Genomic DNA, 72,089 nt, shown 5'->3' with positions numbered 1-72,089 from the left:
TTTTTTTTCCAGGCACCGGAATGATTCGGGATTTTTCAAACGTTATTTTTTTTATATGTTTTTTAAACAATTACACGCATTTTCAGCTTGTTGTAAATTTATGTACCTTTACTCTTATTTTTTTGGCTAATTTGACCGGACTATTATTTTATAATAGTATAAAATATTGACGATACATCAAAAAATCTAAATTGATGACAAGTTACCTTTGTACCAAAATATTAACGAATCAGGATATTATGTCACAAAATTTCAATAAGGTAATAACAATTAGATTATTATTTTAAGTATTTATGGCAGTTAAATTATAAAAAAAATAAAAATAATTTTGTTCTCAATGTTTGTGCTAATCCGGTCCACTGTGCTCCATGTGAAACGCCACTAATAATAAAATATAGTTTTTAGATATTGCTTTTTTATTTAAAAGATAGTTACACCAACTGTTTAATCTGTTATTTTTTTTCTTATATATATATATTCATTACTTTTTCCTTCGGTTTTTGTGCGGTTTCATTTTAATTTTCGGCAAAACCACGCGAAGCCTGGAGTTCAACGCATACCATTCCCTCCACGCTTCTACATGCTTCTGAATATTCATAATGAGCCAGGACGTATAAGTGAAATCTATTGTAGCCATACCTATGTGAGAATATGAAACTAAGAGAAAACTTATAACTTTGCTAAAATATAATATAGTCATTTACCAAGTACAGCCGAAAATGCTATGATATGAGAAGGAAACGATCCGGTCGTTACAATATTGTTTTTAATTAGCGATTCGCAGGTTAGCATGAGAATATAAGTCGATGCCACTGCCGTTGGAGTGTAGAAGGCAAATGCAATCAAGTCTAGCAAGATTTCTCTCAGATGAGAACCTGGGTGTCTTAAAAATACCAATATTGACCAAGGGACGCTATATCTAGAATAAAAAATCACACTGTTGAACTATTATATTTTAGCAATTTACTAACAGTAAATTAATTACAAAGTGTTCGAAAAATTCACCCCCAATACGTTGGGAACGTTTTCTACGTATAAGGGTGTGATTCCCCATCAACAAATTTGGAAGAAAGTTCCTCTAATAGCCTATGAACTGACGATATATTTAGAGAACATATTTTAGGCAAGCTAGAATAACTAAAAATGTATAGTTTATTAACTGGTGAACCCAGAATCCTAAGTCTGGCTGGGGGGTTGGGGGTATTTCGCTACTGCGCGCAACCCATAACATTTGCAAAAAAATATATTCAAAAAACATTCTTTAGGCGACTTGAAATTTGTTTATTCTTAAATTTTAGGATCTATTTAACCTAGAAATAAGTATGGCAGACTTTTTTTTCGGGTTTAAAGTGTAACCCGACCGTTCCAAATATGTTTAATTATTATAACTGGAAAACATACTTTAGGCATTCTAAAATTTTTACAGCGTGTTTATTAGATGATATTAAAAAATATGTGTTAATTGCCAGACGAATTCAATGGGATTTAATACTTGCCAGACGCGAATAAAGATTTTAAATGAGCGCGATAAGAAAGTCTTCTGAGCATCTATAAGCGCGAGAAAGATTAGTTTATTGAGATCCGTCGGCAGCCGATGCGGCTGACGTAATATTGAATAAATAAAAAGAAACATTTTCTAATAAAAATGTATGATTGAAATCCTTTCAATAAGAAGACTTTTTAATTTAAGTATTTTGTATCTGAAAGAATAAAAAGACGAATAATTATTTAAAAATTAGCATAATATAAAAAATATATTTTTTTCAAACGTCACAAAAGTATAATTATTATTATACTTTTGTGAGACATATTATATTATTATTAATTTTTGCGACCTGCAGTGGGATTCTGTAAGCTCCGTAGCAAGAAATTTCTTGTCTAGCCTATGCTATTTGTATACGAATGATGAGTCACTAGACAGGAGAAATGTTTACAGAATCGGGCCTCTGATTGACAATATAAAAAAGTCATTTTAACGCCTAAGCATAAAAGTAAAGCACTTTTACTTACTTTTGAATCTATTTAGAAAGATTAACAATGGTACTTTAATAAAATTCCAGAATACTTATTTTTTTAGCACTGTACATGGTACCCTTTTGTCGGGACTGCGTTTTCTGGTAAAACCACTTCTTTAAATTTTAAACCATGTTGTTGGCGCACTTTTAAAAATTCTTTGCATTTTTGTAGTCTGCCTTCATCAAAAATAATAACTTTGTCACTAGTAACTTTTTTACAAACTACACAACTTAAATGTTTTTTATCCATTGTGATTTAGTAGTTAGTAGCGAAATTAGTAGTTACTAAAATATTTATTTGCAGTAATTATTCTAAACTATTTACACTATGCACGTCAATATTTAATTTATAAATACATATTTGTACAGTGTGTCCCATTTTGGTTGAAATCATAGGGTTCCAGCGGTATCTCCGTTATTAGTGAAGATAGAAGGGTGCGGTTTGCACAAACCTGTCCCACTTTTTCGTCAAACGGAAGATGCTGCAAACAAAATTTTCATAGCCCTCTTCATTTCTGAGCTACAGGGTCTTTTCGAAAATTTTGCAATTTGGAACACCCTGTATCTCTGTTATTGTTAAAGGTATCGAGAAGGCGAAAACTGCTTATTGTAGAACTTTTTACGTAGAATACAGTGGCGTAGTCTGTTTTCTACCAAAAAATATTTTTGAAAATATGAACTAAAGTTATGTATTTTCAAATAGAACACCCTGTATATTTATAAATCATATGATCTGTCTTGCTATGAGCTTCTCAAAAATGTATATCACTCTATATTTATTTTCACTATTTACTGCAATATTTAAAATATATCATTTTCTGATTAGTAGGCCGTGATAAATAACAAATCAAAATGGTATTTACTAAAATAGTCATACACATATTAAAATTTATTTGGGATTGATATATTTTACTTTTGAAATAACTGTTACCACTGAAACTATTTTTCTTTTTTTTATAACGGGATGGGTTTGCAAATATCTAAATCTTGAATTATTAAAGCATTTTTCAGGTGTTCGACATTGTTGTAGTGCCTACGATATATTTCGTATTTCAAAAATTCCCAAAATCAGAAATCGAGAACGGCGAAATCTAGGAATCGAGGAGGCTATCAATATGCGTTCATTGGTTCCAATTCATTGATTTGAAAAATAATAATTTAACAGTATTCTAATATTTCCATAGTTATGAGGGGGAATGTTCCCCATCTTGCTGAAAGTATATTTCACGTAAATTAGCTAAAGGAATATCTAAAATTTCCGATACGATAGATTAGTCGTACGTATACACGTATTCCAAGATTTACAAATAGCGGTAGGGAGTTAAGTTTCCCTAATATATAAAGAATTTATTAGCGGCTCCCAAAATAAAACAAAGAGAAGATAGCAGTATACTTTTAATAATTCTTTAGTTTCTTTTATTATCAATCATGGCCTACTAATAAATATGATGTTTTAATAAAAACTTTTAAATATTGCAGTAAATAGTGAAAATAAATATAGAGTGATATATATTTTTGAGAAGCTTATGGCAAGACAGATCATATGATTTATAAATATATAGGGTGTTCCATTTAAAAAAACATAACTTTAGTTCATATTTTCAAAAATATTTTTTTGGTAGAAAAACAGACTACGCCACTGTATTCTACATAAAAAGTTCTACAATAAACATTTTTCACCTTCTCGATAGCTTTAACAATATCAGAGATACAGGAGGTGTCCCAAATTGCAAAACTTTCAAAAAGACCCTGTAGCTCGGAAACGAAGAGGGCTATAAAAATTTTGTTTACAGCATCTTCCGTTTGACAAAAAAGTGAGACAGGTTTGTGCAAACCGCACCCTTCTATCTTCACTAATAACGGAGATACCGTATGATTTCAACCAAAATGGGACACCCTGTACATGGTAACTTAATTCCAACAAAATAATCTCTGAATTAAAAGCCTGCAAATAATTGAAATGAAACCGAAAAAAAATTGTTTTTATGAAAATTTTAAGTACTCCAAAATACGGTTACGTCAGCCGCATCGGTTCATCATCGGCTGCCGACGGGTCTCAATAAACTATCTTTCTCGCGCTTATAGATACTCATAAGACTTTTTTGTCGCGCTCATTTAAAATCTTTATTCGCGTCTGGCAAGTATTAAATCCCTTTGAATTCGTCTGGCAATTAATACATATTTTTAATATCATCTAATAAACACGCTGTAAAAATTTTAGAATGCCTAAAGTATGTTTTCCAGGTATAATAATTAAACATATTTGGAATGGTCGGGTTACACTTTAAACCCGAAAAAAAGTCTGGCATACTTAAATAGGTGCTAAAATTTAAGAATAAACAAATTCCAAGTTGCCTAAAGAATGTTTTTTGGATTTATTTTTCTGCAAATGTTATGGGTTGCGCAGTAGCGAAATACCCTTAACCCCCTAGCCAGACTTCAGGGTTCACAAGTTATTAAAGTTAATTTTTTTGTTATTTTAACTTGCCTAAAATATGTTCTCTAAATATGTCGCCAGCTCTCCGGCTATAAACATGGGTCCGAAAAAGCATAGTTTTACTGATACATGCAGCATAGGGTTTCCAATTTTCGAGATCGGGATCCCGTTTTGAAATCCCGAGACCCTACAGGCGTGGTGAATTCTCCGCCGGTGCTGCCACCATCGGAGAATGTCTAAAACAATCGGCATATACAAATACACGGGTTTAAATAGTTAGTACACGAAAAAATATATATAATTATTCTAAAAGTGTTAGGAAGTATAATTTGTAAAAATTCTAAAAAAAGAAGGTCTAACTTGTATTATAATTTATTATTGAAGCTAATAAAAATCTTTTTAGATGAGTTAAACTAGGGTAACGAACATAGTTTTACGCACCCGTTTTGTTAGTGGGGACATAACTTGGGCTATTTTCGGCTATAACGATATTTTTTGAAGGTACATAATTATAATTTTAGATGATACTCATATTACAGTTGAGGGTTGGAACCTTTGGTGTTACACAGCAAAATAAAAACACTAAATCACCATAATACACCAAAACACTTTTACTTTTACACTGAAAGCAGTGTAAAAGTAAAAGTGTTTTGGTGTATTGTGATGATTTAGTGTTTTTATTTTGATGATACTCATAAACAATTTAAGCACTACTTGATTAAAAAAAAGAGTATAACATTAATATTGCAAATTATATTTTATCCATTTTTTTAGTATATGTCTATTTAATTTGTTGATTAATTATGCAATGAATCGCAATCGAACAGCTTGAATTCATTTTTGCTTTTGATCAACTCGGTGTGAGAAGCTGCGAAGCTATAAAATGTTGTTTCGGGAGAAGCCTATAATCCCGGGATTGACTCTCAGAATGATAAATTTAATCTTACGAAATACTTTATAAAAAGGCAGCTACTATATACCGGGTGCGTCTCAAAAGTGGCTCACCCTTATAACTTTTTTATTTTTTCAGTTTAAAAAACTAGATTTGGTATGTTAGTATATGACATAAATTAGGATTGATTGACGTATTCAATTGTTTTCGGTCACTTCCTGTTTCACCGGAAGTGACAACAACTTTTAATTTTTAAATGGCACCTTCGGTATTTTTTTATTTTATTCGATAGAACATACACTCTGAATAGAATGACATATCATATGTCAACTTTTGACATTTGCGCATATGGTTTATTTGAAATTATCTTGCGGTCCGTAACGAAAATTTGACTCGAAATACCAAGTGTGTGGTATCAAATTATTCGTAAGTAATGCTTTTTCCAAATGTGCTAATGAGCCACCCTCGTTCCATTTGAAAAAATTGAGATATGATTAAAAAATACGATTTGAGAATTTTCTAACTGACCAAGACAAGACACTAAAAACATTAGCCGATCCAATCTATTTTTCCAAGGTTCTTTAAGCGTGATTAAGAATTAGTGTTTTTAACATAGCCATGACCCTCTAGATTGAAATTTAAAATACGATTTTTTATTAAGCGAAAATGTCAAAAGTTGACATATGATACGTCATTCTATTCAGAATGTCATTTTCTATCGAATAAAGCAAAAAAATACAGAGTGTGCCATTTAAAAATCAAAAGTTGTAGTCATTTCCGGTGAAACAGGAAGTGGCCGAAAACAACTGAATACGTCAATCAATCCTAATTTATGTCATATACTAACATACCAAATCTCGTTTTTTTATCTGAAAAAATAAAAAAGTTATAGGGGTGAGCCACTTTTGAGACGCACGCGGTATTCTAAAAAGAAAATAAGAAAAGAGCTTTTTTAAAATTTAAAATAGACAAAACAAAGAAACATTCATATTTAGTAAGTCAAAAAAAAATATATTTTTCTTGTTGCAAAAAAAATATCTCAAAGACGGAAATATAAGATAGATATTGAGGTTCTGCGCGCTTAGTATAAATAAAATATGATCTTGAAACAATTAATAAAGTGTAGTCAATTTAGATCAGGCATTTACATTTTTCGATTTCCTGGAATACAGGTTTGGAGACCCTAATGCAGCATGTTAAACTTTAAAAACAAACAAGAGGATGAATTTCCTAAAATCGCTTTACCTAGCTAATTCACTAACATAGTTCACTAATCACTAATGTCATTTAAACGAACCTTTGTGCTAATATTTATGTATCTAAAGCTGGAGTTATGAACTGAGCCCTAAAATAGCTAAAATCTTGATATATACCTAATCTAACTGACACACCACTGACAATGACAAATATTTATTTCTGGAGGTTTTGTGTGTAGGTGTTTTTCAGGTATGTTTGAATATTTATTCGTTTTACACAAAGAAATGGCGATTAAACGATATAAAAATACTTCATAACAAATCTAGACATATATATCTTTCATTTAAAAAAAGAATAATCAAGATTGGTGAAGCGGTTTCGGCGGGATGGATGTAACAAAAAAAAAATAACAAAACCTTATGAGCTTTTATATATGTATGGAATGGATAGTTTTTTTTTATAATTATCTTAAATACCCTATAGTCCGCGATTTCTAGTAATAAGGACCTAATTTAGGTCTGATTAAATTAAAATTATTAAGTCCAGTGGCGTCCTAGGGAACACTTTTCGAAAATAATTGCGAAAGACATTTAGGCCATTGGCTTTTTGTAATGTTTATATTCTTTAAAGTAAAAAACGGGTCTTTATTTCGGGTCTTAAATAAGTACTTATTTTTTATCTTACATCATATGCCTATTATCCTGATTTAGGGAAAAACTATAATCAGTTCTTCGGAGACCTATGGACCCTATTAAAAAATTAAATTTCAATTTTCAGCTAGAGTAAGCTATGAAGATATTTAATGACAAAGTTTTAAACAACAAATTTCAATTTAACATTGGTTCAATGCAAATGCCAAAAATAACGTTATTTACATCTAGAAAAAGAATATTTTTAAAGTTTAACATTCTTTATCTTTAAAACTATGCAATTTCGGTCCCATGTTTATAAAAACTTTTTTCCATATTTTTTGATAGTGAATCACCGCCTGAAATATAACCACCCATATTTCGAACACCCTGTATATTTTATCCAGCATACATGCAGTTCCATCATCCAATTTGATGTGTATGTAACAAAGTACCTTGGTTCTTTCACTATAGAAAAATGATGTTTGCACAACTCACAAGAACTGTGATTAGACTCTTTCAGCCATCTCTCAAGGCAACTCAAATGCGCTAGAGCTACAGTTCCTCGACATCTACAGGGTGTTAAAAGATCGGCCATACTTTCTCCACCGTGGCATATACGACAAATAAATTCAGAAGACAACTGCGACTAGAAGATTATTGTAAAATTTGTTAAAAAAAGAAAAAAAAAACTTTGAAATAAATCGACTTACTTCGGAATCTAAAAGAGATACATATAAGTCGTTGCACTCTAATGCCATTTTGCTGGAATGAGCTACGCTTCGAGCAGTAACTAAGGGATGACACACAATTTTAGTTTTTTTTAACAGTCCTTCCAGTTTAGTTTCAGATGAGCATTTAGTATCTTCATCATCTGTAATATCTAAGGAAAAAATTATAAGCAATAATAAAGTTTACCGTACCTATATCTATTCATTGGCGTAACTACAGGGGTGCACGGTGGTGCCCCCCCCCTAGGTACTGCTGGGCACCCCCCAGATAAATCTTGAATTATGACTCTTGGCTACGTATTAATTTTTATTTGCTTGTGATGTATTAAAATTGACGTTTTCTAGTTTTGTTTAGTTAATATTATTTTGTTGTGTTCAAAAAATGTGTTAATTCTTATTTTTTTAGAAAATTTGTGGTTATTTAAGTAATCTACGGTTTTTGGAATCAACACGGTTTGATAATCAAGTCTATGAAAATTCATGTAAAAGTTTTATTCAAAAAATGTGTTTTTCTTTTAAATTATTCTTCATTTAAAAAAAAGATCTAGGACCCCCCTAGGCTCAGCCCCAGGTCCCCCCCCCCTCCCCAGTATGAATTGCTAGTTATGCTAACGTACTTATTTGTTATGCCGGGTCCAGACCAAGCAGATAAAACAACGACAAGACAGAAACATTCATGTTTTACAACATTGTCACAAATCCCATACATTTCTGCGACATTTTTGTCTCATTTTTGTTTTGTTTCAAAACTCGGAAACTTTTCAATGTCCTGTCTCGAGTCGATAAAGTCAAAGTGTCTATGTTTTGTTCGTATATTTTACAAGTTATCGGCGCAGTGTGGATGGCGTGTGCTGCCAACAGTAGATCAGTGAAATCAGACATGGTTAATAAAAATCATTCGCAACAAACTTTTGACTTTGTTGTATTTTTGTCCTTCGTTGTGGACAATAAATTTGTCTCAAGTTTGTCTTTTCAGAATTCCCCATTTTTTGTATCAAGTTTGTCTTGTTTTCAAAATCGTGTTTCCTTTTTGTCGCCTTGGTCTGGACCCGGCATTATAAAATTTCATTATCTAAAAGATTAACAACAAAAAGGTATAGGAAAGTAAACTTATTACAATCTTACCGTACATTTCACTGTTAGATGAACAGTTACTTGTAGAAAAAAGAGCAATATTAGATGCTAATTCAAGGTCATTATTAGACGAATTCACAGAGCTTTCATTTATTAATTTTTGTTGCTCTTTCAATATCGCATAATCAGCTTCAGTTATTACGCATATTTTTGAGTTTTCAGGATGGGTATTTTCTAAATGAGGCGCATTTAAATTGAGTAAACTTGATGTCGATTCTGTTAATATTAATGTGACAAAAACTTCTTTTTTAGGTTTTTCATTTTCGGGTTTTTTCATACTTGAAAATTTTGATTAAATGATGACATTGAAAAAAGCGACAGTGACGAACTTGACAATAACAGACAATAATAACTGCCATCAGGCTGTCATAAAATGCCATATATTATAAAAGTACAGGGTGTCCCAATATTCTGTAGAAATAGAACTGCTGCGTACTTTTTGAATAGAAATAAGTTCATTGGACAAAATTTACCTCTAAAGGCTTGGTGCATCTCAGTTGATTTCAACAAATTCCGACCGCAGCGCACTCTACGGCAGAAATCAGAAATTATTAATATATACTTAACGCGCAAGTTCACGCGGCCGGCATGTCGATCGCATTAAAATAATATTGAAATCGCGGGGTTTTGTCATAGTATTTTAGTATTTTAGTTTTTTGTTAGTGCAGTTATTGAGACTAAAAAACATTCAGGTACGAGGTTTGTGTGATGTAACGCTGTTTCGGGTAGTAAAAAATAAGTGAAAAAGAATTCGAATTAGGCGTCTTGTGTTGTGACAATTTTAAATGTCAATAATGTTGCCGAAAAAAATGTGAACGCGTAAAGAAGAGTGTAATTAGGGCGTGCGTAACTCAACTTTCCCGGATATTCAACTCTCCCGAAACAACATTTTATAGCTTCATAATTTCTTACACCGATTTGATCAATAGCAAGAAAGGATTCAAGTAGTTCGACGAAACAAGTGAGACGTTTACCTCGGAATTCAATTACTGTGAATGTATTAATGAGAAACCTTCTGTATTGTGTTTTATAGATAAAATACTAAAATGTTTACCCATTTCTTTTCGTTGCTTTTAATTTTTTATTTTAGTAATTTTAGTAAATTCTTAATTATTTACTTCTTAATATTTTATTTTTTTTAATTCGTTTTCTAAGTAAATTTATTGAAATAAATAAATCTAATGCATAAGCTATACCTATTCTGCTTATATTCTAATCATTGAAATTTTGATTGAAATCGAATTATACAGGGTGGCGCGTCATATATGACGCGGTTTTTGCAAGGAGAACAAAAGTTTGTATTGAAGTGAAATTTTGTGAGCTTATGTAAGTCAGTTTAAAGCATTTTCTAAAATTATGTAGAGTTCTACAGGGTGTCCCCAAAAAAAGTTACCCAAAGTTAAGTTTTTTGTAATGGAACACCCTATATATTAATTGATTTTTGGATTCTAGTAAAAAAATAAAGGTTTGTTTCATTAGAAAAGTATTAAAATGTATAGTTTTTGAAATACATTCACGGCACGAAAAATGGGCACTTTAAAACTTTGATATATTTTAAAGATTAATATATTTTATTTTAATGGGCCGATTTTGATGATTTTTTAAACAGTGTGTTTCCAAATTATTGGACTTTTTAGTATCTTTTTCTAAATTAAAAATGAAACTCCTCATCTGTTAATTATACGAGGCAAAACAAAATGTTGATATTTTGGTGAAAATTTGAAACACCCTGTGAAATATGTTAAAACAGCAAGAAATTTAAAAATTATTTTATCATCTAGATACATCATTTCTCGATGGTTTATTTTTTGGTTCATCTCATTAGCTTTATTTTTGTTGGAAATATTCGGTTTTAAAATGGCACTAATATTTTTTCGTAATTTTTACATTAAGATCATGCCTTTGCTTTTGGGCCTAGTCAACACATCTAGTAAGTTCTGGTTCCCAAGTAGGCCTTGTTGGCATAAGATTTGCTTCATTTAATATTCTTCTTGTAGTCCGTTAGTTAATATGTACGGTCCTTAAGTGCAATTCATTATCAATTTGAAAAGCTGGTAAACGGCGGTTTCTTAGCGATAAACTTACAATAAGTCGATCGTCTCGATTAGAAGTTCTCATACGAAGGTTCCTGGACATCTATATTGACGTCCTCATGGACGTGGTCATAATTCAAAGACCATCTATGGTATTAAGCTATTTTTGGAACCGGAATTTTATAGCAAATTCACTGAACTCGAATAAATAAATGATATATATTTGACTCACCCTGTATATCTGTAAAATGTTTTTGAAATGTGAACTACCATTAAACATATATTTTGTAAAAGGTTTGGAGTGAAAATCTCAAATAGGAATCCTGATACAGAGTTTTTCCGGAATACAACCACATACCAAACCAGCCATCTTGTATGTCTGCATTTGTATTTGTGTGTTTATTTAAATACTAAAGTGAAAGCAACGAATTTAAATGGGTAAACTTATAATATATCTTATTAACAATACAATGCAAAAAGATTTATAAAAATTCGTTCACCGTAAATGAATTCCGAGGTTTGTATCCCATAAGGGCTTAAAGCACTCCACTAATAGACATATACCGTATGATCGAGAAAAAACGGCGTCAGCGATGGCTGTGGAATGAAGATCGCTGTCATTTTATATGGGAAATGTCATCGATGTTCATTTCCCAGCCAACTGGACGCCGTTTTTTTTTTTCGATCATACGGTACTATGAGAGGATGAAATATAATTTGCAATATTAATGGTATACTTTTTTAATCAACTAGTGATTAAATGTTTTATGAACATCTTCTAAAATTATAATTATGTACCTTTAAAAAAATTTCGTTATGGCCGAAATAGCCTAAGCTATGTCCCCACTAATAAAATGGGTGCGTAAAACTTTTTATTGTTAATCTAAGCGTAAAACTATGCTCACTATCGTAATTTAACTCATCTAAAAAGTTCTATTAGCTTCAATAATAAATTATAATACAAATTAGACCTTCTGAAGATATCAAAATATTTCCTTTTTTATTTTTTAGAATTTTCACATATTATACTTCTTAACACTTTTAGAATAATTATATAAACATTTTTTCGTCTACCTTTCGTATTACGTATTCTTTTTTTGGTTTTTTCGTTTTTCGTATACGTTTTCGTATATATTTTATTTAAACCCGTGTATTTGTATACCGGGTGCGTCTCAAAAGTGTCGCTCACCCCCTATAAATTTTTTATTTTATCAGATAAAAAAACGATATTTGGTATATTAATATATGACATAAATTAGGATTGATTGACGCGTTCAATTGTTTTCTGTCACTTCCTTGGTGTTTTGTTGCTTTATTCGATAGAAAATGACACTCTGAATAGAATGACATATCATATGTCAACTTTTGACATTTTCGAATATGGTTTATTTGAAATTGCAACATGCGATTCATACCGACAATTTGACTCAAAATACTAAGTGTGTGGTACCAAATTATTCGTAAAAAAAATGGTTTCCCAAATATGCTAATGAGCCACCCTCGTTCTATTTGAAAAAATTGAAATATGATTAAAAATGCGATTTGGGCATCTTTTAACCTGCCAGGACAAGACACGAATAACATTAGACGATCAAATCTATTTTTCCAAGGCTCCTTGATTAAAAATTAGTGTTTTTAACACAGTCATGGCACTCTAGATTGAAATTTAAAATTCAATTTTGTTTTAAGCAAAAATGTCAAAAGTTGACATATGATATGTCATTTTATTCAGAATGTCATTTTCTATCGAATGTAGTAAAAAAACACCGAGGGTCCCATTTAAAAATCAAAAGTTGTAGTCACTTCCGGTGAAACAGGAAGTTACCCAAAACAATTGAATACGTCAATCAATTGTAATTTATGTCATATACTAACATACCAAATCTCGTTTTTTTTATCTGATAAAATAAAAAAATTATAGGGGTGAGCCACTTTTGAGACGCACCCGGTATACCGATTGTTTACGATATTCCTTGATGGTGGCAGCACCGGCGGAGAATGCACCAAGCCTATAGAGGAATCAAAATATTGTTCGCTGGACACAATGAACAATATTTTGATTCCAAAAATACGCAGTAGTTCTATGTCCACGAAATATTGGGATAGCCTGTGTAGGAGTTTTTATTTGGTTTTTATAACAACTCTTTTGCAATCACTTAATTCAACTTATTGATACGTGTTTAGATGAAATTACGTCAATAAATTTGCTAACGTTACCAGTTATCTACTACCAAATAAACTTTTGAGAGAAATACTTTCCGCAGAACATTTAGCACACATGCAACTCCGCACAGGATCTGACAGAAGTCAGCTATGTACAAATTGTGGTTTAGAAGGACATTAATGCAAAGGCCTTGTAAAGAGCCTCCTAGATGTTTACTATGCCTTAAGGAACACAAAATCGGATATCCATGGTCGAAAAAGCCCGAAATAGAAATATGGAAACGGAGAGTAGAAAGTGATAAATTTAATTTGATCTGTGATACAACTAGCTTTAATTTACTAATTTCATATTTGTCTTGTTCTTGTTTTGTGATAAATATAGTTTGCTTGTTTGTAACTTTGTGTAAATCCATGCTACAATGCGAGTACTCCAGATAAATGCTAATAGAAGCATACCCGTACATGATACAGCTGCAGCGGTAGCGGCATCCAAAAAATGCGACGTGATATGTATTACTGAACCAAATAAGAAAATATGCAGAAATGGCAACAGAAATTATTACCATAATAGCAATGCTAACGCTATGATCATAAACTTTAATAAGAACTTGCATGCCCTGGAATACAAATCTGGTCACTGTTATGTTAGTGTACGATATTTAGGGATTTGTATAATATCAGCATACCTGAGCCCAAACATAACTTTTGACAGCTTCTGCGCATTAATGCTTGAACTGCAAGAGGCCACCTTAGAGCTGAAACAGAAACATCCTCGTACAAAATTACTGATCACTGGAGACTTTAACACCAAACATGAAGTTTGGGGAGGAAATCGCACTGAAAGAAGAGGCAGGGAAGTACTGGAATGGTACGAGATCAATAACCTAACCGTACTAAATGACGGAATTTACCCAACCTTGGTCAGAACATCTGGCACATCGTATATTGATCTGTCAATAGTATGCGATGGATTACTGCAGATGAAACCCATATGGCAAGTCCTTGAAGATCCGGATGTAACAGAGCACAAGTTTATTTTTACCGAAATACCATCAGATAACTCGCAAGGAAAAAAAATCAGGTATAAATACGGAGAAATTAATAAGGTTAAGCTTAGTGAAGCATTCAAATATAGCATACCGGGCAAGTCACCAACTATGTCAGCTTACAAAATGGCAAAAATAATTCGCGCAACATACCATAAAAGTACTCCGACTGTCCGTTGTGATGAAGACTTCCAGATGCCGTACTGGTGGAACGAAGATATCCAAACAAATATTTTAGAAGTAAAAAAAAAGAGAAGAAGGTTTCAACGAGAAACAAGAAACGATGATCTTCGCGAGCTCTATAAACGTACCTACAAAGAAGCAAAGCAGGATCTGTCTCAAAAGATCAGAATTGCAAAAATAAGTTCATGGGAAAAACTGTGCGATGACTTACAAGAAAATATTTACGGTCAAGCATATAAGATAATAAGATCCCAGCTGAAAAAAATGCCACCCAGAGTTCAAATGGACCCAGAAGAAAAAATCAAACAGTTTAAGGCTCTATTTGTATATGAGAGACAAACCTGGACTCAACAAATAATATACAAACTGTGATAAGAGAATGTGATATTTTTTGTGATTCAGATATAATAAATGCTGCCAAAGATATAAAAATTAACAAATCTCCGGGCTGTGATAATTTGCCACCAAATGTGATAAAAACGCTAATATTGGACAATGTAGAATATTTTAGAACATTTTTCAATAACTTTCTTCAGAGAAATGAATTCCCTAAAGAATGGAAGAGATCCAAATTAACCCTAATAGAGAAACCCCGGAAGCACCTAAATGATCCACCAAAATATCGTCCGATTTGCCTCATTGATGTAATCGGGAAAGTCTATGAGAAACTCATCAATACGCGACTCTTGGAAGAAATTAGGAAGAAACGAAATGGTATGCATCCAAACCAGTATGGATTTGTAAAGGGGAAATCTACCACACATGCAATGAAGAAAATATCGGATATCGTGAAAAGAAAAGCCACTTGGCATAATGCTTTGATTTTAGTCGACGTTAAAAATGCATTTAATTGCGCGTCATGGAAAATAATTATTAAAGAACTTAGAAGATGGGGCATAAGTGGATATTTGGTGAACATAATAAGAAGCTACCTTGATAATACATTTATAGTTCTCAATAGAGAAGATGAAAGAGAGGTATTCGGTGGCGTCCCACAGGGCTCGGTGCTGGGGCCAACTCTGTGGAACATATTCTACGACAGTGTCATGGAGCTTACTGTACCAGGTGGGACAGAGTTGATCTGTTACGTCGATGATCTTGCTGTGATAATAACAAAAAAAACCAAAAGAAACAAAAAAAATAAACGACCTCGACCTAATGCAGACTGTCGATGATACACTAAAAATCATAGCCAGATGGATGCGTGAGCACAGACTCGAAATAGCTGTGGAAAAAACAGAGGCGATTTTACTGAGCCGCAAGAGAAAAGTTGACCATATAAGGCTTAATTTTAAGGATATAATAATAAATCCAGTAAAGCAAGTCAACTATCTTGGATTCCACATAGACCGTGCACTCACGATGGGCCTGCACATCAAGGAGTTGTGTGTCTGAAATCACAACGAACTGCTAAAGCGTTGTCCGCAATACTGCCAAACGTTTGGGGCCCAACACCAGCAAAGAGAAGAGTGTTAGCATATGCGTGCCAGAATATTATTATGTATGGAGCACCTGTGTGGAACGAAGCAACCAATATGCACGTAAATAAAAAAAGACTTGAAGGTGCACAGAGAGTCATGGCTTTGAGGGTCTGCTCGGCGTATCGGACAACTTCAACTGAGGCAGCCTTGGTGATATCGGGTCTGGTGCCCTTGCATCTTCTCTCAAGAGAAAGAGAACGACTCTTTCTCAAGGGTGAAGTACAAACCAGGGCAAGCAGAGAGATGGAGAGAAACCGCACAGTGCAGCAGTGGCAGGCAGAATGGGAAGTATCACAAAAAGGAAGATGGACATATAAGCTCATCCCAAATATAAATATGTGGATTAAAAGAAAGCATGGAGAGGTAAACTTCTATCTTACTCAAATATTGAGTGGCCAAGGAAATTTTGGGGATTACCCGTGTAAAATTGGAAAGAGGGAAGTCGCGGAATGCCGATACTGTGCTGAACCCAATGATACTCCAGAACACACAATGTTTGCTTGTCCAAGATGGGAACAGGAAAGATGTGAGGTACGCATGACGATTGGTGGCAACACCTCCGCAGATACCTTCTTAAAATCGGTAACAGAAAGAAGAGAGAACTTTGAAGCCACTCAAAACTGGCCCAAAATATACTAGAGGCAAAATACAGCGAAGAGCAGGGGTAATGACAAAAAAGGAACAGTCCGGCGTCTACTTGAGGAGATGCGTCCAGCGGGTCCAGGTAGACGTGGCAGGAGCGAGGGGGTGACGTTTAGTGGGTAGTGTCCTCCAGGCAGCTTAAGGAGAGATTGAGTCCCACACTCCGTACGTAAAGGTATTTTACACCTCCAAAAAAAAAACCTTTTAGTCGCGTGATTAAGCTTGACCGGCACAGTGTTGCCCACATTTATATACTTTCTTTTAATCAAAATATTTTAGGAAACAAAAATAAATTAATTACACTCAGATGCAAAAAAACGCAACGGAGAAATATTTGATCACATTTAAAGTGTTATATTTTTGTTATTTTTAGCCCTATTTTCATGAATTTTTTAGCAAGCTGTATATAATTATATCAACTTTAATTCGTAAACTCAGTTTTTTATAATCTTTAATATTTGGCATATTATACAGGGTTAATCGAGGGGTTGTTTTTTTACCTTAAATTTAAAACACCCTGTGCAATAATTTCGTGTGTAAATTTTCCTAAAATATAATTTTACGGTCAAAACCATGAGTCCAGAATATTTTGTTTTTTGATTCATGTCAATAAATGCTTTGGTTAATTTTTAAGAGCAAAATGAATTGATCACGATCAATTTGAAATTTTTCAATTATCATTACTTTTTGATGTAATTTTTTAATATGACGGGATGGTTTTGGTGACTATTGTAGTAACGTCATATTGCGCTGCATTATATACTCTATACTAAATTTAAAAAACGTTAAAAACTAACGATACAGTCCGGGTTTTAATAAACATTAATAACGATAACAAATCTAAGGATATTAAAGAAAAAATCTGTAATACTCAAGTACTCAAATAGAAAACAAAAATTGTAAAAAATACCCTAATATAATACTTTGTATTACCTCCCTTGGTTGCCATAACTGCCTGTATATGTCCGTTCATACTGTCCTTAGCTTTGTTCGGGTTCTTGTTATTACCGATTCTGAACCATCCTAGAACTCTGCAGCGCATGCGCAAATTAAATAATGTCTTCATATTTCCTTCTGCGCATACGCATCACAGTTCTAGGACGGTTCAGAATTGGTAATAAGAGAAACCCGAAGTAAGCTATTGAGGCTGCATATATCATATTGCTTTACGTTTTCCAATTCTTTTTTAAGAACCAAGTGAAGTTCATTTAATAGCTTTGTTCGGGTTCTTGTTATTACTGATTCTGAACCGTCCTAGAACTCTGCAGCGCATGCGCAAATGAAATAATGTCTTCATATTTCCTTCAGCGCATATGCATCACAGTTCTAGGACGGTTCAAAATCGGTAATAAGAGAAACCCGAATTAAGCTAATGAAGCTGGTAACGCTTCGCGACCTTAACCCTTTTGCCAAGCATTTCCCAAACGTCGAACATGATGGGCAATTCATAGTAGTGTATAATTTACAATAATCACCAAAGCCGTCTTGTCATATTCAAAAATAACTTCAAAAAGAAATGATAATTGAAAAAAATTGGAAACTGTTGGTGGCAAGTTCATTTCGCTCTTAAAAATTAACCAAAATATGTATTGACATGATTCAAAAAAACAAAATGCTTAGGAGACATGGTTCTGACCGCAAAATTATAATTTAGGAAAATTGACACGCGAAATTATTGCACAGGGTGTTTTAAAGTAAGGGTAAAAAAACAACCCCTCTAGTAACCCTGTATAATATGCCAAATACTAAAATTTATAAAAAAACAGTACAAGAATTAAAGTTGAGACAGCTTGCTAAAAAATTCATAAAAATAGGGCTAAAAATAACAAAAATATAACACTTTAAATTTGACCAAAATTTTCTCCGTTGCGTTTTTTTGGCATCTGAGTGTATAAATAAGTAAACAGTTATTATTTACATCAACAAAACCCACCTCCTTAACAGCACTTAAGAGATGTAAAGGGCTATTACTTCCGTTTTTCCGTTCAAAACAGTCCAATAAAGTTGCCATGAGATTTTTACGGCTATTAAGCTATATATCTTGTACACTTTGCACTAAAAGAGATTCTAAAAAGAACAATGTTCGACTGCAAGATCTACTAGGAAACATTTTTAAGTATTAATACACTATTTATTTAAAAGAAAAACTCGTAATACAAAACTAAAGTGTCAAAACGAATGACAATGTTAGGAACATAGATTTAGGAAGAACAGATATCACATTGTGCATTTTAACCCGATCAAACAATCGGACGTTGACTACGTACTGTAAAAACCAACTGAAATAGAGACGGCGACATTGCCACATCTCAAAATTGCGCCTATCTACTTAGTTTGATTTGCAGAAAAGGTGACTTTAAAACCTTTACCGGATATCAATAAATCTCAATTTCTTAATTAAATTAATAGTTTATTTTTAAAGAAGCATGCGTAATATTATGTTATTAAAGGACATGTTTACTGTTTAATGTGCTGAAACGTCTAGAACTATTGGCAACGTCGCTGCTAGTCTTCCACAATGAAAATGAGCCGTCCGTCCCACTACCACTCGAGACGGCCTTTGGTCCGTTATAGCGTACTACCAGAGTACCTAAACCGACGAGCAGCGACAGTCCCGTTTTCAATTTTCTTTGCGGCTGCGCGAAATAAGTAGGTTATCTGTCATACGAAGAAGCGAAGTTGCCACTGTTGCCATTTATCAAATATCTCTATATACTTTATTTCAAGTATACCTCAGGCAACGAATCGTTTTTTTAATTATTTATTAGCAGTAAGATATTTTATACATTCAAATTTAGAAATAAGGATAAAACAAAACAAAAAAGATATGTATAAAACTTTATAATTAATTCCACTTCAAATTGTGAGCAGTGTATACCATGTTTATAAGACCACTTCATAAGTTGAGCAGTTAAATACGTAGTATATCTGTCAAACACGTCAAAAGAGAGAGAAAGAAAATTTGGTCCCACCACATCAAAAGAGCCGACGGTTTCTGTCGCTACTCGGCGATCTACGTACTCTGGTACTACGTTTAGCTTACGGTGTGTTTGAAGTCGGAATCAAGTCCGAAGTGAACTTTTCAGTGTTTTTCAGTAGCTTTTGTTTTTGTTTAACGTACTTTTGAATCTGCGAATTTTCAATATGATACGACAGTGTTAAGTGTGTGGAAAAATCAGCTCAAATTACCCGAATTTGTCTTTTCACAGGTAGGTACAAATTTCCGCCGCAATTGTACATAGGCGTCCCACAAGGGAGCCCCTTACAATTAAAATAATTTCTAATTATATTTGTTGAATTTTGATCTATTAAAACAAGAACGTAGTAGCCGGTAATTGAATTATAATTCGTCTCAATTACTACCTAACTGTTGTAGATCATAACAGATTTGAATATAAACGTTGCATTTGAAACTTTATTATAAGCCAGAAAGTGACATTTTTTTTCTTAAAATTGCGTCATATTTTGGTCATTATATACGATATTCTAATGGAATTTTGCTCAACAAATAAACAAAGGTGTTTACCCAACCTTTTTTGCATTTTACTGCTTTATTATATCTGCCCCTTCGGCCTTGTTTAGACAATTTTTTACCACATTACAAATACCTCTTCCTAGAGTTATTTGTACGGTGTGTTTACCTTTTTTTAGAATGGGACGAACTGTAAATAATTTTAGGCTACTAGTTTTATACATACCTATATATATATACAGAGTGACCCAGGCCTCCAAAAAAGCTTTTTACCTATTACGTTTTTGGTTTGTGAGTTTTATTTGAATTTTTTACATAAGATGGGGGCCATTGTAACGCACATTTTCAAAATATTTTTGTCAACATACAGGGTGATTCAAACCGCAATACATATGCTAACTAAAATTTGATTGTCTGATGAAGCTACCTTTAAAAGTAATGGGTTTGTAAATAAACGTAATATTCATTATTATGCGACAGAAATTCCATACTGTAGCACACAGATTTTATACTTTTAATGATAAATGCCTTCTATTGAGAGACTAAAAGGTAATTGCCTCGTATCAGAGCCATCATAATACAAGAAGACCGAAAGTCAAATATTGTCTTATATTTTCAAAAAAACATAATTTTCTCATTAAATATTGATTTTAGGTATAGGAAGTTATTAATAATACAAGATTAAACAACTATTACACAGTACTTCACAGGAAGCTATCGATTGTGAACTAACTAAATCGTTACTAATTACTAATTTTGAAAAGTTCTTTTTAAGATCAAAAAAGGTAAACCTAAAACATTTGAGATTAAAGGGGAAGTTCTAAATAATGTTGCCTATTCTAAACAAGAAAAAATTATTTATAAATTTTATAACATCTCTAATTAAATTTGGACGAAAAGAATATTTCTGTTTGCTGTAGGTAATTTTGTCAGGGAAAATACGTAAATAAAAAAGACTTTTTAAGTCAAAAAAAGTCAAAAGGACAAGTTATTCCAAAAAAGGACTGTCCTTTTCAAAAAAGGACAGGTGGTTTGGTTGCTACAACTTTCTTCTACAACTTCTACAACAAATCTACAACTTTAGTTTGAAAATATGTTCCGGCCACCTATGATTACAAAAATGTCTAAAATGTGCTTTACCATTGCCGCCATATTCTGACAAAAAAATTGAAAGAAAAGTCACCAACCACAAAACCTAATATAGAACTGTTTCAGAAACTTGAGTTGCCCTGTAAATATTCAAAAGTAACTGAAAGTTTATTAGAAGTAAGTGAAAGTTTAAATTGAAAATCGACGTTGGAGCGATTTTCGAAAACTACCTACTAACGTTTCAACATAAGTATATATGGGATATTAATTATATTATTATATTAGACCTTATAACAAAACTCAGCTGACGAAAAAGTGTTAATGTAGTATATTAATATGGAGTAAAAATTTTACTAATTACTTTACTAATTAAATTCCTTCCAAAAAACGATACGCCACTGCCATTGGAACAATCCATTAGGCCAATAGAACAATCCAAGGCCATTAGAACAATCCAAATGCGCCTAGTTGCCGGGGTCGGAAATTTTAGACTTCTCTGTCTCGTCTGTCCTTGTTTGACACATTGGAATGTTTGATACACTTCCAACGAGTATTTATGAATGAGATGTTCGGTCTATCTTTATAATGTCTTTGGTTAGGAAATAAATAAATAAATGCGGCAACTTGACATTTTTTACAGCAGTGCTGCCACCTGAACCCCGTCGCCGAATATTTCCATGGTTGGCAAATTAATTTAAAAATCGCGACCTCGATTACGTAACTAAAAGTTTAATTGATAACAAAATGGCTACCTCAAAACTACAAGTAGATAACTCGAAAATTGGCTGTTTGTAGTTAACTCTACCAACCATTGTTATTTTGGATTGTCTTTCTATTTCAAAACTAGATAAATTAAAAGTGACGCCCTTCACTTTATATCTGAAATGTCAAACGTAAATATTTTCCACATAAATTTAAAGGGTATTACAACAACTAAACAGCTCAAGTGGTCAAAACTATGATTTTAGAGATATCTAGTTGTAGTATTGAGGTAGCGAAATATAGTTGAATATTCACAGAAATATCGATTTTAAGAATATAAATTAGCTAAACATGTAGATTCTTGAATTATTTAATACTTAAACTTAATAATATAAATAACACAAACATTTTAAATATAGACAAACTTATCAATAATAACTGCAAATATTCCTTGAATATAAAAAAGAATTATCCTATAAATTATTAGGAAACATGTAACATCTATAAATTTTAGATAAACTTTAACATCACCAGAGTCTTTTAAATCACATCTATTTAACTTCTAAAATTTTGAAGAAAAACACCTTTTAGGCTTTAAACGTTCGAACCACGCGAACAACGTACTGTCTACATATTGGACATTCTGCTAGTTTCTTTCCACATTCGATGCAAGAAGTAATATGCCCACATTCTAATAAGACACAGTCTAAAGGAGCATCCATACATAGTTTACACAGCTCTTGAACTGGCACATCCTCAGGAAGATCTAAAAAGTATATTATCAAGAAACATCTACATGAAGTACATTCTAAGTAGGGCATTCAATCCCGAAAGAAATTTTCAATCCCGGGATTTCGGGATTATAATTTTTCGATCCTGGGATCCCGGGATTCACGAAAAAATTAATTACATTGAAATTATATTATATTTTCTTTCTTAACAAGATTTTATTGAACAAAAAAACATTAACATAAATTAAACGTCATCCCCATTACAAATCAACATAACATATAAGTTTATTTAAGAAAAAAAACATTAAAAGGAACTAAAATATACATTTTTTATTTAATTTACATAACCAAACGAACAAACTAATATACTAAGATACTAAAATAACAACTTATGAAGTAACAGAGATAAGGATCTAAACTTGTTTTTTGAAAAAAATTCTTAAAAAAACAAGCTGATCAAGAGTATTATCACTCAAGCTCGATCTGATTTTACTGCACAACATTCCAGCAATAGAAAAGGTCCTTTCTGATTCCACACTCGTTGGAGGAATAGTCATCAGCATGTCATAGGCAAACTGCAAGTGGAAACCTCGGTCAGCTCCATTTTCGAAGAATTCCATCTCCCGGAATATTATTTTAGGTAAATCGATGTTATCATATCTTATTACAGGTTTTTGAGGTTTTGTAGTTTTTTCTAAGGCCTCTTTTAATTTATCTTTAAGGGGTACATTTTTCTTTATCAATAAATTTGCAAGAGGAAGCTCATCGTCCCTTTCCTCGACATCTACAATTTCCACACTTGATGCGCCAGTGGAAGTAGGCTTTACATAATTTTTTATTAAATTGTAGATTTCTTGTTGGATTCTTTTTTTGCTCAGCGTTATAAATAATCCTTCCGTTTCATTTTCTGTAGGAGAGAAAAGGTAACTTAGGATCGATGATAGAACTGTTCTCCGTTGCTCGATTCTCGTTCTTAGTTGCTTTCCTAATTGAGAATGCCCAAAGGCGATTGGTTTTTCTCTATTTCAGACAGCATAAACTTCAAAACAATATCTGCTTTATATAAATTCATATCTCGTTGACATAGTGCCTCTACGGCTGTTTTTATGGGGTCCAATATTTGTACTATTTCTCTTTAAATTAAATTCTGCTTCAGTTAGGAGATCATCTGTCAAATTTAAATCGATCATTGCCTTTTTGATGCAGTTTTTCAATTGGAAAAAACGCTGCAACATTATGAACAAACTGCTCCATCTTGTTCTACAATATAAGAGAAGTTTTAGTTCTTTTCCATGTTCGGCCCGCACATAATTTTGGAGCATGTCGTTTTTTGTCGGTGACCTCCTGAAACATTTTACTAGTTTCCTTACCTTGGAAATCGTTGACTGTATCCCATAACTTTCAGTGATGTGAACTTCAGTCGCACCATTTTCTTCATAAATAATATCCAATCCCCCGTTGTCATCAGTGTCGTCATCTATATATGCTTCCTCTTCGCCTTCTGAGGATCCTAACTGAAAAGTAGCTTCACTGGACAAATCTGAGGTCTTCTTATATAAAACATCTGTTACGGCTAGCTGAATCCCGTGTGCCATACACAACTGCTGATGACATGTGATAAGTTTGCCAACTTTCGTCATTGTACTAGCCCCATCTGTAGTTATACAAACTATATCCTCAGATAGGGATAACTTGTGCTCCGAAATTCGTTTTTTGACCATTTCTACGCATGCTTCCGCCGTCATAGAGTTCTTGAATAGAATAAGGCCCAGGTTCCAAAAGTCTTGCTGGCTGTGGACATTAATGTTCATGAAGTGCTTGTTTGATGTGGAAGTCCACTCATCAAATGTAAGGGTAAATTTTTTACCTAACTGTTTCTGAACGATAATTTCTTGTGTTACTATAACTCGAACATTATTAATGTATTTTATAAATCTGCTGTTTATGGTAGCTGCCGAATTGGGTACCTTGAAACCCTTTGCTTCTAATAAGTCTCATAGGTCTGTCGAAGTTATAAATTTTGCAAATGGAATCCCATCCAGAGCTGTCATTCGTGCCAAAAGAGCTTCAAAGCTGGTATCGTTTTTAACTGCATAAAAGTCGGTAACTTTCGTCTGCTTTTCAACAACAACTATTGTATCAACAGCTTCCTTGTTCACTCGGATTGATTTGAAGTCAATTTTATGTATTTTCAGTAAATGCGTCAACAAACCTTTTGTGGAGCCACCTTTTGTTTTCAAAATAGCGGGGCATCTCTTGCACTTTGCAGTTTCACTTTCATCTGCTGCGTTCATGAAATAATGCCAAACAGAAGTTTCATCATTTGCTTTCTTGCTATTTGAAACATATTTACTGGTCGTTTCTGTTGAAGACATGGCAACGCATGGAAATAATCTAAAAGTATGAAAAAAGTATGGTAGCATTTGTTACATTTTGCAACGTTTGAGGACTTACCTAACGATCAACTGATATAACACACAAACAAACACAACAAAGGATTAACTTATATAATTATTAACTAAACAACAAACAAAAATATACGCCGCTTTTAAGCAATAAAATAATTATACACTTTCCGTAAGTATCTAGCTTTGTACTTTGAATAAGAAGACTAAGGAAGGAGCATATCAAAAATCTTAGGTGCACCGCGATGGGCCTCAAATATGACCTTTGAATAAGAAGACTAAGGAAGGAGCATAATGCTATCCATGTATTCATGCATGGTGGGTGGAAAAAGCTCTCTAGGGTGGGGATCCTTGACAGTTCTGTTTGACGATTCATTTGGCACATTTGAATTTGATTTGAAATTTTGTGGATTTGTCAGTCTTTACGGAGCTTATTTTATGTTATTTATTATTTATTCTACTACTGATAGTTGTATAAAGGTAGTAAATCTAGATGGAAATTGTGGCAGAACTTAAATTAACAGTGACACTATCGCGATTTATCGAAAAAGACTCGAAAATAGTTGGTTGTGTAGTGTGCGGTAGATCTCGGCAAAAATCGAGTGAAATAATGGAACAACTTTTCGCTAGTAAGTGACTATATAATATACATACGTGTAGTAAACCGATCATTTATAAAATTCACTTAAATTAACTAAATTATATATTTTCTTGCATTTTAAAAACTTTATTTACTACTTGTCAAAGATCAGATGTCAAAGAATTTTGATACGTTAATTTGACTTACCTGCTTCAGTAGCGTATCGGATGTTTGTGATAATAAATACTTATTATAACTTATCTATTTTTATTAGAATTATATATTTTTATAACAATTTTAATAACTACCAACATTTAATAACAACGTAAAATAAAATAACAAATTATTGAGTCTACCCCACGTCTACCCTACATCATAGTTTTACATTTTTTAAATAAAATTAGAACGGCACTGATAAACCGGAATTTAAGTCGGCCATATTTGAGGCCCATCGCGGTGTACCTAAGATTTTTGATATGCTCCTTCCTTAGTCTTCTTATTCAAAGAATATGACCAACTTAAATTCCGGTTTATCAGTGCCGTTCTAATTTTATTTAACAAATATAAAACTATGATGTAGGGTAGACGTGGGGTAGACTCAATATGTTGTTTTATTTGACGTTGTGAATAAATGTTGGTAGTTATTAAAATTGTTACAAAAATATATAATTCTAATAAAAATAGATAAGTTATAATAATTATTTATTAACACAAATATCCGATACGCTAAATCTGGTAAATCAAATTGGCGTATCTAAATTCTTTGGCATCTAATCTTTGACAAGTAGTAAATAAAAGCAAAAATGCAAAAAAAATATATAATTAGTTAATTTAAGTGAATTTCATAAATGATCGGTTTACTACACGTATGTATATTATATAGTCACTTACTAGCGAAAAGTTGTTCCATTATTTCACTCAATTTTTGCCGAGATCTACCGCACGCTACACAACCAACTATTTGAGATCTTTTTCGATAAATCGCGATAGTGTCACTGTTAATTTAAGTTCTGCCACAATTTCCATCTAGATTTACTACCTTTATACAACTATCAGTAGTAGAATAAATAATAAATAACATAAAATAAGCTCCGTAAAGACTGACAAATCCATAAAATTTCAAATCAAATTCAAATGTGTCAAATGAATCGTCAAATAGAACTGTCAAGGATCCCCACCAGTGCTTTTTCCGCCCACCATGCATGAATACATGGATAGCATTATGCCACTTCCTTAGTCTTCTTATTCAAAGGCTTTTTAAAGTGACTGCTTTTTGTGATTTACCGCGCTGTGGAATTTAGGGCCCTTGTGTGCTGCGTTGCCGCGACCCCGCGATGGAAAATATAAGGTACATTGTTGCCATACATTCAGGGTTGTTTATAAACGCATATTGTACTATCATGAAAGACTTGTGTACGATTTAAATTAAGGAAAAAATGTAATGATGAATCCCGAAAATCCCGGGATTAAATAAACAATCCCGGGATTTCGGGATTGAAAAAATGTCCGGGATCCCGGGAAACGGGATCCCGGGATTGAATGCCCTAATTCTAAGGAAAAAGCAAAAACGTTTTTGATTTTTACAAAAACATAATGTTTCAAAGTGAAGCAAAATGTTTTGTTTACAATCAAATATGTACGGCAAATACAGAACGAGTTGTAACTAAAGATGATTTATCAGCTGTAACCTTTTTACCTACAGGAAATCTTAGTAAATCTCACACTACTAAGATATAATATGATAAGATAAATTGAGATGAGTTGAGATGAATAAAAAGTAAAAAGAACAGTTCGGTTCGCGCTAGGAGCGATTTATAACCTCTTTCGTATTTCGCTTCACTTAAAATTTTCAACTAAGAGCTCGAACACATTGAGGGCCAGGTCGCACCGGCCAGGCCGCTGCTACCTCTATAACCATTAAATCAAATGATACAACGCACACTAACGACCTGGCCGTTGGCGGGTCGTTGCAACCAGTACACTGAAGTAATATATTATTATTTTCTGTCGCTTGTTGCCTGTTTTCTTCCAAATTAATAATTTTTCAGATGAAATCCCTCAAATTCAACGCAAAATATTTTATTTTCTATAAGATATAGTGTTTTAGTGTAGTTTTTGCACACGAGCAGAAAATCCAAAAAAATAGTATACAGACTGGATCAAAGGGAAACTTAAATCTAATCCCTTTTTTATCAAGAGTGGATTCTAGTAAAAATTCAAAACATTTTTATATGACATACTCTATAATTTATGGTTGGTATGATACGTGTTATTATCAAACCTTCGAGTTTCGATGTTAAAAAAATAAGAAAATTATATTTAAAGTTTTTCTACAACCACTTGTTCTTTTTTGATTAAATTAGTTTTTTTAGTTGTATTGTAGTCATGTACAATTTAAAAATATTTGTGTTAACTGTATTTTAAATATTATATTTAATTTAATGTTTTTCAAATAGGGCCGATTAGACTATATTTTTAGTAGGACTAACTCAATACTCTGTACTAACACAAATACCAAGAAACAAGAGTTAAAAAATTAAATATTTTTTTATGTATACAGGGTGGCGCACCTCATTCGCCTCGGTTGATTATACGAAAACGGAAAGATGTAGAAACAAAATATTTTATGGATATATGTAGGGAGGTAATGTTCACAATTTAAAATTATTTTGAAATATACAGGGTGTTTCAGAACTAAGATCCATACCAAAGTTATATTTTTTCTTATGGAACACCCGGTATTTTATTTCATTTTTTTTTTCAATATCTTTAAATATTTCAAAAACTAAAGATTTTAAACATATTTAACACTTATAATAAATGCCTTTTTTTGGGCACAAGAATCCAAAAATGAAATAAAATACCGGGTGTTCCATAAGAAAAAATATAACTTTGGTATGGATCTTAGTTCTGAAACACCCAGTATATTTCAAAATAATTTTAAATTGTGCACATTACCTCCCTACATATATCCATAAAATATTTTGTTTCTACATCTTTCCGTTTTCGTAAAATCAACCGAGGCGAATGAGGTGCGTCACCCTGTATAAATAAGTCATAAATAAATAATTTGTTTTCAATTCTTAGGAACAATACTATTTTTGTTCTTTATTGATATAATGTTTATATAACGTTTATTGATTATTTTTATATCTGATGCAACACTCTGTAACGGCCAGACGGGCCAAATTGCTTTAAAAATATTTTATTCGGTTTTGTCTCCGCATATCGTAGTTCTTTTGTGATTTTCGGTCGGTATGGCTTTGAAGAAACATTACTTTATTTAGAGAACATTAGAACAATTTAGAACATTTAATAAGCTCATGAATAGGTACTTCGTTTTTTAGTTAACTCGGATATTTTAACATTTGTGAAAAAAATATTTTCTAATTGGTAAAACGTAAAAAATAGTTAATCTGACAGCCCTGCCGAAACTGGTCGTTTATTTGGCCGCACATATGTACGCAATAGGTCCGGATGAGTTCGAGCTCAAGGGTGGCTGCAACGACGCGACGCACAGTGTTGCGCCCAATGGACAAAATGTAAAATAAAAACTTTGCTTTTAATAAACAAAATCCATTAAATTTTATCGAAGATAGTCGAAGGTACTAAAAATAAGCCGAATATTTCAAATTCCAATGCTAATAATAAGGAATCATTGCTTAGAACTGATAAGAAAAATAATTTGGTTTTGGTCAGTACATTAAGATTTGTGAGTACAGCAGATTAACTTTATTTTCTCTGCATTTATTAAATATTTAGTTAGAGTGTCTAACTATGAATTGTAGTTATACAGGTATGTATTTTATTCCGCCGGTTTTACGTAATTGCTGGTAAAAAATTTTAAAATTTTTTATTTGCATATTTTTAATTTTTGTTTTTTATTTAATGTCCTCGTATGTCCTCCACGAATTTTCGTAATATACTACCTCCATCAGTGTTCTTTGTTATGCAACTTTTTGTTTTTGCCCCAATCTGCCCCCTTGTTAGTTATTAAATTTTTTAGATGTCTTCTATGAGATACCCAAAAATATATTATTTGAAGAGTGGCTATTAAGTAGTTCAAAGGACAAAGAACACATGATTGTTTTGAAAATAAAAACATTTTTAAATCTACAGGAAGACATTAAAGACTTAAAACCATTCCGGGTCTAACGGTATAACAACTATAAATTATTGTTACTCAACTTTTCCAGAGTTTTTAAAAATGTCATAGGTGAAATTAACTTTTACATCCAAGTACAGAATACACTGAAGAAAAATTTTAACTGGATTTTAAAAGTATTTTTTTTAATTTCTGGAAAACTAAAAGTATCCAGATTTTCCTAAGTATCCAGAAGTTTATTGAAGGGGTAAAATCGATCCCTATTAAATTAAATCTTAACAAAAACAAATTCCCCCTGCTTTATTTCAATATTTTTCCAAAAAATCAGAAAAATACTCTATCCAGAAATTCAAGAACTCAATTTTAACCTCAAATTCGTGATCCCCGACCTCGAAAACCCCCAGATACCAAATTTCAGTCGAATTTCGAGAACATAATGCTTTTTGTCCCATTATCCCATATGATGGAAACACTGTGCGACGTCCCGTAATGCTGCTGTTAAAACATAACAGCTAGTTTTTATATATAAAACCAATCGTTATGTTTAAGAGATAAAAATAAAAATTATTTTTGTATAATATCGTGTTGTTGTTGAATCTTTGTGAGTAATTCTCGTTTTTTTGCATATTTCCCTAGTCTTTTTTAAAAAATGTACTTTTAAGCACAAACAGTTCTTTTAATAACAAAATGTTCGAGTTTTTGTAATGCATTTCTTGAAATTGTGTGTTGAAAATATGCCGAAGCATTGGAACAGTCGAAGCAAAGAGCTTTTTAGCTTCCTGATAAACTATTTTGAACGAGAACGTGACAATACAGGTCCTGTATTACCCTTAACCGCAGTCAGAGAAGTAAGTTTGATTGATAATAAGCACATAATAGCACTTTCAAAAATATTTCTACGTTAGTTTTTACTAAATTCTGTGATTATTAGTTTGTGCATTAATAGCATCCTCTTACTTGTTATTACTACTTATGGCGTTGTAAGATGTATATCAATAAATAAATAAATAATAACGCTTAGAATTTTAGTTTTTGCCAATTTGTAATAAGTAAAATAAGCTATAAAACAAAGTCACTTTTAAATTAAAATTCATCTCATAAATCCATCACAATCTGGCAGCGCTGTCGCCATCGCTTGTCACTTAAAATTGATCACGTGCATCGGAAATTGTTTTGCGATTACCATATAGCAGAATAGATACCGGCTGCGTCTCAAAAGTGGCTCACTCCTATAACATTTTTATTTTTTTCAGATAAAAAAACGAAATTTGCTTTATTAGTATATGACATAAATTATGATTAATTGACTTATTCAATAATTGTTTTCGGACACTTCTGGTTTCACCGGAAATTACTACAACTTTTGTTTTTTAAATGGTACTCTCGGTATTTTTTTACTCTATTCGATAGAAAACGACACTCTGAATAGAATGACACATCATGTCAAGTTTTGACATTTTCGATTTAAAAAAAATCGTATTTTAAATTTCAAGCTAGAGTGCACCGTGGTTATGTTAAAAAAAGAAAAATAGATTTCACCATCTAATGTTTTTAATGTCTTGTCCTGGCCGGTTAAAATATGTCCAAATCGTATTTTTAATCATATCTCAATTTTTTCAAATGGAACGAGGGTGGCTCATTAGCATATTTGGCAAAAGCATTTTTTTACGAATACATAATTTGGTACCACACACTTTTATTTCGAGACAAATTGTCATTATGAATCGCATGTTGCAATTTCAAATAAACCATATTCGAAAATGTCAAAAGTTGACATATAATATGTCATTATCGAGGGGTTTCTCACTATTGGAATTACGGAATTACATGTATATTTTCTTGGCAGTCGCTAGCAGTCATTGGTAGTTTTACGGCAGTCACCTATATAACATTATATTCAGAGTGTCATTTTCTATAGAATAAAGTAAAAAAATTCCGAAGGTGCCATTTAAAAATCAAAAGTTGTAGTCATTTCCGGCGAAACCGGAAATGACCAAAAGCACTTGAATACGTCAAGCAATCTTAATTTATGTCATATACTAACATACCAAATCTTATTTCATTTATCTGAAAAAATAAAGAAGTTATAGGGGTGAGCCAGTTTTGAGACGCAGCCGGTATATATTTTGACATTTTATATAAATATCATATTTTTTGTTGATATTTGCCAACCCTGATATTTGGATGAAAATACGTGTTTTTGTGTTTCTTGACATGATAAATTCAATTTCGATGTCAGTTTGACTCCTACTTGTATGGTAGGTTTAGCTATTTTGAAGAGTAATAACTTTTTGTCCGTATCTGTATTATTGGGCGAATCGGCTCCATAATAATGTATGGTTTTTGCAACTAAATAGTCGGTCGACTGAAAATTACATGTCAATGCGTACCCTAATTTTTTGACTAAAAAAACTCACAAGAGAAAGGAAGAAAAATGCATGCTTCATTTAGAAATATGTAATAATTACTTTTATTCAAATATGCGATAATTGTTTTGAGTAGGTAGTGTAGTTAAAAGTTTAAAATAAATCTTTACCTTTATGTTGATTATTATCTTCCCAGAGCATTTGAGCCTTTTCCAGCAATTCATATTTTTCAATACAACCTCTATAATCCACCCTATAAATTGTAAGTAATATTTTTAATTCCTTTGAAGATAATTGCTGCAAATCCTGTGAACTATCAAAATCCTCTAATTTGGGACGCCTTATTGGTAGCGGACTAGAACCAGGTGTTTGCTCCTGAAATAATAGGAGTTATCACTTATAAAATTTTCCAAGAAAAAAATAGCAAAGTATTACGTTTACTGGAGGTTCACTGGCTGTTGGCATATAAAACTCTTGTGAAGTTGTTGGTTCTTCAAATGGTGGAGCAGAGGGACCAGCTGCTGCCCCAAATTGCGGTGGTGATACATCTGGAATTCTTTGCGAACTTGTTTGGGATGGTCTTGGTGGCTGTGATGTTCTCGACTGCCTAGGAGTTGGCCGTTGTTCTGTTATAACAGCCTCCAAATTGTCTGTGAAAACCAAGATACAAAACTAAATTCAAACAACAGCAGTAAATTTTATAAATATAACTCTCAACTTTCATAAATACCTTGATTTGTTTTGCCAGATTTATAACAAGAAAAACAAAATAACCTATATAAGATAGACATCATTCATTGGTCATTTCACAATATAACTAATGTTGATTTTTTATTGTTCTGAATTATCTTATCTTCTGATAGATAGGTATATAAATAATTTGAAAATGTTTCAATAAAGGGTGATAAAATTGAGTTGTATTAATCATCTTTAGATAAGTATTTTCTAACCATAAAATATTTTCAAATCAATTTTAGTGTATATTGTAGATATACTGAATAGTAAAACATAACAACTTACTTAAGAACCCATTAATGGGTTTTAATGGATCTCCAAAATTTGCAGTTAATTTATCAACTCCTTTCCTTTGTTTTTCAGGTATATGTTTATTACAAAATAAATCAACCAATTCATTCTTTTCTAAAAAAGGTAAATATATAGTTACAAATAAAACAAAGTTTGTGAATTTTACTGACCTACTAATCCATATGTAGAAATATCATTTTTGTTAAGATAATCTCTAAGTTCTTTTACTTTCAATTCCATTAATTTCATTCTATCCGGAGGCCTTTTGATTAAAATTAAACATACCTCACAGTATAAAATTCTAGAATACAATAAAGACAATACATGCAATTGTACAATTATTATAAATTTGTTGGATATTTAGATATAAATTTTTCTGTACCTACCCATCTTTTCTTCTTAAACATTTATTGCAATATTTGGCTTCACATTCACCACATCTTATTTTCCAGTTAAATAATGTAAAATCGGACTTACATTTCGAACAGGGCATTTTTAAACAATTTGTGATAAGTAAATAATTCTAAATTAAATAAACATTCTCCTCTGTATTCTCAAATATTCTAAACCACAGTTCTAAACATGCATCAGTTTTGACCTTGAAATTTGCAGTAGTATTGTGGTAGTATGCAACCCAATAAACAAATCATCTACATCTACGCCAATCGCTAATCCAAGGCTTGGATATAAACAAACAACCTATTATATTCTGAGACTTGTTCTATGGTGTTCTAACTATTGGCTTCGTCCATTGGCTTCGTCGCTAATTTCAGATTTGTTTACATTTATTGACAGCTAAGCTGTATAAAAATAATTTGTTATTCCGGATTAGAAGAAATAGTAAATAATTTGGCTGCATATTTGTCTTATTTATATTCTAGTGCTGTATTTATCAATTTTTAATACATTGAAAAAATATAATTAATAAAATGGTTGATAAGGCGTTTATTGGAACGTGGGAGGTAAGACATTAGAAAACATATAAATACTTCTAGCAGTATTATTTATATGCTTATATCAGAGAAAAGAGACGATTGCATGAAATGGGATCCTTTAAATGCAAAAATGTTAAACCTCAGTTGCTGCAATCGTCCATCTGAACTGAACCTCAATAGGGCTAAACTCCCGACTTCATCCAGCTTATATGTTTTAAATTAACGCTTAACTGTTGACATGGAGTCTGAGATCCACACAATTACTTTTGCCACAATTGCTTCTGCTGCATGCTACTCAGTGTACTCTCCTGATTTTTACTATGTTTTAATCTACGCAAAAAGGTAGCAAGCACTGATTTTCCACTTTCGAAATATTGTCATTGTGGAGTGTGATAGACATTAGTGAAAGTTTTTAAACGTTGCCAAACAAGACTGTGCAATCAATGGGTCAATATTTTGATGGTGTATGTATGTAATGTAATGCATGTGTGTATTAATGTGTTTATGGTAATGGACAAGGGAGCATAGCAACCAGCTAACCGATAGTGAGCAAGAAATTGAATGAGAAAACTGAAGAAGCACTCATGGAGCAGTCGAAGACGGAAGGATAAAGCTTATAACATGAAAAGCTAGACATATCTATGTGCATCAGAATCGAGAAAAAAATTGTATGTACGTCTCATTTGTATAAAAACAATTTGCCTGACGTATTCAAAGAAATGTTATCAGAATTATTGTTTAATGATTCGAGAATATTAATTGAAATTATATATTTTCACCCAAGTGCACAAATGAGTTGTATATAATATATAGCAATGACAGAGTTTTGTTTTGTTTGACGTTGTTTTTGTTTTGTTATATTTTAAGAAAGTACAAAACGTTTTTTGTTTGTATTTATGAATTATTAAGGAATATATTAAATTTTGAGTTTGCTTGCTACAAAAAAAAATGTTTTTGTAACATTTCTCATATTGGGAGTTTCTATAAAATGTGAAATATATAATAATGCCTTGAAAAGTAAAAATGAATAGTAGTTTTACATAAAACTCAAAGAAGGCTAAGTTTGCTTTAAAAAATATTTTGTACAACGGAGTCTGTAGACTTCATGTCAGCATTAATTTTACAGAAGTTTTACTTACAGTTTTTTTACTTATTTTAGATTGTGAACTGCGTATTCAGTAATATTGAAAAACACTCTTTTAGCAATTTTACAGGAAATGATTTATTAGGGTAAGTATTTTTTTATACCTATTAGCTGTAGTAAGGGTGACTAATTATGTTATATGGAACAAAACATTTAGGATAAAATTTATATTGAGTAAAAACGGAGATGTATCATGGATAATACCAGATAAGTTTAAAAATATTCCATTATTTCAATGTGAGACTTACGAGTATCATACAAGAACAGGAATTGTTCCAAACCTACATATTTGTTTTGGGGCATATATTGGACAAATTTTTGAATTTAGAGTGAGTTCTTAAGCATTTAAATTCATATTATAGGTACTCTATAAAGATGAATATTTTTTAAGATTTATAATCTGAAGTCTAAAAAGAGAATTATATTATCAGGGTGTGGATTGCATGAAATTGATTGCCATTATGTTGAGCAAGCATCAGACTCTAGTGAGTTTGACATACCTTTTAGTCTACTACCTGCACTCGAGGAGGAATATTTTTCAGACCTTACTATTATGGCAAAGAATAAAAGACAAGTAGAATTTTCATGTTTAATACAGAATATTTTAATGTAATGATTGGTTTTTAGTTCAAAATACACAAGATAATAGTGTCGTTACAAGCACCAGATGTAAATTGGGCTACTGATCCTCCCCCTTTTTCTTTCCTCTCTGAAGATACATTGGGTACAATATTATATTTTCTGTATTCTGAATGCTTACCTGAGGATTTAACTGAGTCAACTGCTGAAGATGTAATAAAGATTCTGTCAGAGTATAAATGTTTGGAAAAGCTGACAGATGCTTGTAAAATATATTTAACTAGATTACAGGTTACAGATGGTATGCATTAGTAATAAGATGTTTAATATTTTTATTAGGGTTTTTACTTTTTAGAAATATTGGGCTTATTAAATGATATCCATTTAGGAATTTACAAAATTGCTGAATATATTAGCCCGTCAGCAGTAGAACATAAAGCAAAATCGGATAAATCAGATACAATTTTGGTAAATCCTGCAACACTCTTTAATGCTATTAAACATTGCTTTAGAGAAGGTTTTGTAGGTAAATCTTTTATATATATTTTTAATAAAAAAATTCATTATGTTTTTTGCAGTAATTGCAAAGTTTATACAATTTTGTGATATATTTACTGCTAGGAGAAACAATAAATCTAATGAAGAGCAAGATGAAATTCTATATATTTTTAAGTCTAAAGTTCCAATTTATAAACAAGAGATTAAGAAATGTTTAGAGGGTCTAAAAAGAAATTACCGATCAATGTCTCAAAGTCAAAAAATTGAACTCGCTACGTTTATTGTCCCTGAAGTATTTATAATTTTAATTCTTTAATTCACTAAAATATTATATCTTGTCTAACTTTAGATTGCATCTATATTATCAATGGGTATAGCATTGTTACAAGATATAGATATATTTCTTCAAAAAGTTATTGATGAACAGAAATCATCTATTGCAAAACCACAGTTAAAGGGCAACGATAATATAAATATTCAGTTACCAAAAAAATTTGGTTTAAATGAACTTAGTTGTCTTATTTGTGTTCAGGAGAATATTAAGATATTATTAGAGGCGTTGACATCAAAGAGGTAAAATTTACTTTTATGACATAAACATTTAAGAATAACATTTGTATTCTTTAGAGAGCAATATGCATTCATGACCCTACAGGAACAAACCCAGGTTATCAGTAGAATTTTAGATTATATTATTAAAGAAGAATTACCAGTTTTTTTAATAAGGCTTGATGAAATTGTTGATTTATTTGACGAAAAATTGGAATTACACGAATTTAAGTTTTTTTTCAAAGTCGAAACTAGTAGAGTTGTAAGATGTATTAAAATAATAATAGGAATTTTATTTAACATTTCTATTTTCCAGACATATGCATTGAGAAAATTATTGGAGTATAGAAATAGTATTCAGGGAGTCGTTACTTTACTTTGTGAGATTATACAACGAGATGGTCTTACTCAGACATTACAAAACTTGAAATTAATTCCCGAATCAATAAAGGAAAATGTTTTGGAACCTCACACAAATGAAGATAAAAGTACTACTTCTTGTCTACCGCAGAATCGCCAAGAGGTATAAAAATTAATTAGAGTAACATGTAAATTGGGCTGACTCCACACCATCGTAGGAAAAGCAGAAAGGCGGTGTAACGGCAGTAAAAATAGTACTTGTCTACACATCACATAAATTATAGGTCAAAGTTGTCAATTTTTATTCACTTAAATAAAAAAAAAACGTATAAAGCTTGATCATGGTACAAAGAATACAAGGTATGATATTGCGCAGGTTGGTCGCTACGTCACAGGTGATAACAGGCGCTATTGGTCAGCACGCTCCGCGCGCCAGTTCAAATCGTCAAGATATTGTTATAAACCTGTTTTTTTGTTTATATACCGTCATTGAATTATCGCTAAGCAAATTACTGTGGAGCAGTGCGTAAGGAGTCGGGCTAGGAAGCGAGAGACCGGAGTTCGAATCTCGGCCGGGACATAACTTTTTATTTATTTTTTTAAATACTGTTGTATTCTATAGTTTATTTTTGTAGTATAAAAAAAAGAACTATTTATTCTGTTATTTTTTAATCTCCGGTATTAATATAAATTGATTGTTGGTACAATACCTCATTTAATATAAAATAATATTCTACTTTTTGAAATGTATCGGGCCCTAATTGTACCTAAAAGTAATATATTTTTAATTATATACCATATTATAAACTATTTAATATTTCAGTCACTTAAAAAGTTAATTTGCATTGAATAATTGCCTACCATTAAAGGAAATTTGAGCTATATAATCCTTGATGGGCATATTTTGGGTATGCAAATACTTCCTCTAAATTTTGGGTTTCGTTCAACCGATTTATTCTCAAAACCTGAAACATCTACATATAAAAAGAAGCACAGGTAACTAATTATAATAAACTTCACCCTTGGAATTACTTCCACTAATTATAATAAACTTCACCCTTGGAATTACTTCTATCACAATTACAATACATTCATCTGCATTGGCATTTTCTACTTTTCGATGGGAAACAATAAAATTCCCAACATTTTTTAAATGATGTAACAATTCCTCTTATTTACTTTTCCATATATATCCTCATCTCTGTCCTCATGTGAAATCAGAGGCAATGAACATGAAAATTATTTACCATAAACATCGCAAACTAAAAACCTAATAAACAATTTTATAGGTACCGAATATAGAAATAAATTTAGTATTCTTACCTATTATGGTCCAAAGTCCAAATCCATGTTAATAGATAATTATTATTTTTATAAATATATTTTTTTGGAACTTCTGGTTTTAGTAATTATTAAATTAAACGAACTAAAAAGTCTTAAAATAAACAACTCTTAACCATAACCCCAAAAAATGCAGATCTCCTGTCAACTTTCTTTATTTTTTATTTATTCCTCATTTTCCTAGTGACGTCACAGGTGGTATGCGCGAACTGAACGAAATTGGAGCCGCTATCGATCATACCTTGTATTCTTTGTACCATGAAGCTTGATTTTCAAGCATCCGTTATCCGTTGATCACACTGGTACAAATTCGCTAATCCGCGATCGAAACTAATAGTTTCAAAACTAATCATTCAGTTCTGTTGTAATTTTGGTTTCTGGGATTTCAAACGCTATAAAATGTTTATGCCTTATCAATTTTACAATAACTTTTTGTTTTAAACTTACGGGGTGGGCCGAAAAATTAAAAAAAAGTTGTTTTTAATTATTATATTTTACGTTTTTTGGAATGTGTAGTTATTTACAGATTTACATAGGCGAATGCTATTATAAAGGAAATTCAAAACTAACAAGTTTGAATTAAAAATTATACAAGATGAAATAGAATTATACAGGGTATGTAGAAAAAGTTATTTTAAACAGTTCGCAACAATAAACCTTTCCTATTTTTGAAATAATTTGGACATCTTGAACCTTTTATAACCTTGAGAAAAAATAAATAAATTGGAATGAAGTGGGGTGAAACTAACAAATATATAAATACCGGGTGCGTCTCAAAAGTCACCCCTTAACTTTTTTTATTTTTTCAGATAAAAAACGAGATTTGGTATGTTAGTATATGACATAAATTAGGATTGGTTGGTTTATTCAATTGTTTTTGGTCACTTCCTGTTTCACCGGAAATGACTACAACTTTTGATTTTTAAATGGCACCCTTGGTATTTTTTTTACTTTATTCGATAGAAAATGACATTCTGAATAAAATGATATATGATATGTCAACTTTTGACATTCTCGCTTAATAAAAAATTGTATTTTAAAATTCAATCTAGAGTGCCATTGCTATGTTAAAAACACCAATTCTTCATCAAGGAGCCTTAGAAAAATAGATTTGATCGTCTAATGTTTTTAGTGTCTTGTCCTGGCCAGTTAGAAAATGCTCAAATCGTATTTTTAATCATATCTCAATTTTTTCAAATGGAACGAGGTACGTGGTTTCACACACTTGGTATTTCAAGTCAAATTTTCGTTACGAACCGCAAGTTATAATTTCAAATAAACCATATCAGAAAATGTCAAAAGTTGATATATGATACCTATGTTATTCTATTCAGAGTGACATTTTTTATTGAATAAATTAAAAAAATACCGAGGGTGCCATTTAAAAATCAAAAGTTATAGTCATTTCCGGTGAAACCGGAAGTGACCGAAAACAATTGAATACGTCAATCAATCCTAATTTATGTCATATACTAACATACCAAATCTCTTTTTTTTAACTAAAAAAATAATAAATTTAGAGGGGTGAGCCACTTTTGAGACGCACCCGGTATAAATTATTTAAAAAATTGTAGATGGAAATTATTTAAGGAATAAAAGTCTTAGCCCTTGATGTATCTAGACTTGCACCTTTCGACGTAGATAAATTATCTCCTTTAAACAATTAACAACTACCTCTGGGAAGACAATTTCTTTTTTTACGGCTCACGCTTTTCCAATTTGTATAAGGCGCAAAAAAGGAATTTCTGGTAAATTCCGTCAAAGTTCTTGTCGCATCCTCGTCGTCGTTTGTTTGAAAATGTTCTTTCAAAAAATCTATCACGCGTTTTTTTCGCTTTCCCACCTTTTTCGATAGAAATTCCATCAATATTTGATGTAGCCTTAACCGGCTTATAGGCATGTTTATAGCCATAAAACAACAACAATCAACAAAAACGATAACAACAAGTAACAACTAACACTATACAATAAACAACAACGAACAAATCACACAAAAAACAGAAAAATTAGAAACACCTTTAAAACGAACGCAGTTTGAAAAACTAACATTTAAATATTTGACAGCGCATGACATTATTGCCCGCTGAACGTTTTGTCGTAGATAGCGCAGACGACTTGATTTGCTTCGCATGTGCAATATCTTACAGTACGTTCAGTTTGAAACTTATTCTTGTCTATTCCTAAATGAAATACTTGATTATTTCAAGTATTATATGAAAATTGCCTTTATTCAATAAGAAATTCTAAAACTGATAATATTGAACTCTGCAACAACTCTGTAGACAACAAAATATAAAAAAGATCATATTTTTAGACTGTATTGACCAATATAATATTTTTAAATGGTTAATAATTTATAGACGTCTCCAAATTACACGGTGATTTTACTATTAAAATGACTTTCAGGACTTCGGTCATTTCCTTGAAGTTTAAGGGTCTGTATTTTTTATCTGGATTTCCGGATATAATTAATTTTTCGTCAGAAGTTAATTTGATATCCGTTGACCATAATTTGTGAATTTCAACGTCAAAAAAAAAGGTAGAAAATTAAGTTAAGATCGATGATTGCCCAGTCTGTACCACTGTGCGACGGCGCTCTGATTGGTCATATCGTTTTGGCGCCACATTTTATCCTTAATTTTTACTTCAGCTCGTCAACGGAGAAAGACTTTAAGCTTGATTTTCATGCATCCGTTATCCGACGATACGATGATACGATATTAATTTTATTGGTTGAATTTAAATTGGTTGAACTCAAAATGGGTTGACTTCGATTGGTTAGAAAATTACGCAGTTTTTAAATTTATTTCATTTTCATGCCTCCGTTCATCGGATATATGTACGATTTGCTTGTGATTGGTGTCATTTTATATTTTCATTTACATAACAACTTCGCTGCTGATTAGGAGCTAGCATTGTTTTCGAGAGAGAATTTTAAGAAAGCTGGTTCTTTGAACAGAGTGGCGGACAGTCTGGCTGCCGGTAGACGTTGCGCGTCTACTGCGCATCATAAATTCGCCCTGTATTTTAGAAACTAAGGAGGCTAGGACAAAACATGTGTAGCATATTTACTTTCATAAAAAAGTAGCAAAGTAATGTGAAAATCGCATCATTGTATCTCTACTCATAAACGAGAAATTCCATAAACCACACGAAAATGGGATACCTTGTACAGATGTGATGCGGGGTATGATAATATGATGGGTATACTACTCTCATAATATGATGGCTACACTCATAACTACAAACTACAAACTACTACTAACTAACTACAAACATTACTACACTCATAATATGATGGGTATACTACCGGCAGTCAGATGGCCCGCACTTTGATCAGGAGAGCATAGCAAAAGATATATTAAAGAACCAGCTTTCTTAAAATTCTCGTTTTTCCGACTGTGCTAGCTCTTGTACTATTATATTTTTATTAAGGCTAGTTTAAATTTGTCAAAAAAGTGTCAAAACTTCCGTTATCATACCATATTTCTCCGTTGACGGGCTGTGGAGTAAAAAATGTAGGGATGAAAAGTGGTGCGAAAACGCTATGATCAATCAAAGCGCCGTCGGAGCATCGTATCAACGGATAACGGACGCATAAAAATCAAGCTTTACGATAACGGATGTTTTGACACTTTTTTGACAAATTTAATCTAACTTTAATAAAAATATAATAGTACAAGAGCTAACAACGTCGGGAAAACGAGAATGAGGAAGATGCATATATTTTATTTTTCGCCAGAAACTGTTCAATTTATTAGAATAAATATGTATAAATGCAAAAAAAAAACTTTTTTCTTGAAAGCAGTACCACAATTTTATAAAATGGGCCATTAAAATACTATGGATAACGCAAACGACGCCTCGCGAATTGAAACGATATTCTATTGGTCTGACGCCACCCGCCGTTCTCGTCGACGCGCGATGGCCAGCAGCAGCCAGACGTGTTCCGTTTATGTACGTATTTAGATGGCTTACTAAGACATTTTTGTTGCTTTTAGCGTTGATTGAAGGAGTTTTTTATGCTTTTTTGTGCAGTTAGTATTTGTATGTGTTGTGTGTTCTGAGAATTTTTTAAGTAATGGCAGATTCCGGGTTTGTAAAAGCACAATCAGATAACTTGCCAAAAGTCGATGCTTTTATGTTGGCTGCTTTTATAAATACAAATTCCCAATTTATTGGTGCTGAATTACGAGGAAAAAAACAGAGAGGTATGTAACATTTATTCTTTGTAGTACTGAAGCATATTTAAGTATAAGTAGGTACCTACTGTTACGAACTTTTATAAGAGACAAAAATATTTCTTTAGTACGTGGAAAAATAACTCCAGAGCATAGCGTGAAAAAGAAAGTTTTTTTATATATATTGACACCCCCTTACCCTTGTTATTTTTAAAGATTGTTTTTTTACGAAATTATAGGAAATAAATTGTGTATCAGTAATGAAAATATTATACAAGGTGTCCCAGAAGCAAACGCCAAAATTAAGTTTTTTTTAAGTGAAACACCCTATATATTTTTGGATTCTTCGGAAATTTCTAGATATTCTACATATATTTTATGTATAATATCCTATACCTATCTTCAAATGTTTACGAAATATTGACAGTTGAAAAGCGAAAAATACCTACAATTTTCTGGACCACCTTTTTTGAGACACCCTGTATAACTAGAATTAATTTTAAAAGAGAGTATATGAAAAACCATGCAACTTTTTTATTTAATGTTTTCTTCTAAAACTTGCAGTTAAGGCTGTATGTGGGTGTCAAAATATAATGAATAACCTGTACATTCAAATTTCATATACCTATGTAAGACAATATACATAAATATATGAACTTACATCAAAATGATCTTCACAACAATAAATCGTAAAAATAGAGGATAATTTAACGTTTTTCTTTTCATCTCTTCTCATGGCCTTGGAGCATTTTTTTTTGTTTTCGCTCATCCATTACTATTTATAAATATCACTAATTACTAATTATGTATTAATTAACACAAATAACTAAAATTTTGACACGGATTCAACAGCGTTTAAAAGCAAACTATGTAAAATAAACACGCGTCTGGCTCCACTCAACCAGAAGAACGGCGGGTGACGTCACAGCGGCAAGGCGCGGTAGAGAGCGTTTGCCCGGCCATTTAAATTAACAATATTTAATTATCTTAGATTAGAGGCATTTCTTAACCGATATCAACGATTTTTTTTTGTTCAGTTTGTAATTATATGAACTATTTTTTAAAACCATTATTTAAAAACATGCATTTTCCTCATTTTAAGAAAGCTAGTTCTTTAATATATCATTTGTTATGCTCTCCTGATCAAAGTCCGGGCTGTCTGGCTACCGGTAGACTACTGCGGTTCACTGCTGCGCATCACATCTCTACAGGGTATCTAATTTTAGTGTAGTTTATGGGAATTCTCGTTTAATAGTAGAGTTACAATGATGCGATTTTCACATTACTTTGCTACTTTTTTATGAGAGTTAATATGCTACACATGTTTTGTCCTAGCCTCAGTTCCTGAAATACAGGTCGAATTTATGATGCGCAGTAGACGCGCAACGTCTACCAGCAGCCAGTACTCTGTTCAGGAGAACATATCAAAAGATATTATATTAAAGAACCAGCTTTCTTAAAATTCCCTCTCGAAAACGTTGCTAGTTCTTAGACTATAAGTAAAACAGCGAAATCGTTATGGAAATGAAAATATAAAATGACATCAATCACAAGCAAAAAGCAAATCGTACATCCAATGAACCGAGGCATGAAAATGCAATAAATTTAAGAGCTGCGTAATTTTCTAACAAATCGAAGTCTTTAAATTCAACCAACAAAATTAATATTGTATCGTCGGTTAACGGATGTATGAAAATTAAGCTTAAAAAGACATCAAAATTATTGAAACCAAAATATAAATACAGCAGAGAGATGGAGGCGATAATGAAAAAGGACAGAAACGATTTAAATGTAATGTTTGTCAATTTACGCCATTACGCCTAAAGTTAAAGTTGAGTTAACTTTTGGCGCAATGGCCTTGAATACGCGAAAATGCATATGTCAAAAATTTTAGTCAATATAATTGCTGGAGATCGATACGCTGATCCGCCTTTCTGCTTTTCCTGCGATGCGATGGTGTGGACTCAAGGTTATTAAATTAAACAGGTTGCCTCGTAATTTGACATTAGCCGCCATATTGCGCGTCATCGTGTAGTACTCAGCATTTTTCAGCTTGATTTTTTTAGTTTTAGTGTATTATAATTGATGAACTAGATAGTTTTTTAAAATTATTTATCAAATTTTCCTTAGAAATAGAGATCATTCCTACCTATAACAACCTATAATGTTCAGTATTGTTTTTGCTGACTGATGTATATGAATAATAAATTATTCCAACTAGGTTTCGATATTTTAACATGGTAAAAAGGTAAAACTATTTTTTTCCAATACAAGTATTGCTTAAAAATGTCAAATATCAGCAAAATTAAATAAAGATTTTATAGAAGAACAATTTAACTTGTGTAATTGAGCGTCCGGATTGCACAACGACCTTGACGACCGAGACAGTGACGCGCCGATTTAACAAAATAAATAATTTTAAACCTGCCGTCATTTCGTTAATAATTATCGTAGCGTGTTGATTTTTGCATAGAAATACTCATGAGTCTTTAGCGCTTCCGACAAGCCTAAATAACTGGATTATTTTTTATATTTTCGGTTTGTTTACATTGCCCGGGCATATTATAGCTTTGAGATAAAAATCTCTGTTATAAATTTTAAAACTGACAGATATGAATACTATCATTTAATTAGTTATACATTTAGTTACAACATATTCAAAATTTAGGTCTATCGGTTTATGGTAGCAGTAATAACGAGTATAAATAAAAAATGGTCAGTACAACGCTCGCCGTTTTTAGCGCACGTTCAGCTTTGGTTTTAGTTTTAGCGCTATTTTTACAGAATTAATTCTGAACTTTGATCAAATGACAAGAACATTATCATTGCCGATATCTCTTGGTTATAATGTAGTTCTTTTTTCAAAATATTGCATTGTTTTAGCTTAAAAATAAACTTGAATTATGCGGCTTTTTTGCGAGAGCTACCGGCGCTGCGTTAATAAAGAGATGGCTACTGTTACACGATAGTCTTTTGATAGTCTTTCGTTTACACGGAGTATAGAAAATTTTTGCCACAGCTTGTTTACTACCAGTAGTATTTGTGCGTTTTTTTTAAATTATTTATTATTAAATAGAGGGAAATGCGACCGAAAAGAAAGGTCAAAAGTTAGTAGAAATCCGGATAAACGGAAGTGCAATATTTCCAAAAAACCTCATGACAAGGTAAAATTAGAGTCTATTGTGGCTATGATTGACGTACATAACCATCTCTTTATTGACGCAGCTCCGGTAGCTCTCGCAAAAAAGCCGCATAATTCAACTTTTTTTTAAAGCTAAAACAATGCAATATTTTGAAAAAAGAACTATATTATAACCAGGAGATATCGGCAATGATAATGTTCTTGTCATTTGATCAAAGTTCAGAATTTATTTTCTATAAAAATAGCGCTAAAACTAAAACCAAAGCTGAACGTGCGCTAAAAACGGCGAGCGTTGTACTGACCATTTTTTTATTTATACTCGTTATTACTACTAGCATAAACCGATAGACCTAAATTTTGAATATGTTGTAACTAAATGTATAACTAATTAAATGATAGTATTAATATCTGTCAGTTTTAAAATTTATAACAGAGATTTTTATCTCAAAGTTATAATATGCTCGGGCAATGTAAACAAATCGAAAATATAAAAAATAATCGAGTTATTTAGGCTTGTCGGAAGCGCTAAAGATTCATGAGTATTTCTATGCAAAAATCAACACGCTACGATAATTATTAACGAAATGACGGCAGGTTTAAAAATTTTATTTTGTTAAATCGGCGCGTCGCGTCGCTGTCTCGCTTGCCTACTGGGCTGCTTGCGGCCACGCGCTAAGGTCGTTGTGCAATCCGGACGCTCAATTGTTATTACTATTAATTTCCAAACGGGAACCAACTGAAAGCGGAACTGAAGAATCTGGAAGACTCCGTCCGTAACTTGGAATGGGTGTCCTCCAACGGTCTAAGACACTCGAAAAAGTTCCTCAAAACTTACGACTCAGAAAAATCAAACGTTTTCCTTGATTTAAGTAAAAACAATCTTTGGATTGTCACGGGGTTTCTAACAGGTTTCCTCAACGAACACCTCAGTAGGCTGAAGCTGAGAAACAATGGTGAATGCAGATTCTGTGGGGAAAATGGAGAAACACCAGAACACCTTATCACTGAGTGCGCCGAGACGACGACCATTCGTGCCATGAACTTTGGTACTGCTGATGTCGGGGATGGAGTCATCTGGCCTCTGTGGAGCCGTCTCAGATACTGGCTTTTGTTAAAGCCGTAAGACAGTATGATGAGTTATAACTGTTGATAACTCAAGAAAGGGAAACACACAATAGACCTGTAAGGTCGCGGTGATTAACTCCCCTCCTAAATATTCTACATTCTATAACTATTAAACCTTTTGTTAACAGATATTTTAAAAATCCCCGTAGCTGATGTAATCGCGCCAACTGCTGTGATTGGTCCAAAGTTACGAGGCAACCTGCTTATCTTTGGTGTGGAACCAGCCAGAATTAATACAATCTTTTTTTAGTTGAATTTGGTTAAATCATTATGTGTGCCTCCTGCAGTTCAAGATAGCAATCTTTCTAAGAATTTGGTCAAACTTTTCAGTGAAGGGATAGATACTGATATGGAGTTTGAAATTATCTGTGATACTAAAGAAAATTCTTGTGAGAATAATGCAACGGCAGAATCAGACAGACATATTTTTAAAGCACATAGAGTTATTGTAGCTGCAAGATGTGATTGGTTTAGAAGGGCCCTGTTATCTGGAATGAAGGAAGCTATACACAAGTACAAATACCGTATGATGAAAAAAACGGCGTCTAGTTGGCTTGGAAATGATGATCGATGAAATTCCCCATATAATTTTACATATAAAATGACAGCGGTCTACATTTCATAGCCATCATTCGATGCCGTTTTTTTTTCGATTATATTGTATTAGCAATTAATAAAGTAAAGAAGTGTTGTGCAATAGTACATTTAAATTTCTGATGCTTATTTTATAGGCATACATAATTTTTAGAGTTAATAGTGTGGCCTATATAGGCTTGGTGCATTCTCCGCTGGTGCTGCCACCAACGGAGAATATCGTAAACAATTGATTTATTCAAATACACGGGTTTAAATAGCGAGTATACGAAAAATTTATTATTTAATAATTCTAAAATGTTAGAATAGTTTGTGAAAACTTTAAAAATAAAAATAAAAAAATAAATATTTTGATATCTTCAGGTCTAACTTGTATTATAATCCATTATTCCAGCTAAAAAAAACTATTTAGATGAGTTCAACTACGGTAGCGAGTAGCGAGCATAGTTTTACGCACCGGTTTTGCTAGTGGAGTCATAATTGGGGCTATTTCGGTTATAACGATTTTTTAAAGGTAGTTACATAGCTAATTATAATTTTAGAAGATGTTCTTAAAACATTTAATCACTAGTTGATTAAAAAAACTATATCATTAATATTGTAAATTATATTTTATCCTTTCATAGTCTGTTCTCTCCTAGTCTATTTAATTTTGAGACTATGTAACGAGCACTTTGTTTACTCACTTGTTTCGTCGAACTGCTTGAATCCATTCTTGCTTTTGATTAAATTGGTATGAGAAACTGTGAAGCTATACAATGTTGTTTCGGGAGAGTTGAATATCTTAAAAGTTGAGTTATTGAATATTATTGCACCCAACAACGCCCTAATTAAGCTCTCCTTTAAGTGTTAATATTTTTTTTGCCAATTTTATTAATATTTGAAATTGTCACACAAAAACACCACATGACGCCTAGTTCGGATTCTTTTTTACTTTTTTTTACTACCCGAAACAGCGTTACATCACACAAACTTCGTACCTGAGTGTTTTATAGTTTCAATTGCTGTCCTCCATTCACGCAGTTGTGCAGCTCTGAACTGTTCAAGAACGCGATACTCTCACTCCATTCAATTGAGGCATAAAGTTCCAGAACTGTTCCGCGCCATATGAAGGCACCAGGCTATTGCGCACAGCTCCTTTCAGAACCGTTCTCGAGTAGCCCAGGGCGTAAAGCACACTTGAAGTTCGCGAATGGAGGACAGCAAATAACTGCACTAGCAAAAAACTATTCTTAAATATTATCATAAAGCCAAGATTTCAATATTATTTTAATGCGATCAACAAACTGTAACTGGGGCGGCGTGAAATACATAGCGAAAATTTCTGATTTCTGCTGTATACAGCGCTACGGTCGGAATTTTTTAAAATCAACTGAAATGCACCAAGCCTATATCTACTTTTACAATGGTCGCAGGTCGCCTTTGCTGGCCGGACCAATCTGATTCAGTGCGCGGTGTATACAGGGTGCTACAAATTCGAGGTACGAGCATTGGTAACTCGGTAACCGTAATAGATACGAGCATGGTTAAATTGGGGCAAAGTTGCCACTTTGGGATGTTCACCAAGATGCCATCAAAAAAGTTTTAAAAATTTCAAGGATTGCTGAGGTTTTTGGAAAAAACGGATATTTTTGAAAATCAATTATATTTTTTCCTGTGGATAGTTTTTAGAAAATCAAAAAACTAATTGCACATTCTCATAGCCATTTTATCAGGGCTATCTGATAGTATTTTTAGATTTTCAAATCAGCTGATAATTTGTGAGATACAGAGGCCAACTTATTTTTTTTAAATACGGACCTGCAATTTTTATTTCAGATTTTGAAAGAACTCGCTCTCCTGAGTACAATGATATGTCACACTTGATATATTTTTTTGTTTTGGAAATTTGGATACAATTTATTTAAACTAATTTCAAGTCCGGCTCTGTATTTTTTAAATATTTAATATTTTCATCGTTACAATATTGATAAGCTTTTAAACTTAACAGTGACGTGGGTTGAATACGGAAAATCAAATGCAATAAAATAATAAAAAATAATACAAATAAAATGTAATATAAACAATCAACCATAATTTAATGGTTGTAATTGTAATTTAATATAAACAGTCAACCATAATTATTTAAGTTTTACCATAAAATGACATTTTTTGATGCTATTATTTTTTTTTATTTTCATCAGTGGCGTCTCTACGGTATTTAAACTAAATATTATTGTAGAAAAAAATGGTACGCCACTGTTTTTTTAAATAAATTTTTATATATATTTTATTATTAAAATATATACAGGGTGAGTTTCCTACGATGTTCTCTATGGGTATATCGGAAACTACTGGAGATAGAGAGTCAGTTAAATGAGCAAAGAATTGCAGTTTTGTGGGGTCATAAATATGCGCTTTTCAGATTTTCGAAAAAGTTCATGGCTTACTAGATATTTCGAAAAAAAACAAATTTTGGCTATTTTAAAAATTGTCCCTAATTCCATTATAATCTATTTTAGACAAAAAGTGTTCAGATAAAAGTTGTAGATAATCACATCGCTAATGAGATTGTGATCTCCGTTTTTTTCTAAAGCCTGTCATTTTTGACATATAACACAAACATATCTTTTTTTAAATGGAAACCATAGTTGGCCATGACTTCATAAAAAGCGCCGTTTTTTAAGCTTTTCAGCGATATAAGCTATAATATGTTTCTTTCACAAAATTACTGAGTTATAGCCAGTTCTTATCTTTCTTGACTAATTTCACTTAGTTAGCCATGGAAACAAGTTCAATCGTCGTTGCTCTCAGAAATGTGAAATTGTCACATCAAATCTTTGTAAATTAACATAAACAAAAATTGTAAATAAGAGTTTTTTAAATGAAGAAAGGCGTGTAGGATTATTGGTTCAACTTTTCTTGGCCATACAGTTTCGAGGATACGTTGACCGGTGAACGTTACGTTTATTAGAGAACGGTTTTCAAGACATGTTAGAAAAGTTAAATTTAGATACTCGCGCATTAATACAGTGGTTCCAACATGACTTGCATTATGACACACCAACCCCCGCCCCACAATGAAAGAAATGTTAAAAATTATTTTTATCATAATTATGAACTCAGGGATAGAACGAGGTGGACCAATTGCATGAGTCTCCTCGGTCACATGACCTATCCATTTTAGATTTTTTATGCGGTATGGTTAACAACAAGGTTTACAAAAGAATTAAGTCGACCGGTTGTTCTGCGACAATAGCTAGAAATTCAGTTTTAGAAAGATGCATTTATGTACTCAAAATAATTGCGGATTTTTTGAACATTTTCTAAAATAACTTAAAGTGTACGTAGTGATATTATTTTTTTTAAGTTTTAGTTTCTGTAGTGTAAATTGTAAAGAGCCGTTTAATAATATATTTTGTCTTTTTATGTTATAAATCACAACAAAATTTGAACACCATTGAAAACCGTTCTCTAAAAAACGTAAGTAACTTTCACCGGTCAACGTATCCTGTATGGCCAAGAAAAGTTGAACCAATAATCCTACACGCTTTTCTTCATTTGAAAAAAATTGTATTTACAATTTTTGTTTATTTTAATTTAGAAAGATTGGATGTGACACAATTTCACATTTCTGAGAGCAACGACGATTGAACTTGTTTCCATGGCTAACTAAGTGAAATTAGTCAAGAAAGATAAGAATTGGCTATAACTCACTAATTTTGTGAAAGAAACATATTATAGCTTATATCGCTGAAAAGCTTAAAAAATGGCGCTTTTTATGAAGTCATAGCCAACTATGGTTTCCATTTAAAAAAACATATGTTTGTGTCATATGTCAAAAATGACAGGCTTTCGAAAAAATCGGAGAACACAAACTCATTAGGAATGTGATTATCTACAACTTTTATCTGAACACTTTTTGTCTAAAATAGATTATAATGGAATTAGGGGCAATTTTTAAAATAGCCAAAATTTGGTTTTTTCGAAATATCTTGTAAGCCATGAACTTTTTCAAAAATCTGAAAAGCGCATATTTATGACCCCACAAAACTGCAATTCTTTCCCCATTTAACTGACTCTCTATCTCCAGTAGTTTCCGAGATGCCCATAGAGAACATCGTAGAAAACTCACCCTGTATTAAATTTGGAACAAATTTGATCTCTTGACTTTTTTGGTACGACGCACCGTTTTTGCGTAAAAAATAAAAACAATTTTCATACGTGACTAAATCGCTAAAATTTTACCGTAAATTTCAATGGCAAAATTTTTAAAACGGCAAACATAAATTTAAAATAATTTTTTATTTTCTAAAATCTTGTTTTTATTACCCAAGTGCGAAGCAAAATGTCAAAATGTTAAATTTTGCTATGAGAATTTACATTAAAATTTTAGCGATTTGGTCATATATGAAAATGGTTTTTATTTTTTACGCGAAAACGGTGCGTCGCGTCGTACCAAAAAAAGTCAAGAGATCAAATTTGTTCCAAATTTAATGTAGATTTTAAAAATTATTTTTATTAAAAAAAACAGTAGCGTACCATTTTTTTCTTCAATAATATTTAGTTTGGTTTGGTTTGGTTAGTTAAAAAAAGTTAATAGCATCAAAAAACGTCATTTTATGGTAAAACAATGTGTACCAAATTTAGTGATTTTTGTCCAACAGGGCCAGATATTAAAAAAAACTCTTTTTAGGGGCGAAATTTAGGAGACTGTAAATCCGAAAAGGGGGACAACGGCTTTAAATATACAAAATTAATTTGAGTGTTTACACATTTTAATACCTATAGGAATTTTAAAACATTTTCCGATGCACGTCATCAATCACATCGACATTGACACTAAAGCCTATAAACCTGAGTAAATGAAATTTTAGCAAAAATGTTTAAATTTGTTTACTTATTTAAGATACCAAGCAGCTCTTCATTATACTTTATAGAGCAAATGATTGTAACAGATATTTTATTTAGATTAAAGCTGCAAAAATTAGTTTAAACCGATTTTTATTATCGCCTTGTTGGTCACATTGCGCCATGTTCAGCAATGTTGTCGTGTATTATTTGACAATTATCCTAGTGTCAGTCATTATTTTGTATAATATCGTGTTGTTGAATTTTTGGGAGGAATTCTCGTTTTTTTTGCCGTTTTTCATAGTTTTTTTTCTTCTTAAATTGTACTTCTAAGCACAAACAGTTCTTTTAAGAACTAAATTTTCGAAATTTTTTACTGCATTTTTTTAAATTGTGGATTGAAAATATGCCGAAGCCTTCAAACAGTCGAAGCAAAGCGCTTTTAGCTTCCCTGATAAAATATTTTGAGCGCGAACGTGACAATAAAGGTCCTTTATTATCCTTGAATGCAGTCAGAGAAGTAAGATTGATTGGTAAGCACATTATACCACTTTCAAGTTATTTCTACTTATTTCAATTTGTAGCAAGTAGCTGCTGACATAAAAAAAATATATAAAAATTATGTACTAAATATATTGTTTGTAACTTTTAAATTAAGATTCATCTCATAAATGGATCACAATCTGACAGCGCTGTCGCCATCGCTTGTCACTCAAAGTATGACGTGCATCGGAAAATGTTTTAAAATTTCTATAGTACCTGCTGTTCTCATATTTTATACATTTTGTACTTAATATTCTACATATTCTACATTTTCTACGCACTTCTCTACATACACGTAGAAAATTAATTTTCTACGCATCGTTACCCAATCTTCCCGGTCGGGGCGGTTCTAATTCAGTACGCGTTGAGCTTTATTTTATCGACAGCACACAAGCGGTGCCATGTATGCGATTGGTGGACCTTCCACTGTATTTAATCTACCGTTGTCAGCGAGAAGGAATATGCAATGTCCATATATTAAATAATACTTTATGTTAAATATCGTTAAGCACAATTTAATTATTATTGAAAACAATAATTACAATTTCTAAAAGTTATTCTTTTGTTGTTCTTCAATTTCTGAACAGAAATTGAAGAACAACAAAAGAATAACTTTATATTCAAAACATTTTGAATATTAAGATTAATTTTTTACAGGAGAATTGAAATTCACGAGATAAATCCTGTTGTTTTTAAAATATTTTTGGAATATCTTTATGGCGGGAAAATACAGAAACAAGATCTTTCCATGGAACAATTATTAGATCTCATGTTGCTTAGTGACAGGTACGAAATGGATGCCCTTAAACAGACTTGTGAGTGTTCTCTTAAGAAGAGCATCGATATTGATTCTGTATTGTACCTATTAAATATCGCCTATCAATATAACGCTATGATTTTGAAGGTAAGTTTTACTCTTTATAGGTGTATTTACTAAACAAATTATGTAGAATTTTCTCTATAAAATTGAAATTTTATTATAACAGATATGTCCTAGTTATTACAACTGTTTTTTTTGCTTGCCTCGTGGTGAGGTGATGAGTTTCTTGATGCTACCTTTCCTTATGAAGTCATTATAGTCTGTCCAACGAGAAGATCCTTGACAGTGATAGATGTGTCTGTCATTTTAATTTCAAAGTAGTTTATTTATTTTACAAAGAAATAAGTTGGTACAACTGGAACGCATAGCAGGACATTAATATATGTATTTAAAATTTGACTGACAAGTAACTTCAAAATATTGTGAAAAAAACTGTATAAAACTGAAAAAATGTAATCGAGTTATTTTATTTAATAAAAAACGGTATGTGTTAATACAAAACAAACAAAAACAAGACACCACATACCAAAAAATATAAAAAAGAACTATTTCTTACTTTCAAGCTTTAATAAACTTCCCGCATTTATGATTATATTTATCAATATAACTTTTGTACAAATACAAGTTTGTAATATTCCGCAGGAATAAATAAAACAAACTATTTTATTAATAATAACACTTACCAAATTTTATACCTCACAGGTTGATTAATTAACTTTAATCTTAATTTTTTTAAACCAGTACCTTTTGACATTATTTTTCTGCAGTACTAAAATCCATTATTTACCTATCGTGTGATGTCGATATTTTACAGCTACTCTAGTTTTTAGTATGGTCCTTCTACCATATTCGAGATGCACTTATCTACGACGAGATGGTATACGAACTTTATTGATAGTAACTTTATTGGTGTATCTGTATAAGACTTTCTGCGTGGGCAGCGAGTATTAACCATAAACTGTGCTCTGGGTTCTACAGTTAATTTTCACTCGATTTTTCGTCCACTTGACTTCAAAAGACACAAAACACACGTAATAACACGAATCAAAATGCATCATCTTCCAAAACGCAGGGTATTTGTCAAAAGTTGTCACAAAATTATAACCTATAATTTGGCAAGACTTTGACAAACGTCAAAAATCTAAAGGCGAGTTCATACGCGTCAGCGTCCGTTTGTCGTTCATCGTTCCCTCAAACCAATAAAATTGAAATACGATCTGTCATTTTTGAAATAAACCAATAAAACTGGTTAAAAACAACAAGTGACGCCGCATGACGTATTTATATTTAAACCCATCCAGAGTTAACTTAAAAATTATTAGAAACTTTTTTTAGTAAAATAAATAGGTTGGTATGGGACGTCATCTGCTTTTCTTCTGTCATCGTCTGTCGAAATCTTACCTGAGAAAAAAAAAGAGTATAGTTTATATTTATATAGTGACCTATAAATCTTATTAACTTATTTCAAAAACAACTCATACTAGAAAATTGAAATTTGGTGTTTGGATGCCACTAACCAAATTTAGTTTTAGGTATAATTCTTATTTGCTTCTGTCATATATAGAATGTTTAAATAATAATGTGTGTCCCATTTTCGTGAGTTTAATGGGGTTTCCCGTTTATGACTAAAGATACAAAGATGGTTTTCACAACACTGTGCTACTTTTTTTTATGAAACAGAATTGTTTTAGCCCCCTTGGTTTCTGAAATACAGGTCGAATTTGAAAATATTGCATTTTTCGACTTCCTTTGTATCTTAGGTATCTTATAGCTTATCAAAAAGGTGAAAACTGCGTTCCGCAGAGTATTTTACGTAGAAACCAGTGGCGTAACAGTTCTCGCTGGGATCTGTCATTTTCGAAATATGACTGAAACTTATGTTTTTTTTAAATGATACTGGCCAAGTAATAACGTCTAGGGTTTGACTTTGCCAAAATTACCATGTCATTCTCGGCGTCAGCCGTTTTGACGCTGTTTTCTTTCATTTGTATGGTATTAAGTATATGTTCATACAATCCGGTGTTTAACCATAGTAAATTTTTGTTATTTTTAATATAAAATTCAATTGAAGTGATTAAAAAGTACTCCCTCAATACAAAAAGAAATGCAACGAAGTTACAATTAAGGAATAAATAATAAATCAAATTCGATACAAATTTCACCGGTTTGAAATGACGCGTAGAAAATTGTGACATCACCTATCAGCATTTGACTGAATAGTTGACAGAGGGCGCTCCAGCCTCTGAAGAATAATATTTGGCGTGTCTAGTTCTCTGCTACCGTATTTACACCATATATCTTAAAATCACGTTAGATTTTTCTATTTATTATTATTATTTATTAAGATCGTTAAAAAATACGTTTTTATGTGGGATTATTCTTTATTACCCCAATATTAAATTTACTTTTATATTTTTCACTACTAGAAATTAAAACTTAAATTTTTATAATTAACAGGTTACTGCCATTTTTATCGGAGCATTAAACACTACCACAAACTAACTTAATTTAGGTTAGTCTGTGACACTACCAAAGTTGTTCGGATGTTCGAGGCGTTCGAGGTTAGATTTGTATTTTGTTGATTTTGCGTTTGGCGTTAAATACTTTGAGTTTTCAATTTTGTTTTATTGTACCCTCTTTATTCTTTTTGTAATGAAGGGTATTAAAGTTTGTTTTGTGAAGGTCAGTCTAAATAACTCTGAAGGCTCTTCAGAAAAAGTTTTTAGAACTGTATGAAAGCCGTCGAAGAGTCTGGTTTGTAGCGACAAGACAACAATATGTCAGCAAAAGTACGAGATTTTGCTGTGAAGATCATATTAACTTAGTTCCTTAAGATTTATTTTACAATTAATTTTATATCTACTTTAAAGGGGTTTTCGGAAACTGTGATCTGATTGATCGGATTGATAGGATTACTAATCCAGACGTTCGAAAAGTGATCTCAAAACGAGTCAATGCGTTCGGAAAGTGATCCGAATAACTCGATTTTTGCCATATGTTGTGATCCTACTAACCCTCCTAACGAGGTGGGTAGAATTAATCAGCTGATCATTTCTAGGGTAATTTTAAACGTAACGGTCCGCATAGAAATATAAAGTTTTTTAACAACCGTTTTGTCCGAAATCACTTTATCCAATGTTGATTAAATACATGATATTTTGTTAGTGACCGTAAAAATGAGCCAATCAGCATAGCATCAAGTAACTAGATTTTAAATAAATAAAAAATCAAACTAATTCTAAAGATACTGACTGCGAAAAAGCACTATCGGTGACACCCAATAGGAAAAAAATGAAAACTGAACTACAGAAAAGTGGTTTAAAACATTTAGATTAAAATAGCCAGGCATAATGAAAGAATGGAACTTGATAGACAATTCTGAAAATTTTCATCACAATGGTAGATAAAAATTGATATATTTTTTTATTATTAATATGATGGAATGTTTATTATGTTGGCAGTAAATAAATGATTAAAATAAAGTTTAAGTATAGTGTTTTTGTTTTAAATGGCATAATTTTAAAAAAGCCTAAAATAAAACATATTTTGTTTTTATAAAAAATAGTCTTACAGAAACTAAAAAGTATGCTTAAAGCAAAACAAATAGGATAAAAATAGATCTTATACAATCGTTAAAGAGGGATATTAAGATTAGGTAAAGATTATATTTGTTTAATTTATCTCTTTTTACAAAATATATTTAAATGTGATTGTTAACCCGGTTAATCTAATGATCAAACCATAATCAAACCGTTCGTAATTAAACTACCAGCTGATTACTCTCAGCACTGATCTTGGAACAGCTGATTAGTAAACTACCTAATCTAGGATTTTATTTCCGAAAACCCCTTAAAATACATTTAGAAAAATGGTTTTTATTTACCTTTGTACCTGGTGGCAAACCGTGACACTTTTGGTAGGTGACGTCAGAGATTGCAAAAGTGTAAATTTGAAATTCTTAATATTGATTAATTTTTTTTAAAAAAATGGGATGAGATTGAAGTAAAATAAAAAAATACGGGTGTCATAAAATTGTATGAAGATTAATTATTTGCATTAAAAAAACTATGGTTAAACTCCGGATTACTTTTTTGTTTTTTTTACTCGGGTTCTTACAGAAAAATAAAATAAAATGAGAAAGTTGGTGATATGGAACATCGTATACGCATTCAGACACGCAAAATTAAATAAGATTTTTTTATCTTTTAACTCATTTAAATTTACATTAAATAAAATACGAGTTTTTCATTGGCTTGACTAATTTATTCTTTTATTTTATCTTACTTTTCTGTGACCCACTAATAAGTAGGTTATTCAAATTTAATTAGTAACGTCAAGTGGTTTATACTTTTAGAAAATGTGCACAAGGTTCATATTAGCTCATCATGAACTTATGGAGGGTGAGGAATTTGGTGACCTACCCCTTGCTTTACAATCCGAAATAATTGATATGGTATGGACAATGCCTGAGCCTACATCCGATTCTGATCTTGAGAGTGACGTTGACAGCATTTATTCCGACGTAAGCCGATTAATCAATTTTCTATTTTATTATTTTATTATTTTGATCAGCACCGTTATGGTTTTATAAATCCTAGATCATATATGATTCTTGTCATCGTAAAAGCGTTGTCTGGAATTTAACTTGCATGACAGCAATGTGTATGATGCAAACAGCTTAATCGAAAATCAAATGTATTAAAATCATTGTATTAAAAAAGTGATAAAAGTTGGGTTGATACATTTCTTCTTGCGGTATTGCTTGCGGATTTTACATCAAAATTTCAAACCGCACCAGTAGGCGTTTATGAAAAAGTTGCATCTAGGATTGGAATTTTATTTTTCACAATCAGTTACACATTTTGCTACAGCTGTAATATATTATATTTAGCTTTGATATATTATTATCTTTATTTTACATTTATTATCTTTATATTACACATGGAAGTTTTTAAAATAGTTAATTTTTTTCCTACAAACATTTTCCCACACAGGTAACCGGCAATACTGTGTGCTCTTTTTATTTTGTCTCTGTCTGTCAACCGGTCGTTTATATTTATCTTTGTCATGTGCGTTAAAATACAGATCACGCAGATGAAGTGTCCAGCATGGTATACTTACGTTGATATGTAAATAAGTAGGGACACTGTCGCAAATATATCAACAACTTATTTTTATCTTCTGTCTTGCACACGCGGCGCTTCTACTCATCTATCCTTGGTCAGGAAAAATCTACCTAGGAAAAATTTAACTACATTTTCATGTTTTTTTCTTAATTTTCTCTAAAACGGCATGGAAATTTGGAAAAGTATAAACGGGAATAACAATTTTAGAACAAGCAAATTTTTTTATGCAAAAAGAATTTTTCTCAAAATATCAAAAATAAAAACCTTTTCTTCTTGTAAAGACAATCCAGGGACATACTGTATATTAAACAAGATTACACATTTTGGTAGATTGAATTTTGAACAAGACACTATTATACAGTATTTATTATTTAAAAATTGTAAAATTCTTCGGATTTAGAATTTTGAGAGGGCTGTAAATAAGCAGTAAATTTTAGTTTAAAAACGGTTATACTTCAAAAACCACTGGGCATAGTATATGACGAGACATAAAAGATATGGCTAGTCAAAAACATATGAAAACACGTAAAAAAGAGGCTTGTTTAGCTCCTAGTATTTTCTATTCCGAGTCCTGGGCGATGAGACAGAAATGAAAAAAAATGACGCAGCTGAGATACTACTGGCTCAGAATTCACTGCCCGACGAACCAATGAATCCATAATCCAACAACTGAATATTACAGAACGTCTCTCAACTTCTATACAGTCTCGTATACTTAAACATTTCGGTCACGTTATGAGGAGGGATACTGTTTGTATGGAAAGATTCATACATGGCAAGGTTCCAGGAAAAATATTGGTCTTTTTCCTGGGCCGCTCGCCTTCCTGGAACCAGCTGTCAAAGCTCACCCAGAAGCACATCACTTGACCACTACATTTCTCTTAAGGTGCGTCCACATTGCTCGCGAGCAAGCCCAACGAACCCGTGAAACACTAAAAACATGGCAAACAGTATTATAGTATTCAGAATTAAACAGTATTTCAGAATTAAAAATAGTTGTGTTTTGTTCTTGGATTAGCAATATTAAATATACCTTTAATAAAACATAACTTTATATTTATATTGCCTACTTATCTTAATCTGATCTTTTTGAGAACTTTATTTATATTTTGGCATACGCCTGGTACTATTTTTGAAATGGTTTGCTTGGAAACTTTGAATGAATAACCCAAGCTGGTATGTGAGTCTCCAGTTGCAAGGAATATTAATGTTATAGCCAATCTTTTTTTAACCAGAATTCACTTCCTAAAAGTTGTATTTTTTCTATCTATACGGGGGCCAACTAAGTTAATAAGTTTTTAAAAATCAGTAGCGGACATGCGATAAAAATTATTAAAAAACATTCTGTCTGTTTGTAAATCGTGTAGAAGTTTACTTTCACTGTGCTGGGATCTACTTTTGAAATTATTAGACATCCAACACTGCCTTTTTTCTCTCTTTGCCTCCTTCGTTTTGCAATAATGATCGCACTAGCAGCCGCTATTAAAAATACTTCGGTATCATCCATGTCCGAACAGCAGGAAGGCAAGCACTACATTACAATGTGAACGCCGTTGCTTGCGAGCCGAAAGATCTTGAGAAACACGACAAACAGGAAGCGCAAGGAACGCAAGCACAATCAGAAGCAAGAGCGCGAGCAGGATCACGAGCAATGGGGAGGCACCTTTACAGGAATAAAGACAGAGAGAGATAGTATATGATATTATGGTATTTTTCGAATGGAAATTTAATGATAAATCCACTGAGCTAAAAATATACAGTATTCCATATATAAATATACAACTTAAGTTTGAAAATATGTTTGAATTATTCTGTATGTTGACAAAATATTTTACCGTTGCTATTGCCCATTTTGGAAATAAAAATCATAAATCAAAAGCCTAATATAGAGCTTTTTTCGATGCCGGGGTCACCCTCTATTAAATCGGCCAACTTATCCGCTGGTGTATGGGAGGTAGAGTGATGGGCAAAACTGTTATTTTTAGATAGCAGTTGAAACTGTTATAGTTATTTATAAAAAACAGCTTAAAATAACAGCTTAAAAATAACAGGTTTCTGTATTTTATTGCTAAATATCTGAAAGAGTATGAGGCGGTCACCGCCAGGCGTATTAACGTAGTTGCAAGTTGCAACAATGACGTGCTCGGTGGTAGTATTTCCAGGGTGTCAAAACGTTTGTAAATATCGATTGTTATCTAAAATATCTCTCTAAAAACGGTGGTTGTTTACAAATTGCGATATAAAAAAAGCCAAAATTCCGCCTCTCGTCTATATACCTATACATTCCGATCTACCTACGCCCTGCCCCTCGATCCGCGTAGATCCTGAATTGCGTAGCAGTGTACCGGGTGCATCTCACTCGACGGGCAAGAAGCTCTTAGTTATGATTTTACCATTTGCGGTCAAAAATTATCAATATAAGAAAATGTGTAGTATATTCTTCATAAGTAAACCAACTACACACTAGAGTTCGAATTAATTTTACACTTAAACTAGCGTGTACCCGCGACTTCGTTCGCGTCAAATTAATAATTGGTAATGGTGATGATAAAGCAAAACAAGAATTTCCATTAACATACAAACTGGATAAAATTTTCTCACATTTGCCAAAAATAAGCTTTAAACGTCGAGCAGTTTAAGCAGAATCGTGGTTAATCAATTACTCAACTTTTTGGAACACCCTGTATGATTTTTTAAAAAAATTCAAAATATGTAAAAAAACAAAATAAATTATGCGTGTCCAGGCGTTTTCCTGAAAGACTAACCGTTTTTTAAATAACAAATATTGTAATATTTGAGGGGCGTTTTCACCCTCTTGGAATTTGAGATTCCCCTCCTTATCGAACCTCAACCCCACAGTCAATCCGTCTGCCAAAAATCAGCTTTAAACGTCAAGCAGTTTAAGCAGAATAGTGATAGTGGTCATATTTTATGAAACACCCTGTATATATTTTTAAAAAATCTTAAAATATGTAAAACAACATAATAAAATATACGTGTTTTAAGAGTTTTTCCGAAAAACTCACCGGTTTTTAAATAAAAAATATTCTAATATTTGAGGATGGTTTCACCCCGTTAGAATTCGAGTTTCAAAAAATCCCTTCTTATCGAACCTCTACACCCTAAAGTCAATCCGTTTTCCAAAAATCAGCTTTTTACGTCATAGGCTTGAAGCAGGATCGTGATTAATCAATGACCAGATTTTTCAAAACACCCTGTATACATTTTTAAAAAATCTTAAAATATTATTCTGAAAATTTTTCAGAATAAATAAATACCTAAATATTGAAACTTAATAAGTAAGTACTGAAACATACAGCGCCATAATATCTCGACCTCCGCCCGTTATGCTCGTAACAGGTTGAAAAACAATATATCTAAAACAACTGATGCGTTATTCTCCAACCTGTTTCGAACCTCCATCGACAATCGACCGATGCAGCAGCGTTACTTTCCCACTCCGATTATCTCGACCGCCGCTCTGTTATGCTCGTAACAGGTTAAAAAACAACGTATGTAATGACTGCTTCTCCAACTCGCAATGACTGCTTCTCCAACTCGTTGCGGGCCTCAATCGACAATTGACCGATGCAGTAGCGTTCCTTTCCCACTCCTGTTATCTCGACCGCCAGGCGTTATGCCCGCAACTGTTTCAAAAAAGCTGCTTCTTTTATATCCTATTATTTTTAAGCTGTTTCAAGCCCCACACGACCATCGACCGATGCAGCTACGTTAGCCGCGCCGCGCCGGTAGCGCATTCCCCACTCCGTTGTCCGTTGTATCTCGCCGCCTGTATCGATGGTTGTCGAAATAACATGTTTTCCATCCATAGTTGTTTTTTGGAATTGCTTCGAGCAGCATCAAATTTCGTGGCGGTGCAGAGCGCCGACTTCGTTTCACGAACGGTCGATCTCTGCGTACCGTTATTTTATATCTGTTATTTTTTAAAAGTAGTAACGGTTGCGTTATGTTATTTCTAAATAATTGTTATAAAATAACAGATAGTTAAATAACAACTTATCACTAATGGGAGGCTATAAAATTAACTTCTAACTGAACACATTTTTGAACAGCTTTTAAATATGTGAGTTATCTGTCACTTAGTATGATATTATAGTCTTTTTCTTCTCACACGTTGATTTTCTAACGATTTAAAAACAAGTTTAAATTTAATACAAGTGTTCATAATTTTTGAGTTGAGAGATTGGTGATTTTTTAGGTCGTTAATAAACCACCAACAACGTCTGAAGAAGCTGAAGGACATTCGACTTCGAAGCTCGAGTCGCAGGTGGCACAGTTGCGAAACATTCTGGGAGATGCTCCGACGAAATCTTGTCTGGTGCAACTTATTTTGGCTGCCGATTATAATCTTGAACGTGCTATCAACTTTTACTATTCGGCCTAATCTAATAGTTGATGATAGATGACGAAAAAAATTTTTGATATCAAGTTACTTTGTAGTAAGTACTCATAAATTCAGCTTTATTTAGATTTTACAGATTTCGAAACAAACAGTATTATTTTAATTTATTTTTGATCAACGTATATTATCGTTTGTATGGAGTGTATTTTGAATTTAAAGAAAATTATAGACCTTTATTTGGCTTTTTAAACGCAAATTTTAAAAAAGATTTCGAAACAAACAGTATTATTTTAATTTATTTCTTGATCAACGTAAATTATCGATTGTATGGAGTGTATTTTGAATTTAAAGAAAATTATAGAACTTTATTTGGCTTCTTAAACGTTCTATGAACTATGCTTTTTTTTTGTTTAGAAATATATTTTATATAATTTGTCTTTAGAGGTACTGTGCTGAAAAGCCTATGCGAGATTTCTAAATATTCTGCAGCATTTAAAATTAGTTTGTTATTTTGAATCTTTTTAAAAAATATTTAATGATAATTAATTTTTAATGGCTAATTAATTGTAGGCTATATTCACATAGGGTAACTTTTCATGTCGTCCGAGTGGTTGTATTACACAGTTATGTTAATAATAATGTTAATGTTGTTAAAATAAATATTTGTAATTGGACATAAAGCTTCATTCAGAACTTCCCAATTAGTGGAATAAATTAGTGGTTTCAATTACACTATATACTTTTTAGTTTACGATCATTCACAATGTCTACGATCAAACACAATTAATGATTAAAATTAATAAAATATCCTAGTAACAGCTTGCGATAGTCTGTTGTATCCATAGAGAAAGCATAACAATATTTAGCCATAACCAACATGAGATACAGGCCAGAGACATCGATTTGTGACGTCACCGCAATAGTCGGGCTTTTGAATTGTGCCATATGGTACTGCATATAGTTTTTGCATAAATAATAGTATTTATTGATAGTTTTGCTAGATATAAATATGAAAAATATTACACACAAAGGTATTAAAAAATAACATTAACTTTTTATCGCGTGAAAGTAATTAAAAAGCATTAAAATTTAGATCTAAAACACGAATATTAATATGAAATAAACAACAGCATAAGATGAACAGAATACAATCCAGATAATAAAAAGCATGTTCTAAAATTGCGTTAGCGAGTATTTAGCAGCTAGTAATAATACACCTTGTGATAAAGTTTCCAAATATTAAAAAATTTGAAAACTATACTTTATCGACAAGTTAAGAAAATATATTGTATATGATAAGGGCAAAATACATTTTAAAGTTTAATTAAAAATAATTGTAAAAATTTGCCTAACATATTTAAAAAATGTGGATATATCAGGTAGAATTAACTATTATCATTAAGTAATTTGTAGTTCGATGTTCAAGTAACCATTTCCATAAATCGTAAATAAAAAGATAAAAATATTTTTTTTTATATAAAATTCTGAAATAAAGTACAATTCATTTAATTTCTTTAAAATATATTGCCATTTCATAATAATAATAATAATTTTCAATATTTATTTCATCCTGAATTTCCAAATCTTGTTTTCTTTCATCGGGATGTTTTCTCTTTATGGGAACATGCACAGTCATATAAGAGGGTTGATTTGGAAAAATTGTAGGCACAGCATCGTCTGTAGGTTTTGGACGTGATTTAGTTACAGTTAATATTGTTGGGAAAGAGAATGTAGACAGATCCTGAGTACTTATTATAATTGCTGCTACAAGGCACAGGCACAGAACAATGTCGCGGCATTTTTTATTTCACAAAGTAAAAATAAAGAAACGACAGTTGTTTTACCTAAAAATACACGTCACTTACGTTGGTTTAACACTATACACTAACACTAACGTTATTAATTATGTTTTTATATAAATTCCCCAACTTTTTCCTAGTCCGGACACATAGCCGGCATCGCAGGTGTTACTATAATTTTTACCGAAAGTATGTTTTTTTTCGCGAGTACGATATTATGAATCGGATCTAGATAGTTCACTATCCACTCAAAATTATTTAGTATAATTTTATTAGCATAGAAACGCGTAAAAAACACAGATTTGTTGCGAAACTAATGAAAACAATTGGTTTGTTTACGACTACTAATTCTCGATCACTTCGGTAGAACTGTCAAAACAGTCAGGCCTTGAATATGACGTTAGCCACGATTTAGCTTATAAAACAATAAACTTTTGATTTCTAACCAAAATTTTTCTTGACGGGTGATAATGAAAGGCCAAAATGACATTCCTCGCAAATTTTGAAGCATAATTAGTGGAAAAGTCAAAAGTTTATTAACTTTTTCCAATAATTGAAAATTACCAATAATTATGACGTTCTGAATGCTTTCATTAAAATTAGGTGAACAAACTTCTACGGCTAATTGAAACTACTAATTTATTCCACTGATTTAGAGGTTCTGAATGAAGCTTAAGGGTGGCTGCCATTACTTACTGCTAATTGGTAGTCGCTGTACTAGAGTTCCTGCATATAAAGAGGAACTTACCGCGTTATCAATGACAGGATTAAATTGCCTTTTATTGGCAATTGGATGTTTCGCTGGTCCATGAGCGTGAGCTTAGATATTTCTATTATAATGCTATAGAATAATATTGCAAACTATTTCGCGGGACACTGCATAACGCCAATTAAGCGTTAGATGTAAAATATTCATGACGCGTCTGGCCTCACCTTTAGATGCGGCTACTCTAGTTCGAGTGTTGTTTACTACCACCCCATTGCTCATTACAATGGTAAATGATATAGCTTGAACCTAATATTTATCAAAGGATAACATAAAAATGTATTTATTTTTTCGATCATGAAAAGATCTCTATAGGCGTGATCAAATAAGAGCCCAGCTAATTTGATGTATTTTTTTCCATCTTATTGTAATTTTTTCAAGGTTTAAAAATGTTTTTTTATAAAAAAAACGTCTGTGGCGGATTCATGTCTCAAAAATAAAGTTCTATGGACTCGTCTATGGGTATTTCGCCACTGTAAGAAAATCTACAAAATAAAATAGTTATTTTTTGTAAACACTGCTGCGTTAATCCAAGGGAGACTAATTTGCCAGCAGTGGTTTACTAATAAACAAATTTACCTAACGGACAAAAATATATGCTTAACGTTTCGGGAAGTATATTTCTTCTGGTCCCCATAAAAATTTTCTTTTTTTTTCTGTAGAGGTTAGTAATGTATGGCAATCGCAACATAAGTAAAAATTAAAAATAAATTAAAAAATAATCATACAGAAAGTTTGAGGCTTTTTGGTTTTACCTCTTCAAATAATTGTTATCAGGTAGTAATTATTAATTTTGAAGTTTAACTTGATATAATGTCATTTTAACAGAATGCCAACGGCAGTTTTTAGACGTTTTTTTAGACGTACCCAAAGAATATACTTAGCTAGAAAAATAATAGACTCTGCCATACTGAAAAACGGTCCTACAGAAGTGGCGCCATCTATTGAGTAGGGCTTGTTTTAAATGGATCGAAGCGCGGGCTTTTTAAATGAGCGTATTTATTGAATTCTACTCTAAAATATATAATTAAATTTGATTATTAAATCTTATTTTTTACACAAATTCAACAATACTAATAACAAGTTTCGTTGTGATGTGTAAAAAATAAGATTTAACAGTATAATTTATACAATTATTAAATAAAATTAAAGCCAAACATGTGTAAATATTATTTATTATTTAAAAATTTTAATTATAAGTCAAATATTTAAACATCGTTTATTATAATAAAACAAGACCAACCTAATACGCCCAAAATTTTGTAAATGGAGTAAATATAAATAGGTACTTAAATGATAGCAAAAATAAATGACTTACATTATATTTTTAGGACCACAAACAAAATGAATTGTCTAATAAAAACACATATAACAAATTAGTTTGAAAAACGTTTTGATGGTTTTGATAATTATTTTTGATAATATTATGATTGGCGCTATGACAACGACAATATTTTTTGAGAATTTGACAATAATATGACAATGGCCGTTGGAAACTATGGAAACTATAAAAAAAATCTGATTGAACGCCATCTGGCAATAACTAGTAGCAACTTTTTAACCTAAAAATTAATTGCACTACCACCTAGCGCCCGAGGCTGGAACTATTTTATTTGAAATTTCCGTGGAAACGGTGGAACCGCTTTTGCTATTTCACTTTCCGGCCCCTGGACGTACCTATCTGATTAAAAGGTGCCGGCCTCGTAAAGGTACAGCTCTCGTCTACCAATCTAAAGGTTGTGGGTTCGAATCCTACACCCGGCATTTCATCAGCCGACCATTCTTATTAAATGAGTACTTGGGATTCACATGTACTTAGTTTTTAATTGTTGACATATATATTAGATTGAAATGTTTTGTCTTGCGCAAGTTGTAAAATGTTCGTGTTATAATAGGATTATATTCAATGACTAAATGTTGTAAGTTACAGAATTTTTTATATAGTTTTAATTATTATTTTCTTTTATTCACTAAGTGAGTGAGCTTTGATGAAATGTGCTATAGGGGAAAAATTTATAGTTGTTTTTCCCCTTTCTCCCTTTTTTGTGTAATGATATGAATTAATCTCATCTCTTTATATTTATTATTGTAGTTACTCCTAAAGAAGTTAATAAAAATTAACGAAAAATCGAGTTTTGAAAACAAATTAGTTTAAATTGAATCTACAGACCGCTACACAGTGGGGTATTTGACACAGATAGTTGATCGAAATTTTTTTAAGTAGTCCTTATATAAATTATTGCTATTTTCAATTAAAGAGGAAATAATATGAACAAAACAAAGGATAATTCGTTGATTCTAAAAAAAGAAAAAAAAAATCACTGTTCCAGTGTTTCCACGGTCAATGCCACTAATGCCAGTAGTAATATCGCAACTAATACTACTAATGCTACGACTGATCCGCGAGCAATGCCCATACCACTGAAGTCGCTACTAATGCCGAATTGTGCTATACTGCTAATGGCACTAATGTGATCCCTTTGTACACAATAATGCCATCGCGGTTTACACCTCGCATTAGTATATCACTGATTGGCAAATTAGAGGAAACCAAGAATGTTTTTCTCATTTTATCAGCAAAGTCGCAAAAAGTCGCAGTATTTTATTTTACTGTATGAAAGCCCAATGTTTACTAAGTAAAACGTAACTAAATCTCTAAGTATAATAAAAATGTCACAAATTTAATCAAATTTTCTAAACGCCTAACTTTTAGTTGCAAAAAAATCGTTAGTATAGAGAATTTCAAAATAAATAATACGTTTTTGTAGAATACATACCTGCAGCTTGCTGAGCCATTTTTAATCAAAACAATAATATAAACATAAAAAGAGCACAAGAACAGCAACAATTTATAATTTTAAACATAAAATTTAGCCATTTACCTCTTATCTGTGAGAAGTAACAACTTTGACGTTTCGTTGAAATAAATGATTGCAACAAAACACACCCATAGCAACGCCATTCATGGCAGACATGATTTAACTTATCATTTATCTTTTTTTGGGAAATCTTAAACACATTTGCTTTTTCGAATTTCGATCACCTTTTTCATGCTAATACCCCACCGTGCGCTACCCGATATTGTTCCACATTAAATTTAGAAGTACGGTCGAGATTACCACTATCACATATTTTATTTTGTATATTTTCTTACTGTGGAGAAATACCCATAGGACTTTTTTGTTTTTTTTTATGTTTATAAATTTACTATTACAAAGAAAAGAAAAAACTCTACATGACGCTTTTTTTTTATCAAACTTGAGTATTCTAGTTACCAATCCAATGGATTTTTAATTCTATTATTGGTTATGATGAATCAATTCCACATAATTCTCTTTTCTATAACTCGGTGACTTCCATACATTGTGTAGCATACATTTCAGGAAATAGTGAGATACATTTCAGGAAAAAGACATTTTTTATCAACCATTAATATTCTGAGGAAAAGGTGTACTTTTAGTAATTGGTTAATGCTTATACTGAGGGATTTCTAGCAGTGAGTAATAGCAGACACTACAAATATTCTTAAACATGTTAGTTCTCCCCCCAATGTTCTCTTTAAATACCTACTCTATTTTCCAGACTTTTTTTAGTTTGATTTGTGGCTGATAAAATAATCTTATACATTTTTTCATTACATTTTAGGCTGTGTAAATTAAACTTATATTTCTATGATTAATATTCTATCAAATATAGTTTCTTCATCGAGAGATTAAGCGATTTCAGTAGGCAAAATTCAAAAAATGACAGAAGAAAATAGACTATAATATTCTTTCGCTGGAAAGAATATACATACACGTGTCAGTCAAATTGTTTTATAATTTATGTAAAAACTAATTAAGTATAAAAATTTTAATTAGCTAACAATTAATTCATTCAGCGAATAAAATTAGTCAGTAGGACTTTATAGATAGGTATTTAATAATGTAACATTTGACACTAAGTATAAAAAATGTCTGTGTGTGACTTACTCTCCAATTTTATTTCAGTTTTTGTATTTAAATTTTTCAATTGACAATCCGAATTAGAACTTAGAAATTTAAATTAATTAAAATTCTATTCTAACAACTGTTTTCTATATATGTATTCGCCAGTCCGGTACTATTAGTTAAAAGCAATTTTCAGTAATACTTTTTTGATGGAATATTTTTATTTTAATTTGTATAACTTGTGCTGTGATATTGTGTCTTTGTTAAATTTTTAATTATATATGTTTAAATTTTATTATAATTTATACATAAATTACCTTCAAGGTATATTTTCTATTACATTTATGAATATTATATTTATATTTTTAATTTTTCTTGGTATTATTTCATAATGAGTATTATATAGTATACCTTCATTATTGTAAGTAAATTTAGTCATATAGTTTTATATAGTACATTTCCAAAACGCGATTGCTTTATTATTATCTTGGAATTATAGATATATTTTTTTCTATTTTATTAGTTAATCCATGTAACTTTACAGTAGTTTAAAATTTATAATATATATCTTGCTTGTTTTGTATGATAAATATTGTCTTATTAGAAGTAAGAATATTTTGTTATTTAGTAGTGTTCTCTATCTTGACGAAATATTAATATCCGGAAAAAATTATATAATAATTGGTAATTTAAAACAAATTGAACTGTTTTTTATTAAAATTGTGTACCTATAACTATTAAATGTAATGTTATATGTGTACGTGATACTGTATGTGTGATACTGTAACTGTGTTAACCCTCTAATTTTAACGCTTAAAATAAACAGTAATTATGTGTTTTATTTATTAAGTTTAAGTTTTGTAGGTAATAATTGTTTTATAATCACATATGTCTGTTTGTAATATTGTTACGTTTTTCGTCGGTTCCGTGTGGATAGAAAGTCACAATTTATTTAAACACTATTTATTTAACACTAATTAACAAAAACAATAACGATAAAAGACTTATAGAACTATTTACAAACGATTTATAACTAAGAATTTATTTTGAATTTTAGCGCGTCAACTGCACTCGTCTATTTATAACTGCCCTCTTTAGGCCACAGCCGCCGGCTTTTATACCTACAGCTAAAGGTCTCTAGAATAGTCCATAGATCGTTAGGTGCATAGAGAAGGTTTCGATTGTTCTCGTATGTACTACTCCATTCCAGTAGAACTCGATGCTTCTCGAATCTTCGAATGAATCATTACGGTGTCTATTCTTTAATGCGATGTTAAGTAAAAACAATCTTCGGATTGTCACGGGGTTTCTAACAGGACACTGTCTCCTCAACGAACACCTCAGTAGGCTGAAACTGAGAAACAACGGCGAATGCAGATTTTGTGGGGAAAATGGGGAAACACCAGAACACCTTATCACTGAGTGCGCCGAGACGACGACCATTCGTGCCATGTACCTTGGTACATCTGATGTCGAGGATGGAGAGCTGGCCTCTGTAGAGCCGTCTCAGATACTGGCTTTTCTTAAAGCCCTGAGACTGTATGATGAGTTATAAGAAAGGGGAACACATAATAGATCTATAAGGTCGCGGTGATTAACTCCCCTCCTAAACATTCTACATTCTACATTCTACCCAAGTAGCAAAATTACGTTGTTCAACGTAATCACAACGTCTCCAGGAGCAACCCAACGTTGCCGGACAACGTCGAAGCGACGTCTAAGCGACCCATATTTGTACCAAAATGGAGGATGTTTTTAGGGTCGCTACAACGTCGCCGTCGACGTTGTTTGAGACGAGGTGACGTCGTACGTCGTGTACTAAAAGTTGTTTTTCATGCCGATTCGCGATATTTTGAGGCTAGAGTTAAAAATATTCGTCGTCAAATATTACTATATTCAACCATGGAGAAACCAAATCATTGATTTCGATTAACTTGGCGATGGCTGATGATGTATGAATTAGAAATGGAATATATTAAGCTCCATTAAGAAATAACTAGGTGAATTCTACGTGAAGTTTTGAGACGTCGACAATCGAAATTCGTCAACGAAAATTAGTTTACTGTTGAAAGTGACCATGATACTTCGAAATATGGCAAAACCCCTTTTTTATTTCCAAGTTTTAATTTTAAAATTATAGTTTACTTGGTTAACCTAACTTTTTTTTTTAAATTTTGAGATAAATATGCGAAATATATCAGGAAAATTAGCTTACAACCTTAACAGATACAGTTTTTTAACGAAATTCGCAGTATTTTGCGGTTTCTAATATTTTATTCGATTCGTCCACAACGCACGAAAAGATAAATTGTATTAAAATGGCGGAGTTGCCTAAGGCAACCTTTAAAATACCAATATAGTGCATAAGGTGCAGTAACTGACCTTTGGGTCACCTATGTCAACCTT

General features: G+C 31.9%; 4 protein-coding genes across 7 annotated transcripts; 2 read left to right on the top strand and 2 right to left on the bottom strand.

The window, feature by feature from the left end:
- Window positions 1-404: 404 nt before the first annotated feature.
- On the bottom strand, window positions 405-9,363 carry LOC115891932 (E3 ubiquitin-protein ligase MARCH3-like). 2 transcript variants are annotated; one of them, XM_030912542.1, is made up of 5 exons: window positions 9,027-9,363; window positions 7,884-8,053; window positions 7,626-7,819; window positions 705-919; window positions 405-657 (listed from the first exon to the last, which is right to left on the bottom strand). In XM_030912542.1, the coding sequence occupies exons 1-5, from the start codon at window positions 9,310-9,312 to the stop codon at window positions 482-484; spliced, it is 1,041 nt and encodes a 346-aa protein (XP_030768402.1). In that variant the 5' UTR covers window positions 9,313-9,363; the 3' UTR covers window positions 405-481. The 2 variants fall into 2 exon arrangements, with proteins under 2 accessions (XP_030768402.1, XP_030768403.1); XM_030912543.1 differs by having other exon boundaries at window positions 405-639.
- A 4,287-nt stretch (window positions 9,364-13,650) lies between these two features.
- On the top strand, window positions 13,651-14,832 carry LOC115891941. Its single transcript, XM_030912551.1, has one exon. The coding sequence runs from the start codon at window positions 13,651-13,653 to the stop codon at window positions 14,830-14,832; it is 1,182 nt and encodes a 393-aa protein (XP_030768411.1).
- A 7,368-nt stretch (window positions 14,833-22,200) lies between these two features.
- LOC115891931 (E3 ubiquitin-protein ligase rififylin) lies at window positions 22,201-33,658 on the bottom strand. Of its 3 annotated transcripts, none has more exons than XM_030912538.1 (6): window positions 33,446-33,658; window positions 33,230-33,360; window positions 33,054-33,173; window positions 32,466-32,683; window positions 32,204-32,408; window positions 22,201-22,612 (listed from the first exon to the last, which is right to left on the bottom strand). In XM_030912538.1, exons 1-6 carry the CDS (start codon window positions 33,550-33,552, stop codon window positions 22,434-22,436), a joined length of 960 nt encoding a protein of 319 aa, XP_030768398.1. In that variant the 5' UTR covers window positions 33,553-33,658; the 3' UTR covers window positions 22,201-22,433. The 3 variants fall into 3 exon arrangements, with proteins under 3 accessions (XP_030768398.1, XP_030768400.1, XP_030768401.1); XM_030912540.1 differs by having other exon boundaries at window positions 32,469-32,683; XM_030912541.1 differs by having other exon boundaries at window positions 32,475-32,683.
- An 84-nt stretch (window positions 33,659-33,742) lies between these two features.
- LOC115891930 lies at window positions 33,743-63,959 on the top strand. Its single transcript, XM_030912537.1, has 14 exons — window positions 33,743-34,021; window positions 35,154-35,224; window positions 35,296-35,467; window positions 35,530-35,712; window positions 35,766-36,018; window positions 36,073-36,243; window positions 36,296-36,507; window positions 36,565-36,788; window positions 36,843-37,026; window positions 37,081-37,287; window positions 47,164-47,426; window positions 53,538-53,784; window positions 58,055-58,222; window positions 63,046-63,959. The coding sequence occupies exons 1-14, from the start codon at window positions 33,989-33,991 to the stop codon at window positions 63,229-63,231; spliced, it is 2,574 nt and encodes an 857-aa protein (XP_030768397.1). The 5' UTR covers window positions 33,743-33,988; the 3' UTR covers window positions 63,232-63,959.
- The last annotated feature ends 8,130 nt before the right edge of the window (window positions 63,960-72,089 follow it).

This window comes from Sitophilus oryzae, unplaced genomic scaffold (assembly GCF_002938485.1).
Source record: "Sitophilus oryzae breed Bouriz unplaced genomic scaffold, Soryzae_2.0 scaffold_1203_pilon_pilon, whole genome shotgun sequence".
Taxonomy (NCBI): Eukaryota; Metazoa; Arthropoda; class Insecta; order Coleoptera; family Curculionidae; genus Sitophilus; species Sitophilus oryzae.
Note: the sequence above shows the minus strand (reverse complement) of the source record. Positions and strands in the feature narration are given on the sequence as shown.

What these genes read in the sequence shown, in the direction of transcription:
- LOC115891932 (XM_030912542.1), bottom strand. Translation starts at nt 9,312, where the DNA reads ATGAAAAAACCCGAAAATGAAAAACCTAAAAAAGAAGTTTTTGTCACA. An exon ending in ATCTAACAGTGAAATGTACG is followed by an intron (nt 8,054 to 9,026) that starts GTAAGATTGTAA and finishes TTTTTTCCTTAG; the next exon opens with ATATTACAGATGATGAAGAT. An exon ending in TCTATAGTGAAAGAACCAAG is followed by an intron (nt 920 to 7,625) that starts GTACTTTGTTAC and finishes TTTTTATTCTAG; the next exon opens with ATATAGCGTCCCTTGGTCAA.
- LOC115891941 (XM_030912551.1), top strand. Translation starts at nt 13,651, where the DNA reads ATGCGAGTACTCCAGATAAATGCTAATAGAAGCATACCCGTACATGAT.
- LOC115891931 (XM_030912538.1), bottom strand. Translation starts at nt 33,552, where the DNA reads ATGCCCTGTTCGAAATGTAAGTCCGATTTTACATTATTTAACTGGAAA. An exon ending in TGTTTAAGAAGAAAAGATGG is followed by an intron (nt 33,361 to 33,445) that starts GTAGGTACAGAA and finishes ATTGTATTCTAG; the next exon opens with AATTTTATACTGTGAGGTAT. An exon ending in AGATAATAATCAACATAAAG is followed by an intron (nt 22,613 to 32,203) that starts GTAAAGATTTAT and finishes TATACTTTTTAG; the next exon opens with ATCTTCCTGAGGATGTGCCA.
- LOC115891930 (XM_030912537.1), top strand. Translation starts at nt 33,989, where the DNA reads ATGGTTGATAAGGCGTTTATTGGAACGTGGGAG. An exon ending in ACAGGAAATGATTTATTAGG is followed by an intron (nt 35,225 to 35,295) that starts GTAAGTATTTTT and finishes CAAAACATTTAG; the next exon opens with GATAAAATTTATATTGAGTA. An exon ending in TACCGCAGAATCGCCAAGAG is followed by an intron (nt 37,288 to 47,163) that starts GTATAAAAATTA and finishes ATCTTTTTTTAG; the next exon opens with TTGAATTTGGTTAAATCATT.